The sequence below is a fragment of the Saccopteryx leptura genome, chromosome 4 (genome assembly GCF_036850995.1).
Source record: "Saccopteryx leptura isolate mSacLep1 chromosome 4, mSacLep1_pri_phased_curated, whole genome shotgun sequence".
Classification (NCBI taxonomy): domain Eukaryota; kingdom Metazoa; phylum Chordata; class Mammalia; order Chiroptera; family Emballonuridae; genus Saccopteryx; species Saccopteryx leptura.
The window spans coordinates 4,620,724-4,692,812 of NC_089506.1; the positions used below are offsets into that span (position 1 = coordinate 4,620,724).

At 42.1% G+C, this 72,089-nt stretch overlaps 1 long non-coding RNA gene across 1 annotated transcript; it reads left to right on the top strand.

The window, feature by feature from the left end:
- Window positions 1-21,324: 21,324 nt before the first annotated feature.
- Window positions 21,325-34,093, top strand: LOC136402589 (uncharacterized). Its single transcript, XR_010751002.1, has 2 exons — window positions 21,325-21,542; window positions 34,048-34,093. It is a non-coding gene; the product is annotated as an uncharacterized lncRNA (long non-coding RNA).
- The last annotated feature ends 37,996 nt before the right edge of the window (window positions 34,094-72,089 follow it).

Here is a 72,089-nt window from a genome sequence, read left to right on the forward strand (position 1 = left end):
AAAGTAAAGAAATGAGTAAAATCACATGATAATATCAATAGATGCAGAAAAATCATTTGATAAAATCCAGCACCCATTTATGATCAAAACTCTCAGTAAAGTGGGAATATAGGGAACATACCACAACATGATAAAGGACATTTATGACAGACCTACAGCAAACATCATACTCAATGGACAATAGTTAAAAGCAATCCCCTTAAGATAAAAAAAAAAGCTGAGGTGCCCCTTTTCACCTCTCTTATTCAACATAGTTCTGGAAGCCCTAGCCACAGCAATCAGACAAGAAGAAATAAAAGGCATCCAAATTGGAAAAGAAGAACTAAAATTATCATTATTTTAAGATGGTATGATACTGTACATAGAAAACCCTAAAGTTGCAGTAAAAAAACTACTGGACCTGATAAATGAATTCAGCATGGTGGCTGGATATAAAATTAATACTAAAAATTCAGAGACATTTTTATACTGCAACAATGAACTGTCTGAAAGAAAAATTAAGAAAACATTGCCCTTTAGTATTGCGAAAAAAAAATTACCTAGGAGTAAATTCAACCAAGAAGGTTGAAGACTGGTACTCAGAAAATTATAAAATTTTGATAAAAGAAATCTAGGAAGATACAAACAAGTGGAAGCATATATCGTATTTATGGTTAGGAAGAATAAACATTAAAATGTCTATATTACCCAAAGCAATTTATAAATTCAATGCAACTTCTATTAAAATACCAATGACATACTTCAAAGATATAGAACACATATTCCAAAAGTCCATATGGAACCAAAAAAGAACATGAATATCATCAGCAATCTTGAAAAAAAAAATAAAGTGGGTGCTATCACACTTCTTGATATCAAGTTATACTACAAGGCCATTGTACTCAAAGCAGCCTTGTACTGGTAAAAGAACAGGCATATTGATCAATGGAACAGAACAGAGAATCCAGAAATAAAACCACACCTTTATGCACAATTGTTATTTGACAAAAAAGGTAAAAGCATACAATGGAGTAAAGACAGTCTCTTTAACAAATAGTGTTGAAAAAATTGGACAGTTACCTGATAAAAAATGAAGTAGACCACCAACTTAAACCATTCACAAACATAAACTCAAAATGAATAAAAGACTTAAATGTAAGGTGTGAAACCATAAGCATCCTATAAGAAAGCATAGGCAGTAAACTCTCCGACATCACTCGCAGCAATACATTTGCTGACTTATCTCCAAGGGCAAGGGAAATAAAGGACAGGATAAACAAATGCGACTATATCAAACTAAATAGCTTTTTCACAGCTAAAGACAATATGAACAAAATAAAAGGACAAACCACACAGTTGGAGAACATATTCGATAATACGTCTGACAAGGGGTTAATAACCAAAATTTAGAAAGAACTAGTAAAACTCAACACCAGGAGAAAACAATCCGTTCAAAAAATGGGCAAAAAAAAAAAAAAAAAAATGAATAGACACTTCTCCAAAGAGGACAAAGATGGTCATCAAGCAGATGACAAAATGCTCAACATCAGTAATTATTAGAGAAATGCAAATTAAAACCACAATGAGATATCACCTCACACCAGTCAGAATGGCGCTCATTAACAAAAAAACACATAATAAGTGCTAGGAAGGGTGTGGAGGAAAGGGAACCCTCCTGCACTGCTGGTGGGAATGCAGACTGGTGCAGCCACTGTGGAAAAAAGTATGAAGATTTCTCAAAAAATTATAAATGGAACTGCCTTTTGACCCAGCCATCCCACTTTTAGGAATATATCCCAAGAACACCATATCATTGATTCAAAGGAAGAAATGCACCTTCATGTCTATGGCAGCATTGTTTAAAATAGCCAAGATCTGGAAACAGCCCAGTGTCTGTCAGTGGATTAAAAAACTATGGTACATATATATATACACAATGGAATACTATGGCACCTTAAAAGAAAGAAATCTTACCTTTTGCGACAATATGGATGGACCTGGAAACTATTATGTTAAGTGAAATAAGCCAGACAGAGAAGGAAAAATATCATATGACCTCACTCATTTGAGGAACCCAATGAATAATATTGATAGAGGAATGGAATAGAGACAGAGGTGAGATCAAAGGGTCCAGAGGGTAAGTGGACAGAGGGAAAGGGGATGAGAGGATGGGATCAGAAAAGGGAAAGAGATTGGTGAAATTATATACACATTGCACAGTGTTATAAAATGCAGAAAAGCAAATCCTGGAGTGAAAAGGGGAGGGCTTTGCAGGGAGAGGGGAAGGGGAAAGTTGTGGGGAACACGGGGGAGGAGGGGATGCATTCAAGGGGACACTAGAATCTATGTAAACACAATAAATTAAAATAAAAAAATGAAGTACTGTTATTGCTTCACACGTGTGCTCTGCTATGGCTGTATATCTGTCTCGCTGTTCCTACTGGAGGACAGCAGCACTGGACATGGCTCCTGTGCTCTGATCGTGAGGGGGACAGTGACAGCACATGGATGGCGGAGCGGGGAGATGAGAGACACCCGTCCTCAAGGGTGTGGTGGAGCCCTGTCTCCACTTCCCGGGCTGTCTGCATGGGAATTGTGGGGAGAAAGATGCTCCTTACTTTCTGCAATCCCCAGTGGCTGGGGTCCTGGGGTCCAGGTGTGGCTGACAGCAGTCTGCTCCGGTGACTGAGGTGAGGTGAGGGTCTTTCCTGCACTGATAGGTAAGAACTGCAGCCCCAGGAGTCCTGGCTTTGTTCCTCTCCTGAGGCTCGGGGCAACGTGTCTGCTGACTCAGAAGTGCTGTATGGACTCTGTTTGACATGCTGTTCTTTTCTCATCAGTTGTTGGAAATGGAATAGTTAGTTGATTTATAGTGTTTATATATGAGTTCATGAAATTTACACTTTGTCCCAGGTACTGTGTGCACTGTCAGGGTTTGTCTTTTCTCTCTGATTCTGGTTTTTGTCTACAAGATATTTTGAATTTTTATGTGGTTTTAATATTTGCAGTATTTGGAATTTTGTCTCTTTCCTACCATGGTTTGTAAAGGTGGGTGTCCCACGTGTCCATGCTCTCGTGTCCTGGCTGGGGGCGGGGAGAGCTGAGAGGGGTGCATGCTGACTGATGGTGAAGGTTCAGATTGAAGTGTTACTGGTTTGACTGTTTGCAGGGAAGAGTCTCCTGCAATGACAGTAGCCACAGGGCAAGGAGCAAAGAGAAGGTGCTATGAGCACAACACAGCCTCAGCGTATAATCCAAGGTCATGCTTTCGGATGTGTGTGGTGACCATGGATCAGAAAGAGGAGAGCAGAGAGTGGCTGTCCTCTGGAAATAAGACTTCTCTGTCTTTATGGCTTCCCTGCAGGCTCCCTCTCACCTCAGGACCGAGCGGCTGTTTGTGGCATTGCTAAAAACATACCATTTCTTGCTAGATTATATTAGAATCAGTATGGGATTATTGTAACTAGTAGACTGAATCTGTTTAAAGAGAGATAGAGTGTGTTGACACCAACTGTTTTCTTCGACATTGACTCATCTACATTTTGTTGTCCAAATGAGCCCATTGAGTTCACAGTCACTGGGCATGCTGAGCTTTACCAATGGCTCTGGGATTCCCCTTTCTCAGTTCATTATTTGAGACCACCAATGCTGATCAGTCTGCTCTGGTTTGGGTGTAGTTCTTACTTTTCTCTGTAGGTGGCATCCTGATGCATTAGGTCACTTGATTTTGTTAATATAGCTAGGGAGATGCACATGTGACTAAAACACCTGCTTAATCCTGAGAAAATATACATATCACTGCCCTCTCCCATCTTAAAATTAAAGGACATGTAACACAGTCCATTGGAACCAGTTTTTCTGAAGTGAACCACACCTTTGTGTATACACCAAACATTTTTGTCCTATAAATTTTATTATGAATGGATTAAATTTTGTCTGTTAAGCTTGCTGTAATTATGTTCATTTTTTCTGGTTTAGTTAATGCCGTGTAATACTCAAATTGTTCATTATTGGAATGGAAAAGCTATATAACTTAATATACACCATTTAGGACAGAACTGTCGATATGGTGAACCACACACGTAAGAAAAATGAAACGTAAAATAAAAAGGGAAACAGTGAGTTTAATGCTGAAGTTTATTCTGGAAAGAGAAAGCAGAGAAAGGACAGAAACACAGACTAAATGCACTCTCGGGTCCTCAGTGGAATGTCACAGTGCTCTGGGTCTCGGTCCACAAAGCTCAGCGACAGCAAAGATTGTATAGACAGCCGTTTTTCGTACAGCTCCCAGAGAGATGCTCATCTCTATTGCATCTGCCATTTCTGCACGTGCAGACAATGACTCTCCGAAGGCCTGCGGAGGGAAGAGGAGGGTCTGGCATGGTGGGGACGGGCACAAGGAGCAGAGGCACAGCCAGTATCAGGGACATCTACGTGTCTACTATGGGAGACCACACCTGCTGGGTTAGGGTGAAAGGTCACGTGTCTGTGTAAATCACAAGCACTGGCTGACTCTGCGTTGGTCACACAGACACATGACCATCTCTGACCCGAGTCGATCCCGTCCGTGCTCATTCTCTGCCCCGCCCCCATCCTCCTCTCCCCTCGTGGTGCCTGCTTCTCTCCCCCTTCATGTCACCCCGACTGTGAATCCGGACTCCTCGCCCCTCTGACAGGCCCTCTGATGGGGTCAGACCCTGTAGCATGTGGGCAGGTGTCACCTGAAGCTTCTCGAGCGACGCGTTCCTCTTCTGTGAAGGAGATAGCCACATCCTGGTCCTCGGCCTCAGGTTGGTCTTGGGCAGGCACCTGGTCAGCTATCTCTCGTATGGGCTCAGCCCAGGCCTGGAAGGTCAGGAGGAGCAGAGCAGCGAGGAGGGCGAGGGTCCTCATGGCTGAGAGGCCCCTGGAGCTGCAGGTCGGGTGGGAGGTCAGAGTGAGTGGTGGGGAGGGTAGAGCCAGCCTGCACTTATAGTGTGGTGGGTGGGGCTCAGTGACCACAGCGCAGTGAGGGCAACAGGTCCTCCCAGCCTCTTTGATGCTCCCGTTTCTGCTCCTTCGTGGCAGCACGCGTCCGTGGGCTCAGTGCCCACACTTGTTTCATGTTGATAGTGATGATGAGGACCTGGTGTGTTTGCCTTCACTTCTCTTGCCTTTGGAGTTAAATTCATAAAATGCTCTTTAAAACCCAGGTCCATGAGTTTAGTACCTATGCCTTCTTCTATGTACTTTATTGTTTCAAGTCTTAGATCTTTGATCTATTTTGAGTTAATTTTAGTACAGGGGGACAAACTGTAGTCCAGTTTCATTCTTTTGCAAGTGGCTTTCCAGTTTTCCCAGCACCATTTATTGAAGAGGCTTTCTTTTCTCTATTGTGTGTTTTTGGCCCCTTTATCAAAAATTATTTGACTATATATATGTGGTTTTATTTCTGGGTTTTCTATTCTGTTCCATTGGTCTGAGTGTCTATTTTTTTGCCAATACCATGCTGTTTTCATTGTTGTGCCCTATAATATAGTTTGAAGTCAGGTATTGTAATGCCCCCACCTTCATTCTTTTTCTTTAGGATTGCTTTGGCTATTCGGGATTTTTTATAGTTCCATATAAATCTGATGATTTTTTGCTCCATTTAAAAAAAAATGTCATTGGAATTTTGATTTGAATTGCATTAAATTTGTATATTGCTTTGGGTAATATGGCCATCTTGATTATATTTATTCTTCCTAACCAAGAACAAGGTATATTCTTCCATCTCATTATATCTTTTTCGATTTCCCTTAACAATGGTTTATAGTTTTCATTATATAAGTCCTTTACATTCTTTGTTATGTTTATTCCTAGGTATTTTATTTTTTTTGTTGCAATCGTGAAGGGGATTATTTTTTTGAGATTGTCCTCAAATGTTTCATTGTTGGCATATAGAAAGGCTATTGACTTATGTATGTTAATTTTGTATCCTGCGACCTTACTGTATTGGCTTATTGTTTCTAGTAGTCTTTTTGTGGATTCTTTGGGGTTTTCGATGTATAGGATCATATCATCTGCAAAAAGTGATACCTTTACTTCTTCTTTTCCGATATGGATGCCTTTTATTTCTTTGTCTTGTCTGATTGCTCTGGCTAGAACCTCTAGTATCACAATAAATAAGAGTGGAGAGAGTGGACAACCCTGTCTTGTTCCTGATTTAAGGGGTAAGCCTTCAGTTTTGTGCCATTTAATATGATGTTAACTGATGGTTTATCATATATGGCCTTTATCATGTTGAGATATTTTCCTTCTATACCCATTTTGTTGAGAGTCTTAAACATAAAATTGTGTTGTATTTTGTCGAAAGCCTTTTCTGCATCTATTGATAAGATCATGTGGTTTTTGTTCTTTGTTTTGTTGATATGGTGTATTACGTTAACCGTTTTACATATGTTGAACCATCCTTGAGATTCTGGGATGAATCCCACTTGATCATGATGTATTATTTTTTTAAAAATATGTTGTTGTATTCGATTTGCTAGTATTTTGTTTAGTATTTTAGCATCTGTATTCATTAGAGATATTGGTCTGTAGTATTCTTTTTTTGTGTCATCCTTGCCTGGTTTTGGTATGAGGGTTATGTTGGCCTCATAAAATGTGTTTGGAAGTATTGCTTCTTCTTCAATTTTTTTGGAAGACATTCAGTAGAATAGGAACCAAGTCTTTGAATGTTTGATAAAATTTGCTGGTATAGCCATCTGGGCCTGGACTTTTATTTTTGGGGAGGTTTTTAATGTTTTTTTCTATTTCTTCTCTACTAATAGGTCTGTTTAGGCTTTCTGCTTCTTCTTGACTCAGTCTAGGAAGGTTGTATTGTTCTAGGAATTTATCCATTTCTTCTAGGTTGTTGAATTTAGTGGCATAAAGTTTTTGATAGTATTCTACAATAATTCTTTGTATATCTATGGTGTCCATGGTGATTTCTCTCTTTCATTTTGGATTTTCTTTATATGAGTTCTTTCTCTTTTTTCCTTGGTAAGTCTTGCCAAGGGTTTGTCAATTTTGTTGATCTTTTCAAAGAACCAGCTCCTTGTTCTATTAATTTTTTCTATAGTTTTTCTGTTCTCTATTTCATTTATTTCTGCTCTGATTTTTATTATCTCCTTTCTTCGGCTGTGTTTGTTCTTCTTTTTCTAGTTCCTTAAGGTGTGAAGTTAAGTGGTTCACTTGGGCTCTCTCTTGTTTATTCATATATGCCTGAAGTGAAATGAACTTCCCTCTTATCACTGCTTTTGCTGCATCCCATAGATTCTGATATGTTGTATTGTCATTTTCATTTGTCTGTATATATCTTTTGATCTCTGCACTTATTTTTTCTTTGACCCATTCATTTTTTAAAAGTATGTTGTTTAGTTTCCACATTTTTGTGGGATTTTTTTCCTCTTTTTTGCAGTTGAATTCTAGTTTCAAGGCTTTATGATCAGAAAATATGCTTGGTACAACTTCAATTTTTCTGAATTTGCTGATGTTTTTTTTGTGGCCCAACATATGGTCAATTATTGAGAATGGTTCATGTACACTGGAGAAAAATGTATACTCAGTCATTTTGGGATGAAATGTCCTGTAGATGTCTATCATATCCAGGTGCTCTAGTGTTTTGTTTAAGGCCACTATATCTTTGTTGATTCTCTGTTTGATGACCGATCTAGAGCCGTCAGCGGTGTATTGAGGTCTCCAAGTATGATTGTATTTTTGTCAGTTTTTGTTTTAAGGTCAATAAGTAGCTGTCTTATATATTTTGATGCTCCTTGGTTTGGTGCATATATATTAAGAATTGTTATGTCTTCTTGATTCAGTGTCCCCTTAGCCATTATGAAATGGCCATTTTTGTCTCTGAGTACTTTTGCTGTCTTGTAGTCAGCATTATCAGATATGAGTATTGCTACGCCTGCTTTTTTTTGGTTGTTATTTGCTTGGAGTATTGTTTTCCAGCCTTTCACTTTGAATTTGTTTTTATCCTTGTTACTTAGATGAGTTTCTTGTAGGCAGCATACAGTTGGATTTTTTTTTAATCTATTCTGCTACTTTGTGCCTTTTTATTGGTGAGTTTAATCCATTTACATTTAGTGTAATTATTGATACTTGTGAGTTCCCTATTGCCATTTTATAGATTGCTTTCTGTTAGTTTTGTGTCTTGTTTGATCGTTCTCTTTTGTTTTTTTATCTTTTGTTTTTAATTTGGTTGTATTCCATACATCTTTCCTCTGTTGCTATCTTTTTTTAAATCATGTGCTTCTGTGGTGGTTTTTTCAATAGTGGTTACTTTTAAGTAATGAAAAGAGTTCCTACCCTGTTCATTGTAGTGCACTATTTGATGAGTACTTTTGCACTCCATCGTCCTTTGCTACTGTTAATCTTCATCCTCTCCCCCTCTTTCTTTTGTTGTTTTCACAGTTTAAATTTGGTTTTATTATGTTCTTCTTGGAGCTTTTACTTGTGGCTTTGTTTTTTTTTGTTCTTTGTATCTGATTGGAGAACCCCCTTTAGTAATTCCTGGAGTGGGGTTTTTCTGATGATAAATTCCCTCATCTTTTCTGTATCTGTGAATGTTTTTATTTCTCCTTCGTATTTGAAGGATAGCTTTGATGGGTATAGTATTCGTGTCTGAAAGTTCCTTTCTTTCAGGACTTTAAATATTGGGGTCCACTCTCTTCTAGCTTGTAGAGTTTCTGTTGAGAAATCGGGTGATAATCTAATGTGCCTTCCTTTATATGTTGTATTCCTCTTTTCCCTGGCTGCCTTGAGAATTTTTTCTTTGCCGTTGGTTTGTGCCAATTACATTATGCTGTGCCTTGGAGTAGGTTTGTTGGGGTTAAGAAAACTCGGAGTTCTGTTTGCTTCTTGAATTTTAGGCTTTATTTCTTTCCACAGGCTTGGGAAGTTCTCATCTACTATTTGTTTGAGTATGTTCTCCATTCCATTTTCTCTCTCTTCTCCCTCTGATATACCTATTATTCTTATGTTATTCTTTTTGATGGAGTCAGATAATTCCTGTAGGTCTATCTCATTTTTTAAAAATTTTTGAGTCTCTTTTTTCTTCTCTCTGTTGTGCCTCAAGTTGCTTGTCTTCTATTTCACTAACCCTACCTTCTATCTGGCCTGTTCTATTAGCTCAGCTTGTTACCTCGTTTTTCAGCTCGTGAATTGCATTTTTCATCTCTGTTTGATTTGATTTTATAGTTTCAATTTCCTTGGAAATATATTCTTTGTGTTCATTGAGTTGTTTTCTGAGCTCCTAAATTGCCTTTCTGTGTTTTTTTTGTATATCTCTGAGTACTTTTAGGTTTCTATTTTAAATTCTCTGACATTTAACTCCAAGGTTTCCAATATATTAAATTTTTTTCCATAGATTTTTCCTCATCTATCTGTGTTACCTCTCTTTCTTTTGTATCCATGATATTTGATTTTCTCTTCCTTAATGGCATGTGAGGGTGGTTTTGTTGATAGTATTAATGAGATTTAATAAAGAATAAAAAGTTAAAAAAATAAAAAATCAAAAAAGTTATTTTTTTAAAAAAATTAATAATTAAAGAAAAATAGAATAAAATAAAAATTAAAAAAGGAAATTATTCCCCCCCTTCTTTTTTCCTCTCCTCTCCCATCTTTCTTGAGAAACTCTTGTGGTGAACTGTGAATTATATTGTACTAAATAGAACAAACAATGCCTGTAATGGAGGTCCTGAATTGGGGAGAAGTAATAAAGGGGCAAAAAAAAAAAAAAAAAAAAAAAAAAAAGAAAAAAAGAAAAAGAAAGAGGGTATGGAACCACAAGAAGCAAATAAGGAAAAAATTTGGGTCAAGAATAAAATGATTTGCTTTTAGGTGTTGGTTGACTAAGAGTTATGATAAGAGGAATAAGAGGGAAACAGGAAAATTGGGGGACAAATTAAAAAATTAGTATTGTATTTAGTGGAACAAGAACTAGATAAAATGGAGAGCCAGGGATGGGAGCACTGCTAGTGAGTTAAAAAGGTGAAGTAAACCCCCCCCCCCAAATTGCCAAAAACATAAGTTTGAGTCCCAGATAAGATAATTTGTTCATTATTGAGGTTTGAATGAGAGGAGATGTAAAGGAGAAAGGAAGAAACTAATATAGAGGGAGAAAAGAAAGAGAGAGAGAGAGAAAAAAAGAGGGAACCACTAAAAGAAGAATAAAGAGGAGAGAGAGAGAGAGTTAGGGGTTTTGGAGTGCAACTCTCATAGAGAGAAAGGAAGAGGAAAGAAAAGATAATGGGAGATGTAACACTTGTGGGTAGTGTAGTTCAAGGAGAGGAGAGAGTAAGACCGGTAGAGAGTTAAACGACCAAATTGGAGGAGGAAAAAAAAAATCAAGGATGAAGATAAGAGAAACAAACGAACAAATATAATAAAATGGGATAGTTTATAAAGTCTGCGGATTATTCTTGATTTTGAGAGGTTATATTCTTGCTTTTTCTTTTCTCTCCCTCTTCCTGGTCGGTGACTCTGTACCCCGGGTTCTGCCCCTTTGGCACGCTCAGGTAGAGGTTTGCAGTTGATAAGTCTCTATGGCTATGTCATGTATTGTGCTTTAATCACGTTGGCAGTCGAGGCTCATTAACATTTATAGGCTCCAACAGTGAGAGAGTCCGTGTTCCTGGAGCCTCTCTCCTAGTCTTTCCTTCCTCAATTAGTAGCCTGATAATCCAGCTATGGGGTTGCTGCTGCCTCTGCCTGGATAGTAAGAGGCTCAAAGAGCTGGCCACTCCCCACTCTATTCCCACTCAGCACAGGGCTCTGGGTAAGGCTCAGTCAGTCAGAGCTGCTAGCATAATCAGCCGGGGCTTCCGCCCACTCAAAGACCTCTGGCTCTGCCACTCTTTCCGGTAACATGGGCGGGCGCCCACTCCCGGGGTGCTTGGAGGAAACTCTTGCTCACTATCTGTGCACAGACCAGGATATCAGGCCGGCTGCCTCACCCTCTGAGTGAAACCTCCGCCCACACGGAAAAGTTCCAGCATTGGAATTGGCTCTCGCTCCCTCCCCGTGCGCGGCTTTTTCAGGGCACTGGGTCAGCCCAGAGATTCTGCTTTTGGCCCACACAAAGGCCTCTGACTCTGCCCCTCTGTGGGATAACACGGGCGCCCACTGCTGAGGCACTCCAAGGAATCTCTCGCTCACTATCTGCACGCGCCGACCAGGAGATCGGAGAAAATGGCTGCCCCTCTTGTCTTTCTTTGTGTGGGTTTGGTGTGAGTGTTAGCTTGTATTGACTGGGTTGCCACAGGCACAGTTTTTCCTTGGCTTGGATCTCCATGCCACAGCCTGGTTTGGCAGTTTGTGCCGCGGCCTGGATCTATTCACCCCCTTTGCCCGCCTTAGTTTCTATATTCTCAGTTCCCAGTGAAAGCAGCCCTATTTAGGTTAGTGAGGAAGGCAAAGCATTTCTTACTCCCTATTTCCTTCGGGGTTTGATTATATATTTAGCCAATTTTTTGCTCAACCATACCTTCAAGTGTATTGCGAAACATCTGGAGGCTCCAAGAATAATTTTTTCTGTTTCTGGTTGAAGATCTTGTTGAGTTTTGGGGGAGAATAATTGGTATCGCTTCCTACTGTGCCATTACTCTGATGTCATCTGGGAGGTTTAAATATCTTTGGTTATAGGCTCCTGCGGTGGAGGGGACAGTGACTCAGGCTCAGGTGAGGTGAGCACATGGGACATGATGGAAGGACTTGGTCAGAGCAAAACAGAAAGACACAATTGTTAAGGACGTCAGTAGAATCTGTGCTCATCACATAAACCACTGACCAGTTACTTAGGTTCTTCTATGAAAATAGCAAAGACAATAAAGTTTCCAGAGCCCATTATGAGATTTGTGATGTTTTTTTATAAAAGTATTAATTTTGCCCTAGCTGTTCGGCCAAGCCTGTGGATGTCCCAGATTTGACTCCTGGTCAGTGCACACAAAAGAAGTGCCATCTGCTTCTCCATCCTTCCCCTTCTTGCTTTGCTTTCTCTCTTTCTTTCTCTCTCTCTCTCTCTGTTTCTCTTCCCCTTCTGCAGCCTTAGCTTGATTGCAGTGAGTTGGCCACAAGTGCTTACGATGTCTCCATGTCCTCTTCCTCAGGCACTAAGAAGAAATTGGTTGCTGAGCAACTGAGCTACTGCCCCAGATGGAGAGAGCATAGGCCCTAGTGGGCTTACTGGGTGGATTTCGATTAAGGTGCATGAGGAGAGTCTATCTGTACCTCCTCTCCTCTCACTGAATAAGAAAAAAAAAATATATATATATATATATATATATTTATGCACAAAGGAAAGTTGACAAAGTAGCTGAGTGATGAGGGAGAACACCAGTCCTTCCTTCCTCACTGTCCTACCTCTGTTCTGTTGGAACCTGCACAGCCACATGCTGCATTTCCTATTTCTTTTCTTTTTAAGAAAATTTCTGATGTAGTCCCATTTATTTATCTTTGCCTTCACTTTTCTTGCCTTTGGAGTCAAATTCATAAAATGCTCTTTAAAACCCAGGTCCATGAGTTTAATACCTATGTCTTCTTCTATGTATTTTATTGTTTCAGGTCATATATTTAGGTCTTGGATTCATTTTGAATTAATTTTCATACAAGAGCACAAGCTATAGTCGAGTTTCATTCTTTTTTTTTTTTTTTTTTTTTTTTTTTTTTTTTTTTTTTTTTTTTTGTATTTTTCTGAAGCTGGAAATGGGGAGAGACAGTCAGACAGACTCCCGCATGCGCCCGACCAGGATCCACCCGGCACGCCCACCAGGGACGATGCTCTGCCCACCATGGGGCGATGCTCTGCCCCTCCGGGGCATCGCTCTGTCATGACCGGAGCCACTCTAGCGCCTGGGGCAGAGGCCAAGGAGCCATCCCCAGCGCCCGGGCCATCTTTGCTCCAATGGAGCCTCGCTGCGGGAGGGGAAGAGAGAGACAGAGAGGAAGGAGAGGGGGAGGGGTGGAGAAGCAGATGGGTGTTTCTCCTGTGTGCCCTGGCTGGGAATCAAACCCAGGACCCCTGCACGCCAGGCTGACGCTCTACCACTGAGCCAACTGGCCAGGGCGAGTTTCATTCTTTAGCATGTGGCTTTCCAGTTATTCCAGTGGCCAAGACAAGGAAACAACCAAAAAGCCCTTCAATAGAAGACTGGATAAAGAAGATGTGGCACATATACACTATGGAATATTACTCAGCCATAAGAAATGATGACATCGGATCATTTACAACAAAATGGTGGGATCTTGATAACATTATACGGAGTGAAATTAGTAAATCAGAAAAAAGAGAACTACATGATTCCATACATTGGTGGGACATAAAAAGGAGAGTAAGAGACATGGACAAGAGTGTGGTGGTTACCGGGGGTGGGGGGGAAAGGGGGCACAGGAGGGAAGGAGGAGAGGGGAAGGGGCACAAAGAAAACTAGATAAAAGGTGACGGGGAACAATGTGACTTTGGGTGATGGGTATGCAACATAAGTGAATGACAACATAATCTGGACATGTTTTCTTTGAGTATATGTACCCTGATTTATTGATGTCACCCCATTAACATTAATAAAAAAAAGGAAATTTGATTTATTGATTTTACGAGAGAGAGCTCATTTACTCTCGTGCACATGAGAGAAGCATCAATTCGCTGTTCTAGATGTTTCAATTCCTTGTGCATTCATTGGTTGCTTCTCCTATGTGTTCTGACCTGGGACAGACCCACCACCTCAGGGCTCCAGGATGATGCTCTATCCACTGAGACAGCTGACCAGGGCCTCTGTCTCTTCATTCAACACAGGCTTTAGCCTGGACACAGTCATGTCAGCTGGCAAAAACCTGCATAACTGGTTACAGTGTTCACCATCCCAGTGTGATGTATGTCACCACTTTATAAAAACATTTATTTTTTATTGATTTTAGAGAGAAAGGGAGGGAGAGAGAGATAAGGACATCAATCTGTTTCTCCATGTTTTCTGACCAGGGATCGAACCAGCAACCTCTTAGCTTCGGACAATGCTCTAACAATCCAGCTATTTGGCCAGGGCTGAAGGTCATCAGTCAGTGCCTCTTATTATCATTAAAGTCTGACAATTTTGTTATTTCTAAATATTTTCAGTTATAAGAATAACTCCCATGAGTATACTTTTACAAAAACCCATTTGCTATTTCTGAATCCCTTTAGATAAAAGTCTAGGAGTAGATTCCAGGGTTCAAACACACATCTTATAAATCTAAGAGATATTAATTTACTGTCTTCTGCAGAGCTCACCCTGACATCAGTCACCAAACATATGAGCCCTACCACTGCCACCTTCAGGGAAAGGTGTTTAACAGGCCTGTAATTCCTCAATTTCATCCTCCTTTCTTCCAGCCTGGGCTCTGGGCAGCCACGTGTCTGTTAGAAATTCACTAGATGTCCCTGAACACCTGCACTAGGAGTAACCAGAAATGGCATTTGGATGATTGAAATGTAAGGTCTCAGAAGGGTCCATTTTTAAAAAAATAAAAATTACTGTTACTTTTTCAGAGTTGTGTTATGGTATTGTTTCATACATCACACTGGGATGGTGAACACTGTAAACACAGTTACGCAGGTCTGTGCCAGCTGACATGACTGTGTCCAGGCTAAAGCCTGTGTTGAGCAATGAAACAAGGCCCTGGTCGGCTGTCTCGGTGGACAGAACATAGTCCCGGAGCCCTGAGGTGGTGGGTCTGTTCCAGGTCAGGACACGTAGGAGAAGCAACCACTGAATGCAGAGGGAACTGGAACATTTAACAGAGCAGCGAGTTGATGCTTCTCTCATGTGCACGAGAGTAAATGAGCTCTTTCTCATAGAATCAATGGAACAAATTTTCTTAAAAAGAAGAGAAATAGGAAAAGCAGCATGTGACAGTGAAGGTTCCAGCAGAATAAAGGTAGGAGAGTGAGGGAGGAAGGACTGGTGTTCTCCCTCATCACTCAGCTACCTTCTCAACTTCCCTTTTCTGCATATATATATATATATATATATATATATGTATGTATTTTTTTGTTTTTCTTATTCAGTGAGAGGTGAGGAGGCAGAGACAGACTCCTGCATGCGCCCTGACTGGAATCCACCCAGCACGCCCACTAGGTCCTATGCCAGTGATGGGCAATCCTTTGAACTTGGTGTGTCAAAATTCATCAAAAAACCGAGCATAACTTGGGTGGTGTGTCACTTCGAGAAAAACGGCCTAACCAGAAGTCCCAGAACTAGACGCTCTGCGCTGGAGTTCTGTTGTTTTGCCCTGCAGACCTCCGGCACAGAGTATCTACACTACAGCAAATATTTTATCCTCACTACTGCACCTGGCCAAGCAGGAGCCAAGGATGAAACGTCCTTCTTGACACGTGGCCCCATACTTCTCTGGTATGTGGCCACATGTGGCTGCCTGTCATCAAAAATGGCTACACGTGTCAGTGCTGACACGCATGTCATAGGTTCGCCATCAATGTCCTATGCTCTCCCCATCTAGGGTAGTACCTCTGTTGCTCAGCAACAAATTTTTTCTTAATGCTTGAGGAGGAAGACGTGGAGGCATTCTACGTCATCTGGGGCAGCTAACTCGAATTGAGCCATGGCTGCAGGAGGTGAAGAAAAACTGAGACAGAGAGAGAGAGAGAAAGAGAGAGAGAGAGAGAGAGAGAGAGAGAGAGAGAGAGAGAGAGAGAGAGAGAAGTGAGACAGGAAAGAGTGAAGAAGCAGATGGGCACTTCTTGTTTGTGCACTGACCAGTGTCAAATATGGTACATCTACATGCTTGGTCAAACAGCTAGGGCAAAATTAATACTTTTAGAATAAACATCAATAATCTCACAATGAGTCAGCAGAAACTTCATTGTCTTTGCTATTTTCATAGAAGAACCTAAGTACCTGGTGAGTGGTTTATGTGATGAGCACAGATTCTACTGACGTCCTTAACACTGTGTCCTTCTGCTTTGCTCTGACCAACTCCTTCCATTGTGTCCCATGTGCTCACCTCACCTGGGCCTGAGTCACTGTCCCCTCCACCGCAGGAGCCTATAACCTAAGATAGTAAAACCTCCCCCACAGGGTAGTGATGACACTACACTTGCAGGTTGGACCCTCCACTCCATTGTGTCAACCACTGAGTCTAAGTGTCGGGGTCTCCAGAAATGAGCAGGGCCCCAAAAGACACAGAAGAACGTAGTTGACTGTTGTTTCCTGTACTCACTGACTGAGAGCTCTAGTCCTTGTCCTCTTTGAACACTAGAAGGTAAATACCCAAGCAGATGGCACACAGAACGCACACCAGGTCCTCATCATCACTATCAACATGAATAAAGCGTGGACATTGAGCCATCGACGTGCTGCCACAACGGGTGGGGACAGGAGCATCAAAGAGGCTGGGAGGCCCAGCTGCCCTGGCCCCAGGCCAGCCAGAGGCCCCCACCCCAACCCTGCCCACACTGCACTGTGGTCGCTGAGCCCCGCCCACCCCACTATAAGTGCAGGCTGGCTCTGCCCTCTTCACCACTCACTCTGCCCTCCCCCCTGACCTGCACCTCCGACTCTCAGCCATGAGGACCCTCGCCCTCCTCGCTGCCCTGCTCCTCCGGGCCTTCCAGGCCCGGGCTGAGCCCCTGCGGGAGACAGTTGACCAGGTGCCCACCCAGGACCAGCCTGAGGCTGAAGACCAGGATGTGGCCATCTCCTTCACAGAAGAGGAACGCGTCGCTAGAGAATCTTCAGGTGACACCTGCCCACATGCGAAAGGGTTTTGACCCCATCAGAGGGCCTGTCAGAGGGGTTGGAATCCAGGTCACAGTCGGGGGTGGGATGAGGAGGGAGAGAAGCAGGAGGGGTGTGGAGGATGAGGATGGGGCAGAGAACGAGCATGGACATGATAGATTTGGGTCAGAGACGGTCATGTGTCTGTGTGACCAACGCAGAGTCAGCCAGTGCTTGTGATTTGCACAGACACGTGATCTTTCACCCTAATCTGGCAGGTGTTGTCTATGGTAAATAGATACATCACTTTTCAGTGGCTGTCCCTGATACAGGCTTTGCCCCTGCTACCTCTGCCCGTTTCCCTCCATGCCTGACCCTCCTATTCCCTCCGCAGGCCTGTGGTGAGCCACCATCTGCACGTGCAGAAAAGTTCATGCAAAAGAAATGAGCATCACTGTGGAAACTGTACGATCAATGGCTGTCTGTACAATCTTTGCTGTCACTGAACTTTGTGGACCGAGACCAGAGCATTGTGCTATTCCTGTGAAGACCCGAGAGTGCATTTATTTTCTGTACCTGTCCCTTCTCTTCTTTCTCTCTCCTGAATAAACTTTAAGCATTAAACTCACTGTTTCCCTTTTATTTTTTCTTCCATTTTTCTTATGTGTGTGGTTCACCCGTACGGAGACTGCAGTCCTGGATGGTCTACATTAAATTAACCGACTTTTCTGTCCCAATAATGAACAATTTGAGCATTAAACAACATTAACAAAAACAGCAATATTGAACATAGATATTTTATATATATTTTTGGTCTTTTTTCTTTTCTTTACAAATTAAAATGAAAGGGATGACATTGATCAACCTGAGCACATAGGTTTAGGTAAATATTTCTATAGTATTTGAACTCTTGATTCCTTGGGAGCCCATATTTTTTATCATTTTCTGTCTCCATTTACCTCCCAACACCTTGTTTCCCCCCTTCCACCCTGTCCCTGGGGATCACCACACTATTGTCCCAGGCAATAAGAGAGCCTGTTTTTCCTCTTTTTGGTCCTTTGTGCTCAGTCCCCTTCCCCCCTAGCTGCCCACACTCACTGCCACAGCTGTCAACCTGTTCCATAAAAATGAACGTAATTCTCATTTGGGAGCATTTGAACCTAACACATTCATTCCTTCAAAGTGAAACTCAAGTAGAAACTCCCTATGAAGGGTACTGAAAGATGTTGTCGACTGCAGGAATGGTGGATTCCATGGGCATGTCACTGGCTGTTTCATTGTAAGATGTGTAGAGGTATTGGTATATACAGATATTTTCTAGGATAAGCATGTGTTTCAGTTACATGTGCATGTTCCTAGCTGTACCAACAAGATCGAGTGAATTAATGCTTCAGTGTGTTACCAAGTGTTACGACTAAGAATTATACCAAAAAATAGCATATATTGACCAGCATCGGTGGTCTCAAACAATGACATTGAGCCATTCAGTACTGTGGGTCATGCCCAATGACCAGTGAAATGAATAGTCCCCCTTGGATGCAGTGGTGAGATTAGCCCAATGACCAGTGCAAGAGTTGATCTAACCTCTCTCATGTTTTGAAGAATGCAATTAATTCCCAGGAGACTGCCAGCTTCTACCTCCAGGACACAAAAGCATTAACACATGGAAGACCAGGCTTATCAAAAGTATTGGGAAAGACACAAAACTCAGAAACTACCAACAACAAAAAAATGTTTAAATGACATAAAAAAAATTCAAAGTATCTGTACAGAGACTAGAGAAAGTGTCTCCCCCAAAATGATGTATTGGAAATGATCTGTCATTCCTGGGACAAAGACACAATGTCCTGAATTTTGAAATGCATCCTAAAAGTCTACAGAAATAAATCAACCAACTATTCCTGCTTCCAAAACAGATGCTAACATTGAAAGGACATTCTAAGAATATAAACTCAGGCCCTCCTCAGTCATGGAGATGTGTTTTCCCTGCTGACTCATGACAGAAACAAAGCCAGGACTCATTGGGACAGCAGTTCTTACCTATCAGGTTGGGAAAGGTCCCAAACCTCACAGTCCAGGGAGCAGACTGCTCTCAGCCACTCCAGGTCCCCGGATCCCAGCCCCCAGGGCCGGCAGAAAGTGTGAAGTGTGGTCTTCCCGAGTCACAGCAATCTGCCTGTGGGCAGCTCGGAATGTGGGGGACACAGCTCACCTGTGGTCTCAGGATGGACACCTCACATCTTCCTGCTACGCCGTCCATGTCGAGAACCTGTCCTCTTCCTGGTCAGACACGGCGGCCACAGTCCAGGTGCTCCCGTCCTCCATGGGGAAATGTGGAGAAAATATGAAACAATAGCCTAACACAACTGTGAAGGAATAACAAGAATTCATTTTATTATTTAAAAAGGGGCCTGTCTGAGATGTTACATTTCAATCCTCCAAATGTCATTTTTTGGTCACTCTGAGTGCAGGTGTTCAGGGACATCTAGTGAATTTCTAACAGACACGTGTCTGCCCAGAGCCCAGGCTGGAAGAAAGGAGGATGAAATTGGGGAATCACAGAGCCTGTTAAACACCTTTCCCTGAGCGTGGGCTGTGGTGGGGCTCATATGTTTGGTGACTGATATTGGTGACTGATACAGACATTAAGCTCTGTAGAGGACAATAGCTTAATGTCTGTTAGATGTATAAGACATGTGCTTGGACCCCGAAATCTCTTCGTAGACTTTTATCTATTAGAGAATCAGAAATAGCAAGATGGTGTTTGTAAAAGTATACTCATGGGAGTCACGCTTATAACTGGAAATGTTTAGAAATAACAGAATTGTCAGTGTTTAATGATAATAAGAGAGCACTGACTGATCACATAATGCCCTGGCCAGATAGTCAGATTGTTAAAGCATTGTCCCAAGTGCTCAGAGGTTGCCGGTTCGATCCCTGGTCAGGGCACATGTAAAAACAGATTGATGTTCCTGTTACTCTCTTTCTTCTTTTCTAAAATCAACAAAATAGACATTTTTGAAGAATGATGACATATATTATACTGGGATAGTGAACACTATAAACATAGTTACCCAGGTTTGTGATTGCTGACATAACTGTGATCAGACTAAAGCCTGTTTCGAATGAAGAGACAGAGGTCCTGGCCAGGCACCTTGATGGATTGAGAATCATCCCAGAGCCCTGAGGTGGTGGGTCTATCGCAGTCAGAACACGTAGGAGAAGCAACCAATGAATGCAGAAGGAATGGGAACGCCTAGGCAACACTGCCAGTTGATGCTTCTCTTGCTTGCATGAGCGTGCATGAGCTCTTTCTCATAAAATCAATCAATAAATTTTTTTAAAAAATAAAAGAAATAGGAAATGTAGCATGTGACCCTGCAGGTTCTGGCGGAATGGAATTAGGACCATGAGCGAGGAAGGACTGGTGTTCTCCCTCATCATTCAGCTACCTTGTTAACTTTCCTTTGTGCATAAATTTATATATATATATATTTATAAATATATATATAAATTTATATATTGCTCTATCTATCATCTATCTATCTATCAATCTATCATCTATCTATATAATTTTTTCTTATTCAGTGAGACGAGAGAAGGCAGAGACAGATTCCTGCATGCGCCCTGATCCGAATCCACCCAGCAAGCTTACTACAGCCTATGTCCTCCCATTTGGGGACGTAGCTCCATTGCTCAGCAACCAAGCTCTTCTTCATGCCTGAGGAGGAGGACATAGAGGTGTCCTAAGCACTCAGGGCCTACTCACTCCAATTGAGCAATGGCTGCAGAAGCGGAAGAGAAAAAGAGAGAAGCGAGAAGGGGAGATGGTACGGCAGCAGATGGCGCTTCTTTTGTGTGCACTGACCAGGAGTCAAATCTGGGACATCCACCTCCTTGGCCGAATGGCTAGGGCCAAAATAATACTTTTAGAAAAAACATCAGAAATTTCATAACAGGTCTGTGAAAACTTCACTGTCTTTGCTATTTTTACAGCAGGACATAAGTAACTGGTGAACGGGTTATGTGATGAGCACAGATTCTACTAACATCCTTAACTCTTGTGTCCTTGTGCTTTGCTCTGACCAAGTCCTTCAATTATGTCCCAGTGTGCTCACCTTTACCTGAGCCTGAGGCACTGTCCCCTCTACCGCAGGAGCCTATAATCAAAGATATTAAAAGCTCCCCCATAGGGTAGTGATGACCCTGAACTTGCAGGTAGGGCCCTCCCCTCAATTTCTGTCAACCACTGAGTCTAAGTGTTGAGTTCTAAAGAGATGAACAGGGTATTATATCAGACACAGAAGAACGTTGTTTCCTGTACTCCCTTGAATGACAACTTTAGTCCTTGTCCTCTTTGAACACTGGAAGGTAAATACCCAAGCAGATGGCACACAGAACACACACCGGGTCCTCATCATCACTATCAACATGAAACAAGTGTGGATACTGAGTCCACGGACGTGTGCTGCCACAAAGGGGCAGAGACAGGAGCATCAAAGAGGCTGGGAGGCCCGGCAGCTCTGGCCCCAGGCCAGCCAGAGGCCCCACTGCCCTCTCACTAGGCTGTGGCTGCTGAGCCCTGCCCACCCCACTATAATTGCAGGCTGGCTCTGCCCTCCCCACCACTCACTCTGCCCTCCCACCCGACCTGCACCTCCAGGGGACTCTCAGCCATGGAGACCCTTATCCTCCTCGCTGCCTTGCTCCTCCTGGCCTTCCAGGCCCGGGCTGAGCCCCTGTTGGAGACAGCTGACTAGGAGCCCACCCAGGACCAGCCTGAGGCCAAGAACCAGGACATGGCTATCTCCTTCACAGAAGAGGAACGAGTCCCTCGAGAAGGTTTAAGTGACACCTGTCCACGTGCTACAGGGTCTGTCCCCATCAGAGGGCCTGTCACAGGACATGGAGTTGGGGCTCATAGTCAAGGGTGGGGTGAGGGGGGAGAGAAAGAAGCACTGTCAGGAAAGAGGAGGATGTGGGCGGGACAGAGAATGTGACACGTGACCTTTCTCCCTAATGCAGCAGGTATTGTCTGTGGCAATAGACAGGTCAGTTCTCAGTGGCTGTCCCTGATAATGGCTGTGCCTCTGCTCCCTGTGCCCGTGTCCACTGTGCCTGACCCTCCTCTTCCCTCCGCAGGCCTTGAGAGAGGAGCAAGTAAGCGCACGTGCCAACCTGGCCTCTGCAGGGTTAATGAGTCTTGTGTTGGAAGATGCTGCAGCTTTGGTAACAAATACAACTTGCTGTCCAGTTACTTTGTGAACCGAAACCAGAGCTCTGGGATGTTTCTCTGATGACCTGAAAACGTGTTTATCTGTACACCTGCAGCTTTTTCCTTTTTTCCATTATTCTTTTTATTTATTTATTTTAATTTATTGTGTTTACATAGATTCTGGTGTCGCCACGAATGCATCTCCCATTTCCCCTATTCCCCTCAACATCTTCCTCCCCCCTCCCCTTCAGGTTTATCCCATTCTATCATTTCCTTTCCCTCTGTCCTCTTTTCCTCTGGTTCCTTTGATCTCTCCTCTGTTTCAATTCTGTTCTTCAGTTCACATTGTTCATTGGATTTCTCAAATGAGTGAGGTCATATAATATTTTTCTTTTTCTGCCTGGCTTATTTCACTTAACATATTTTCCAGGTCCATTCATGTTGTCGCAATAAGTAAGATTTCCTTCTTTTTCATGGCTCCATAGTATTCCATTGTGTATATGTTCCATGGCTTTTTAATCCACTCCATCACTGATGGATCCTTGGCCTGTTTCCAGATCTTGGCAATTGTAAACAATGCTGACATAAACACGAGGTGCTTTTCTTCTTTTAAATCAGTGATATGGTATTCTTGGGATATATTACTAAAAGTGGAATGGCTGAGTCAAAAGGCAGTTTGATTTTTTTAAAATTTTTTGAGGAATATCCATACTGTTTTCCACAGTGGCTACACCAGTATGCATTCCTACCAGCAATGCAGGAGGGTTCTCTTTTCTCCACATTCTTGCCAGCACTTATTAAGTGTTTTGTAGAAGAGCGCCATTCTGACTGGTGTTAGGTGATATCTTATTGTGGTTTTAATTTGCATTTCTCTAATGATTAGTGATGTTGAACATTTTTTAATCTGCCTGTTGGCCATCTGTATGTCCTCTTTGGAGAAGTGTCTATTCATTTCTTTTGCCCATTTTTTGATTGGATTGTTTATCTTCCTGGTTTTGAGTTTTACAAGTTCTTTATAAATTTTTATTACTAACCCAAAATCAGATGTATTGTCGAATATGTTCTCCCTTTGTGTGGTTTGTCTTCTTATTCTGTTCATATTGTCTGAAGCTGTCCAAAGGCTTTTTAGTTTGATTTAGTCCCATTTATTTATCCTGTCTTTTATTTCACTTGTCCATGGAGATAAAATCAGCAAATATACTGCTGCAAGTGATGATGGAGAGCTTATTGCCTATGTTTTCTTCTAAGATGCTTATGGTTTCACTACTTACATTTCAGTCTTTTATCCAATTTTAGTTTATTTATTTATTTATTTATTGAATTATTTATTTTACATAGACAGAGAGAGGGGGTTAGGCAGGGACAGACAGACAGGAATGGAGAGATGAGTAGCATCAATCATTAGTTTTTCTTTGCGCATTGCGACACCTTAGTTGTTCATTGATTGTTTTCTCATATGTGCCTTGACCATGAGTTTATTTTTTGAATGATGTAAGTGGGTGGTCTAGTTTTATTTTATTGCTGTTATCTGTCCAATTTTCTCGACATCATTTGTTAAAGAGTCTATCTTTACTCCATTATATGCTCTTACCTTTTTTGTCAATTATCAATTGTCTATAAAGGTGTGGTTTTATTACTGGCTTTTCTGTTCTGTTCCATTGATCTGTATGCCTGTTCTTATGCCTGTACAAAGCTGTTTTGAGTACAATGGCCTTGTAGTATAACTTGGTATCAGGAAGTGTGATACCCCCCACTTTATTCTTCTTTTTCAAATTGCTGGGGCTATTCGTGTTTTTTTTGGTTCCACATAAATTTTTTGAATATTTGTTTTATATCTTTAAATTATTTCATTGGTATTTAAATTGGTATTGCATTGAATATATAAATTTCCTTGGGTAATATAGACATTTTAGTGATGTTTATTCCTCCTATCCATGAACATGGTATATGAGTCCACCTGTTTGTATTCTCTTTGATTCTTTTATCAATGTTTTATAATGTTGTGAGTAAAAGTTTTTAATCTTCTTGGTTAAATTTACTGGTAGGTACTTTATTTTTTTGTTGCAATAGTGAAGGGGATTGTTTTTTAAAATTTCTCTTTCTGACAGTTCATTCTTTGTGTATAAAAATGCCTCTAATACTTGAGTATTAATTTTATATCCTGCCACCTTGCTGAATTTATTGATCATGTCAAGTAGTTTTTTTATTGCAACTTTAGGTTTTTCTATGTACAGTACCATATCATCTATATATAATGACTCTTTTACTTCTCTCCCAATTTGGATGCCTTTTATTTCTTCTTCTTGCTGATTACTGTGGCTAGGACTTCCAGAACTATGTTGAATAAGAGTGGTGAAAGGGGGCACCCCTGACTTGTTCCTTATCTTAAGGAAATTTCTTGTAACTTTTGTTCATTGAGTATGATGCTGGCTTTGGGTCTGTTCTAGATGGCCTTTACCATGTTGAGGAATGTTCCCTGTATTCCCACTTTGCTGAGAGTTTTGATCATATATGGGTACTGGATTTTATCAAATGCCTTTTCTGTATCTATTGATATTATCATATATTTTTCTTTCTTTTTTTGTTTATTTGATGAATAACATTGATTGATTTGCAAATATTGTATGAGCCTTGCCTCCCCAGAATATATCCCACTTGATCATGATGTATAATTTTTTTAATGTATTGCTGAATTCGGTTTGCTAATATTTTGTTGAGAATTTTGTCACCTAAATTCATCGAGGGTATTGGCTTATAATATTTTCTTTGTGTTAACTTTGCCTGGTTTTCGAATCAGAATTATGTTCGACTCATAAAAGGAGCTTGGAAGTCTTCCCTTATCTTGAATTTTTTGAAATAGCTTGAGGAGGATTGGAGTTAGTACTTCTTTGAATATTTGGTATAATTAGACTGTGAAGCCATCTGGCCCAGGGCTTTTGTTTGTTGGGAGTTTTTTTGATAAGTGTTTCAATTTCAATTGTTATAGTTGGTCTGTTTAGGTTTTCTGATCCTTCTAGATTGATTTTTGAAAGATTATATTTTTCAAGGAATTTGTCCATTTCATCTAGGTTGTTGAATTTTTTGGCATACAATTCTTCATAGCATTTTCTTAAAATCTTTGAATTTCTGTTGTGTCAGTTGTTATTTCTTCACTCTCATTTCTAATTTTATATATTTGAGTCCTCTCTCTTTTTCTCTTGTTGAGTCTGGTTAAAGGTTCATTGCTCGTTTTTACCTTTCCAAAGATCCAACTCTTGGTTTTATTGATCCTGTGCATTGTTTTTTTAGCCTTTATGTAATTTATTTCTGCTCTGATCTTTATTATTTCCTTCCTTCTACTTCTTCTGCAATTTACTTGCTGTTTTTTTTCTAGTTCTTTTAGATGCCGGGTCAAGTTGTTTATTTGAGCTTTTTCTAGCTTCTTTAGTTATGCGTGTAATGCTATGAACTTCCCTCTTAAGCTGCTTTTGCTGTGTCCCATAAATTTTGAGTTGTTGTATGCTCATTTTCATTTGTTTCTAGGAATTTTTTTTATTTCTTCTGTGATTTCATTGTTCACCCATTTGTTATTTAATAACATGCTATTTTGTTTCCAAATGTTTGAGTATTTTTGTTTGTCTATTGTAGTTGAATTCTAGTTTCATGGCATTGTGATCAGAGAAGATGTTTGATATTATTTCAATCTTCTTAAATTTGCTGATACCCATTTTGTGCCCTACTATTTGATCATCCTAGAGAATGTACCATGAGCACTTGAAAAGGATGTATATTCTGCTGCTTTAGAATGAAAGGTTCTGATGATTTCTATTAAATTCCCTTGATCTTTTGTGTCCTTTAAGTCTGCTATTTCTTTGTTAATTTTCTTTGTTGAGGATCTATCTAGTGATGTTAGAGGGGTATTGAAATCCCCTACTATTATATTATTGCTGTTGATCTCACCTTTTATTTCCATCAAAGTCTACTTTATATATTTAGGTGCTTCTATATTAGATGTATAGATATTTTTAATGATTATCTCTTCCTCTTGGATTACTCCCTTTATCATTATGTAGTGACCTCATTTATACCTCAATATAGACTTTGTTATAAAGTCTATTTTTTCAGATATAAGTATTGCTACCATAGCTTTTTTTTTCATTTCCAATTGCCTGGAATATTTTTTTCCATCTTTTATATGAAAAGGTTTAGTCTATATGAACCTTTTGTTTTGAGGTGTGTCTCTAGTAGATAGCATATGTGTACAGGTCCTGTTTTCTTATCCACACAGTCATCAGTCATCCTATGTTTTTTGATTGGATCAATTAATCCATTTACATTTAAGGTTATTATTGATATGTAGTTTTTAATTGCCATTTTATTCTTTAAATCTACATTCCATTTTTTACTATATTTTTCCCCTTTTGTTAGTTTACAACAGGCCCCTTATCACTACTTGCAGCATTGGTTTTGTTTTAATGAATTCCTTGAGTTTTTTTTTTGTCTCAAAGCTATTTATTTCTCCTTTAATTTTAAATGATAACCTTGCTGGATAATAAAGTCTTGGTTTTAGGTTCTTGTTCTGCATTACTTTGAGGATTTCTTGCCATTCCCTCCTGTCCTCAATGTTTTTGTTGAGAAGTTCGATGTCATCTTTATGGGGGCTCCTTTGTAGGTGATTGACTTTTTTTTCTCTTGCAGCTTTATTATTATTTTTATCTCTTAGCTTTGTTATTTTAATTATGATGTATCTTGGTGTAGGTTTCTTTGGGTTTCTCTTTAATGGAGTTCTCTGTGCTTCTTGAACTTGTGTGACTTTTCCGTGCATCAATTTAGGGTAGTTTTCAGCTATGATTTCTTCAAACAGGCTCTTTATCCATTGTTCTTTCTCTTCTTTTTAGGGACCCCTATGATGCAAACATTGTTTCTATTTATGTTGTCACAGAGCTCTCTTAGATTTCCTCAAACTTCTGAGCCTCTTTTCATTTTAGTGCTCCACTTCAGTGCTTTCATTTATCTTGTGCTCTACCTGGCTGATTCGATCCTCTCCTTCATACAGCCTTATTTTTTTTTTTTTTTTTTTTTTTTTTTTACAGGGACAGAGAGAGAGTCAGATAGAGGGAGAGATAGGGACAGACAGACAGGAACGGAGAGAGATGAGAAGCATCAATCATCAGTTTTTCGTTGCGACACTGTAGTTGTTCATTGATTGCTTTCTCATATGTGCCATGACCGCGGGCCTTCAGCAGATTGAGTAACCCCTTGCTCGAGCCAGTAACCTTGGGTCCATGCTAGCGAGCTTTTTGCTCAAGCCAGATGAGCCCGCACTCAAGCTGGCAACCCCTGGGTCTCGAACCTGGGTCCTTCCGCATCCCAGTCCAACGCTCTATCCACTGCACCACCGCCTGGTCAGGCCATACAGCCTTATTTTAATTCCTTCTAGTGTAGTCTTCATTTCTGATATGGTATCTGTCATTTCTGACTATTTTTCTTTACTATTTCAATGTTCTTTTTGATGCTTTATTTTTCTTTTTAAGGTGCTCATTGTGTTCATTCATTGCTGCTCTAAGATCTTTGAGCATTCCAATTATTATTATTTTAAACTCTGCATCCCCTAGGTTGGTTATTTCCATCTCACTCAGTTATTTTTCTGGGGGTTTCTCTTGTTGATTTATTTGGATTGCATTTCTCTTTCAATTTTGTCTGTGTATACACTCCTCGTTTGGGTTTGTTTTTTGTGAAGTTAGCTAAGTTTAGGGTTGGTAATATCTGTCTCCAATTTTTCGTTGTGTTTTTTGGGTTGGAATCAGCTGTTGTTTGTAATTGGCTGTGGGCTACTTGTCTGCTATCACTGTTCTTGTTGTTGTTTGTGTTGGTGTTTTGTTTTTTTAGCTGGGTCAGTGTGAGGAGCCCTTTCTTATGCTTTCACTCTAACAAGGTTTGTAAGGTCCTGAACTGGTGCTTTCCCTATCTGGCCACAGAATGTGACTTCTCAGACCTCCCTGTCTGAGGCCTGGTACAGATCGGGGGGGGGGTGTCATTGCCTATGATTGGCTCTTGTCAACCTTTTTGGAGCTATAGGTGATCGAGTTCCTGTTGCAACCTCTGTTGGACGCAGGTGTCATTGTAAATATCAGCTGCACTCCTAGGCTGGCTTTTATCTCCTCTAGGCCTGGGGGAAGCTCCTTTAAAAGTTCAAGTTCCCTGAGATCTGCTTTCTGTTGCTTCTTATTGCTGTTTACTTGTTGGACTCAGTCCTGTAATTCAGTGATTAGGTATGGTATCTGATGTGGCCTGCCTCAACCTCAGGTGTCATTCTATCAAAATTGTTATTTACTTATTTTATTTTATTTTATTTTATTCTTTTTTTTTCAGCACTCTGTAGGGTGTAGTCAATGGGGTCCAGTGGATGTGACCCCTGTGCTCATGTTGTGTGGTATGACCACTGACCCGCCACGGCTGTTGCTGTTTGGTGCGTTTGTGCTAAGGTGGTATTGGCGTTAGCTTGCTTCCGTGGCCACCGCGTCCTCTGCTGTCCCTGGAGGGCTCACGCACACCAGCTTGGACTGCTGTTGAGCCTGCTTTGGGCTCTGCTGCTGCCGAGGGCCGGTCCATATCGCAGCGGTGGGTTTGAGCCTCACCTCAAACCTCCTCAGCATCTTCGCGGGATTCCACCTGCCAGCACCAGCTTGGACCACCCGTGTTCTGAGGGCATGCCTGTACCATGGGTGGGTTTGCATGCTGGGTGGGAACTCCGCAGCAGCAGCCGCGGCTTCCACCATTGCTTGCGGGCTTGCACACATGAATGCTTGTTCAGGCTTCCGCCCCTGCCAAGGGAGGGCCCATGCCGCAATCTGAACTGTGTGAACCCGGACCTGTGCAGCAGCCGCTGTGGGTTTCCGCCTCAACGGGCCATACCGAGCACGCTCCTGGCCTCCACAGACACGCCTTGATGCCTCCCGTTCGTCCATACTGATGAGCACCCAGCCATGAGAGTGGTGGTGTATTTTAGATCTCTGCACTCACTATTTGTATCCCTAATGTGCAGCCTGCCTCTAAGCCCCTTTTGTTCTAACTGAGGCAGGGGAGCCTCTGTGGGCAGAGTAGTTTCTTCCCTTTGCTGGTGATGCTGTTACCAGGAATAGTGTTTACTTTAGATTTGGGGAGTGAATCTGCCCAGGGGTTAGAGTGTCCATCCCTCAGAGTGTCTCCCCCTGATCCTCTGAGACCACTCTCTCCCCTCTCAACTCCACTATTCCCCTGTCCCTGCTCCTGGAGCTCCGGGAAAGTGACTGTGAATGAGGATCTCTGTGCAGTCCCTTTAATACGGAGCCTGGGTACGACAGTTCTGCCTCCTTCTCTCAAACAGATCCTCGGCTCCTTTCTCAGCCAAATACAGCTTAATCCCTTTCCAGGCTCCAGGGCTCTAGGCTGGAATTCCAGTTTTGGGGCTGAGGACCCACAACTCTCTGGGCAATCTTCTTGGTCATGGGAGTCCCTCTCGGCTGGTGATCACTCCTGTTAGTGAGGCAGCCCTTTCCGCATCTTCGCCTTTCCTACCAGTCTCCATGGCTTTTGTGATGGTCCTCAGTTATAGAATCCTCTTAGTTAAGTCCAAATTTGGTCTTTCAATATGAGTGTTCTCAGAATTAAGTTATAATCCACCTTGGTTTCCAGAAGTGGGACTTGGAATGTCCGCCTACTCTGTGGCCATCTTGTCTCTTTCTCTCTTTATCTTGTTAGTGTGAATCACTTGCACAGAAAATTCTGTCCTGAGTTGTCAGCATTAAATGAACCAGCCTTTTCATCTTGATGATGAACCATTTGAGCATCACACGGCAATAATAAAACCAACAAAAGGACCACGATTCTTTTTCAAGGAAACTTTAACCTTCTATATTCAATCGATTCATAATGAAACAAAGTGAAATGTTTCTATGGAGGGTATTAAAAGGTGCCATTGAACCCTGGCTATTCGGCTCAGTGGTAGAGCATAGGCCTAGCGTATGGACATCTTGGGTTAGGTGTCCAGTCAGGGAACACCACAGTAGCAACCATCTGCTTCCATACCCCTGTTCCTCTCCTGTCTCTTTCTCTCTTTCTCTCTGTCCTTTACTCCCCCCACCACAACCATGCCCATTTAGTTAAAGTTGGCCCTTGAAACTGAGGATGGCTCTGTGTCTTCACCTCAGGTGCTAAAATAGCTCTGTTGCTGAGCAACATAGAAATTGCCCTAGAAAGGCAGAGCATTGCCTAGTAGGGGGCTTGCCAGGTAGATCCCAGTCAGCTTACATGAGTGAGTCTGTCTCTCTGACTGCCTGCTTATCACTTAGGAAAATTTTAACAAAGGAAATAAATAAGGTGCCATTAACTTCGAGAAGAATAGACCCAATAAGCATGGTACTTGTTCTTTTATTTTAAGGCAAGAGAGGACATTGATATGCGGAGATACTTTCTAGGATAAGCAGATGTTTCAGTCACATGTGCACATTCCTAGCTGTACTAACAAGATCAAGTGACCTAATGCTCCAGGGTGCCACCAACAGGGAAAAGTAAGAACTACACCCAATCCAGAGCAGTCTGACCAGCATCAGTCATCTCATATAATGGCCAGAGGAAATCAGAGGCCTGATCTGGTCAGTATCACAAGTCATGCCTTCAACCAGGGAAATGATGGCCCCCCATGAACCTTAAAAAGGGGATTAGTTTATTGTGTATTAAATGAGTTGATCTCAACCCTCTCTTTAGAGAGATGGAGTCTACTAGTCAAAAAATCTCGTACTGAATCTAATATAATCTAGCAAGAAACAGTATGTTTTTAGCATTGTCACAGAGAGGCTCTCAGTTATGAGCTGTGAGGGAGGCTACAGGGAAGTCACCGAGACAGAAAGCCTTATTTTTAGATGACAAGCACTTCTCTGCCGCCCTCTCTCTTTTTCAAGGTGGCCACACACGTCCTAAAGCCATGACCTTGGATTCCACCCTGAGGCTGTGTTGTACTCAAGAAACTTCTATAGGATCTTTGCAGTGTGACCACATCTACCGTATCTCCCCATGTATAAGACAGACCGTGTTTCAAAACATTTGAGGAATAAAAACTGGGTGTGTCTTTTACAGTGGATGTGATATTTCCAATGCCATAGATGGAACTGAGGAGGAGGCAATATATGAAGACAGTGATTTGTCATCAGACACAGATGAGGACAAGGTAGTGGATGGGGGTTTTGACAGTGATAAGGACTTGTATGAATTTTATAATGAATAAAACTTGAGTTCAATAATTTTATTTAATACATCTGTCTTTTCAAATTTTAGGCCCCAATATTAAGGTACATCTTATACATGGGAGCATCTTATACCTGGGGAAATACAATAATTCAAGAAAATTTGTCCTATGAATACTTTAAACTAGAAACACTTTTAAATTGAAACTTATCGTCAATGACCATGTGCCCCTCTCAGCCCCACCCCCCCAGGACACGAGAGCACTGTCACAGGGAAGACCAGGCTTTACAAACAGTAGTAGGGAAGAGACTAAACTGACAAATGACCAAAAATTTTAACAGCACATAAAAATGCAAAGTATTTGTGTAAACAAGAGAAAGAGCCAAAGGGAAATGACAGAGCATGCACATGTTTCAAAACCCCTGGGACAGAGTAACAATTTCCTGAATGTATAAATAAGCCCTACAAACCAAAAGGAATAAATCGACCAAGTATTTTATTTCCAAAAACTGATGCCAAGAAGAAAGGACATTCAGAGAAAATAAACAGAGGCACTTCTTCAATGTGGACACATGTTGCCCCGTGACTCAGGAGAGACACAAAGCCAGGACTCCATCTGGGTTGCAGGTCTTACCTGTCCCTCTGGGAAAGATGTCAACCCTCACAGTTCAGGTAGCAGACTGCTTTCCGCCATGCCTGGACCCCAGGGTCCCCGCCACCAGGGGTTTCAGAGAGTCAGGAGCAGGTTATTTACAGCTCACAGCGATTGGCATGCAGGTAGCACCGGAGGTGGGGGACGTGCCTCAACTGGGGTCTCAGGACGGGCATCTCCCATTGCCTGGCTACGCCGTCTACATGCAGTAACTGTCCTACCCATGGGCAGAACAGAGAGGTCACAAGTCCAGCTACTCCCGTCCTCCAAGTAGAAAAAAAGAGAAAAAATATAAAACAATAACACAGCACTACTATTAACTATGAGAATAATTCAATATTTTTTTAATAATGGGTCCAACTCAGAGGTTACATTTGATTGGTCAGAACTCTGTTTAACGGTCAATCTGAGCTGCAAGAGGGTCAGGGACATCCAGTGTATTTATATCAAATCACTTGGCTGCCTGGAGCCCAGGGTTAGAAAAATAAAGAACATTATTGGGGGATCACAGGACCTTTTAAACACCTCCCACTGTGCATGGGCAGCAGGTGGGCTCATATGTTTTAGTGAGTGATGTTGACAAAACCTATGGACGGGAAGATACGTTAATATCACTTAAATGTATAGGATGTGTTAGTTTGAACCAGAATCCACTAGGGACATTTCTTTAGAAGACAGTCAGAAATAAGCCAGAAGATACTTACAGCAGTTATGCCTGCAACCGAAAAGAGTTAGGAATAACCAAATTGTCCGAATTTAACAATCAGTGAGAGACAGCTAAAAGGTGACTTATAAATACTGGGATGGTACAACACCGTTTACACAGGGACACGGTCCTGTGCGCACTGCTGGAGCAGAGTTCGCGGTAAAACCTGAGGTGAGGAAGGACACTCAGAACACGGGGACCCTGGTGGCCCCTGCAGAGCGGGTGGAGGGCTGGCGCAGGGAGGGGACCAATAGTCTCACTCATCACTCAGCTCCCCTTTGAATTTTCTTTTGGGTGCAAGAATTACTTTTTTTATTTAAAACATTAGAAATATCAGAGGCGGGTTGCAGGAACTTCGTTGTATCACCTATTTCTAAAAAAGAACACAAGTCATTGGAGAGCAGTTTATGTGATATGTTTAAATCCGACTGACATCAGGAAATGATCGTGTCCTTCAGCTTAGCTCTGACCAACTCCTTTCTTTGTGTCTCTCTGTGCTCACTTCACAGAGTCTGAGTCACTGCCCCTCCGCCTCAGGAGATCACCCAGCCAGGACCAGCAACCTCCCACACAGTCTTTGAACCTGGAGAACAAACCTTCTAATAGTAAGGGATGGTCCGGTCCCAGGGTGAGGACCTTCAGAGGTGACCAGGGTCTTGCATCAGCACACAAGAATGTTGTTCCTGTACTCACTGACTGAGAGCTCTAGTCCTTGTCCTCTTTGAACACTAGAAGGTAAATACCCAAGTGGATGGCACACGGAACACTCACCAAGTCCTCATCATCACTATCAACATGAAACAAGTGTGGAAACTGTGCCCATAGACACGTGCTTCCAAGAAAGGGCGGGGACAGGAGCATCAAAGAGGGTGGGAGGCCCAGCGGCCCTGGCCCCATTTCAGCCAATAGCTCCACTCTCCTCACTGCACTGTGGTCGCTGAGCCCCGCCCACCCCACTATAAGTGCAGGCTGGCTCTGCCCTCCCCACCACTCACTCTGCCCTCCCACCTGACCCGCACCTCCAGGGGACTCTCAGTCATGAGGACCCTCGCTCTCATCGCTGCCCTGCTCCTCCTGGCCTTCCAGGCCTGGGCTGAGCCCCTGAAGGAGACAGCTGAGCAGGTGCCCATCCAAGACCAGCCTGTGGCTGAGGACTTGGATGTGACTATCTCCTTCACAGAAGAGAAACTTGCTGCTTGAGAAGTTTCAGTTGACACCTGCCCATGTGTTACCCCATCAGAGGGCCTGTCAGAGGGGCGTGGAGTCGAGGCTCACAGTTGGTGGTGGGATGAGGTAGGAAAGAAGCAGACATCACGAGGGGAGAGGAGGATGGGGGCGGGGCAGAGAATGAGCACAGACATGATGGACTCGGGTTAGAGACGGTCATGGGTCTGCACGACCAACGCAGAGTCAGCCAGTGCTTGTGATTCACACAGACACAAGACCTTTCACCCTAACCTGGCTGCGATGGTCTCCCATGGTAGACACGTCTCCTCTGAGTATATGTCCTTGATACTGGCTGTGCCTCTGCTCCCTGTGCCCATTCCCACCGTGCCTGACCCTCCTCTTCCCTCCGCAGCCCTTCGGAGAGTCACCGTCTGCACGTGCAGAAATGGCAGATGCAATAGAGATGAGCGTCTCTCTGGGAGCTGTAGGAAGAATGGCCGTCTATACAATCTTTGCTGTCGCTGAGCTTTGTGGACCGAGACCCAGAGCACTGTGACATTCCACTGAGGACCTGAGAGTGCGTTTAGTCTGTGTACCTGTCCCTTTTCTCCGTTTTCTCTCCAGAATAAACTTCAAGCATTAAACTCACTGGTCGCCTTTTTTTTTTCCTTTTCACTATTCTTACGTGTGTGCTCACCCATACAGAGATTTCTGCCCTCAATGGTCTAAGTCGTCCGGCCTTTGCACCCTCGTGATGCACTATTTGAGTTCACACAGTAATAACTAAATGAGAGAAGAAACATAATCGCTAATGAAAGCAATGTTAACCTACACAATTTAATCCATTCGTAATGAAACTGAAAAGTAAACAGTTTTTATGGGGTGACTCAGAAGGTGTTGCTGATCCCAGGAAAGGTGGGTCTGATATGCATGTTTCTTACTCTTTAATTTTAGGATGTGAGAAGGCATTGGTATGTGTAGATATTTTCTAGGATAAGCTGGTGTTTCAGTTACATACATTTTCCTAGCTGTATCAACAAGATCAAGTGAACAAATGCTCCAGGGTGCCACCAACAGAGAAAACTAAGAACTACACCAGAACCAGAGTGGACTGACCAGCACTGGTCATCTCAAATAACAGCCGGAGGGAAGGGGAGTCCCGATCTGGTCAGTATCACTGGTCCTGCCTACTCAGACTTACCCTTCGGGCTCCCAGAGGGAGGGTAGTCCACTGTCCAATGCAACAGCTGGTCTCAACTCTCTTTATGGCCCGCTCTCTCTTAAAGAGTATGACATATGAGTTAAAACAAACCTGCTACTAATTTTAATAAATTTTAGCAAGAAATGAATATTTCAGTTTTGCCAGTGACAGGACCTTAACTCCAAACAGAAAGGTATCTGAGAAGAAGACTTGTTGGCAGAAGACAAGGACCTCTTTGAACCCCTCTCCCTGTTCCAAGATCACCACATATGTCTTATAGCCATGGCCTTGGATTCTATCCTGAGGCTGTGTTGTACTCATAGAACCTGCTATTTGATCCTTACACTGTGGCCACATTGACTGTATTTCTCCATGTATAAGACACAACCTTTCTCAAAAAAATTGGTGTCTAAAAACGGGGTGCATCTTATACAGTGGTTGTGGCATTTCTAATGCCATAGATGAACCTGAGGAAGAGGCAGTATATGATGACAGTGATTTGTCATCAGACACAGATGAGGACAAGCTAATGGACAGGAGTTTTGACGATGATGACGATTTTATGAATTTTTTGATGAATAAAACTTGACTTCAATAACTTTATGTAATACTTATATTTTTCCAAATTTTCTGCCCAAATATTAAGGTGCATCTTATACCTGGAAAGATACAGTAATTCAAGAAATTTTGTCCTGAGAATATTTCAAACTAGAAACACTTTATTTTGAAACTTAACCAGGAGGTACCCTGTACCACTCTCAGCCCCTCTCCCCCAGGACACGAGAGCACTGACACACGGAAGACTGGGTTTTACAAATGGTAGTAGGGAAGAGATAAAACTCACAAAAGATGTTAAATTTTAATAGCACATAAAAATGCAAAGTATTTGTGTAAACAAGAGAAAGAGCCAAAGGGAAACGACAGACCATGCAAATGTTCCACAGCCCCTGGGACAGAGTGACAATTTCCTGAGTGTATAAATAAGCCCTACAACCCAAAAGGAATAAATCGGCCAAGTATTCCATTTCCCAGAACCGAAGCCAAGAAAAAAGGACATTCAGAGAAAATAAACAGAGGCACTTCTTCTATGTGGACACATGTTGCCCCGTGACTCAGGAGAGACACTAAGCCAGGATGCCATCCGGGTTGCAGGTCTTACCTGTCACTCTGGGAAAGATGTCAACCCTCACAGTTCAGGTAGCAGACTGCTTACTGCCACGCCTGGACCCCAGGGTCCCCACCACCAGGGGTTTCAGAGAGTCAGGAGCAGGTTATTTACAGCTCAGCGATCAGCATGCAGGCAGCACCGGAGGTGGGGGACGTGCCTCAACTGGGGTCTCAGGACGGGCATCTCCCATTGCCTGGCTACGCCGTCCACATGCAGTAACTGTCCTTCCCATGGGCAGAACAGAGAGGCCACAAGTCCAGCTGCTCCCATCCTCCAAGTAGAAATAAGGAGAAAAATTATGAAACAATAACAGAGCACAACTATAAACAGTGACAGTAATTCATTTCTGTACTCTGTGTAATGGTCACTCTCAGCTGGGAGATCCAGTGTATTTTTTACAGAGCACACTGCTGCTCAGAGCCCTGGCTGAATGAAAAAAACGGTGAAATTTGGGGAATACAGAGCCTTTTAAACACCTCCCACTGTGTGTGAGCAGCAGGTGGGCTCATATGTTTCAGTGAGCGATGTCAACAGGACCTATGCAGAGGATGATACATTAACGTCTTTTAAATGTTTAGGATGTGTTACTTTGACCCTACATTCTACTAGGGACAGTTCTCTAGAAGACAGAAATTAGCAATAGGATACTCACTGCAGTTATGCTTGTAACTGAAAATATAAATAGTTAGCAACAACCAAATTGTCAGAATTCAGTGATTAATGAGAGGCCGCTAAAAGTTGATTGATAAACGCTGGGATGGTACAACACAGTTCACACAGGGATGTGGTCCTGTGCGCTGCTGGAACAGTGTTCTAGGTAAAGCCTGGGGTGAGGAAGGACACTCAGAACACGGGGACCCTGGTGGCCCCTGCAGAGCGGGTGGAGGGCTGGCACAGGGAGGTGGACCGACAGTCTCACTCATCACTCAGCTCCCTTTCAAAATTTTTTTATTTTTGTTGAAGAATTACTTTTTTACTTTAAAACATCAGAACCTTCACAGGCAGGTTGCAGGAACTTTGTTTTAAACTTTGTTCTAAAAAAGAACACAAGTCATTGGAGAGCAGTTTATATGATATGTTTAAATCCTACTGACGTCAGGAAATGAACGTGTCTTTCAGCTGAACTCTGACCAACTCCTTCCCTCGTGTCCCTCTGGGCTCCCTTCACGGAGTCTGAGTCACTGTCCCCTCCACCCCAGGAAATCACCCAGCCAGGACAAGCAAACCTCCCCCGCAGTCTTTGAACCTGGAGAACAAACCCTCTAATACTATAAGGGTCAGTCTGGTCCCAGGGTCAGAGATAATGTTCCAATTTAAAAAGTAAATCTTAAAATCTACCATAATTAATCAACTAAATATTCTTTTATTCAAATCAGAGGCTAAAATCAGAACAACATTCTAAGAATACAAACTCAGGCACTCCTTAGTCGTGGAGATGTGTTTTCCCTGCTGACTCATGACAGAAACAAGGCCAGGACTCATTGGGACAGCAGTTCTTTTTTTTTTTTTTTTAATAAATAAAATTTTATTTTTATGGGGTGACATCAATAAATCAGGGTACATATATATATTCAAAGAAAACATTTCCAGGCTATCTTGTCATTTAGTTCTGTTGCATACCCATCACCCAAAGAGAGATCGTCCTCCATCACCCTCTATCCAGTTTTCTTTGTACCCCTCCCCCTCCCCTTCCCCCTCTCTCCCCTTCCCTCCCCCCACCCCCCGTAACCACCACACTCCTGTCCATGTCTCTTAGTCTCGCTTTTATGTCCCACCAATGTATGGACTCCTGCAGTTCTTGTTTTTTTCTGATTCGCTTATTTCACTCCACATAATGTTATCAAGGTTCCACCATTCTGCTGTAAGTGATCCGATATCATTGTTTCTTCTAGCTGAATAGTATACCATGGTGTATATGTGCCCCATCTTCTTTATCCAGTCTTCTATTTTTTTTTTACAGTGATTACAAGCCTTTAAGCAAACTCTTGGCCAATACAGCAAGAATCCATAAAAGAGTAGTGTCCTTAACATGTTCACCAAATCCAAATTGTCCCATCACCATGCCAAATCCCTGAAAAATGCAACCCAACCACAGTTCAGTCTGTTAGGAGCGGGACAGTAGTTCTTACCTATCAGGTTGGGAAAGGTCCCAAACCTCACAGTCCAGGGAGCAGACTGCTCTCAGCCACTCCAGGTCCCCGGATCCCAGCCCCCAGGGCCGACAGAAAGTGTGAAGTGTGGTCTTCTCGAGTCACAGCAATCTCCCTGTGGGCAGCTCGGAATGTGGGGGACACAGCTCACCTGTGGTCTCAGGACAGACACCTCGCCTCTTCCTGCTACGCCGTCCATGTCGAGTACCTGTCCTCTTCCTGGTCAGACACGGCGGCCACAGTCCAGGTGCTCCCGTCCTCCATGCGGAAATGTGGAGAAAATATAAAACAATAGCCTAACACAACCATGAAGGCGTAATTCATTTTATTATTTAAAAAGAAGCCCGTCTCAGATATTACATTTTAATCATCCAAATGTCATTTTTTGGTCACTCTGAGTGCAGGTGTTCAGGGACATCTAGTGAATTTCTAACAGACACGTGGCTGCCCAGAGCCTAGGCTGGAAGAAAGGAGGACGAAATTGGGGAATCATGGAGCCTGTTAAACACCTTTCCCTGAGGGTGGACAGTGGTGGGGCTCATATGTTTGATGTCAGGGTGAGCTCTGCAGAGGACAATAAATTAATCTCTGTTAGATGTATAAGACGTGTGCTTGGACCCCGCAATCTACTCCTAGACTTTTATCTAATAGAGAGTCAGAAATAGCAAGATGGTGTTTGTAAAAGCATACTCATGGGAGTTATGCATATAACTGAAAATGTTTAGAAATAACAAAATTGTCAGTATTTAATGATAATAAGAGAGTGCTGTCTGATGACATAGAGCCCTGGCCGGATAGCCGATTGTTAGAGCATTGTCCCGAAGCTCAGAGGTTGCTGGTTTGATCCTCAGTCAGGGCATGTGGAGCAACAGATTGATGTTCCTGTCTCTCCCTCCCTTCCTTTCTAAAATCAACAAAATAAACATTTTTAAAGTATGATAACATATATCACACTTGGATTATGAACACTATAAACATAGTAACGCAGGTCTGTTTCTGCTGATATGACTGTGACAGGCTAAGGCCAGTGTTGAATAATTAGACTGAGGCCCAGCAAGCTGCCTTGGTGGACAGAGCATCGTCCTGGAGCCCTGAGGTGGTGGGTCTATCCCAGGTCAGAACATGTAGGTGAAGCAAACAATGAATGCACAAGGATTGGGAACACCAGGGCAAAACTGCCAGTTGATGCTTCTCTTGCTTGCATGAGCATACATGAGCTTTCTCTCATAAAATCAATAAATAAAATGTTCTTAAAAGAAAAGAAAGGCCCTGGCCAGTTGGCTCAGTGGTAGAGCGTCGGCCTGGCGTGCGGGAGACCCGGGTTCGATTCCCGGCCAGGGCACATAGGAGAAGCGACCATTTGCTTCTCCACCCCCATCCCCTCCTTCCTCTCTGTCTCTCTCTTCCCCTCCCGCAGCCAAGGCTCCATTGGAGCAAAGATGGCCCGGGCGCTGGGGATGGCTCCTTGGCCTCTGCCCCAGGCACTAGAGTGGCTCTGGTCGCGGCAGAGCGATGCCCCGGAGGGGCAGAGCATCGCCCCCTGGTGGGCAGAGCGTCGCCCCTGGTGGGCGTGCCGGGTGGATCCCGGTCGGGTGCATGCGGGAGTCTGTCTGACTGTCTCTCCCCATTTCCAGCTTCAGAGAAATTAAAAAAAAAAAAAAAAAAAAAAAAAAAAAAAAAAGATAAGAAATAGGATATGCAGCATGTGACAGTGCAGGTTCGGGCAGAATGAAGATAGGACAGCGAGGGAGGAAGGACTGTTGTTCTCACTCATCACTCAGCTACCTTGTCAACTTTCCTTTGTGCATATATATACATATATATATGTGTATATATATATTTTCTTACTCAATGAAATGAGAGGAGGCAGAGAGAGATTCCTGCATGGCCCTGACTGGAATCCACACAGCTAGCCCACTGGGCCTATGCTTTCCCCATCTGGGACCTTAGCTTTGTTGCTCAGCAACTGAGCTCTTCTTAGTGCCTGAGGAGCAGGACATGGAGGCATCCTAAGCACTTGGTGCCAAGTCATTTCAATAGAACAACGGCTGGTGAATGGGAAGAGAGAGAAAGAGAGAGAGAGAGAGAAGCAAGAGAGGGAGGGGTACAGCAGCAGATGGCGCTTCTTTTGTGTGTACTGACCAGGAGTCAAATCTGGGACATCCACACGCTTGGCCAAACAGCTAGGGTCAAATTAATACTTTTAGAAAAAAACATCAGAAATCTCATAACGGGTCTACAGAAACTTCATTGTCTTTGCTATTTTTACAGCAGGACATAAGTAACTGGTGAGCGGTTTATGTGATGAGCACAGATTCTACTGACGTCCTTAACACTGTGTCCTTCTGCTTTGCTCTGACCAAGTCCTTCAATTGTGTCCCACGTGCTCACCTCAATTGAGCCTGAGTCACTGTCCCCTCCACCGCAGGAGCCTATAGCCTAAGATATTAAAATCTCCCCCACAGGGTAGTGATGACCCTAAACGGGAAATAGGGTCTTCCACTCAATTGGGTCAACCACTGAGTCTAAGTGTTGAGGTGTCCAGAGATGAGCAGGGCCCCACAAGACAGAGAAGAACGTTGTTCCCTGTACTCACTGAATGAGAGCTCTAGTCCTTGTCCTCTTTGAACACTAGAAGGTAAGTACCCAAGTAGATGGCACACAGAACACACACCAGGTCCTCATCATCACTATCAACATGAAACAAGTGTGGACACTGAGCTCATGAGGCATGCTGCCACGAAGGGGCGGGGACAGGAGCATCAAAGGGGCTGAGATGCCCAGCGGCTATGGCTCCAGGTCCACCAGAGGCCCCACTGCTCTTACTGTGTTGTGGTCGTTGAGCCCCACCCACCCCACTATAAGTGCAGGCTGGCTCTGCCCTCCCCACCACTCACTCTGCCCTCCCACCCGACCTGCACCTCCAGGGGACTCTCAGCCATGAGGACCCTCGCCCTCCTTGCTGCCCTGCTCCTCCTCTCTTTTCAGGCCTGGGCTCAGACCATGGAGGAAACAGCTGACCAAGTGCCCGCCGAGGACCACCTGGAGGCTGAGGACCAGAACGAGGCCATCTCCTTCACAGAAGAGGAATCATGGCTTAAGTAGGTTCAGGTGATACCTGCCCACGTGCTACAGGGTCTGACCACATCAGAGGGTCTGTCAGAGGGGCGTGGAGTCCAGGCTCACAGTCAGGGGTGGGATGAGGGGGGAGAGAAGCCGGTACCACAAGGGTGGAGGAAGATGGGTGCAGAGCCAGAATGAGCACGGATGTGATGGACTCAGGTCAGAGGCAGTCATGAGTCGGTGTGACCAACACACAGTCAGCCAGTGCTTGTGATTTACACAGACACAAGACCTTTCACTCTAACCTGGCAGGTGTGGTCTCCCATAGTAGACACGTCTTATCTGAGTATATGTCCCTTACTCTGGCTGTGTCTCTGCTCCCTGAGTCAGTCCCTACCATACCTGAACCCTTCTTCCCTCCACAGCCCTTCAGAGAGTAAGGGTCTCCGTGTGCAGATGTGGCAGATGTGCTAGAAATGAGTGTTGCTCTGGAAGATGTAGGAAAAATGGCCGTTTATACGCTTTTTGCTGCCTCTGAGTTTTGTGGATCGAGACCCAGAGCCCTGTGACATTCCACTGAGGACCTGAGAGTGAATTTAGTCTGTCCCTTCTCTCCTTTCTTTCTCCAGAATAAACTTTAATCATTAAAATTACAGTTTCTCTTTTTTTTTGCTCCATTTTTCTTATGTGTGTGGCTCACCTCTACAGAGATTTCTGTCCTCAATGGTCTACATTATGTTAACCAGCTTTTCCATCCCAATAATGAACAATTTGATCACTTACACAGCAATAACAAAAACAGCAGAAATAAACATATTTAGAACAAGCTTAACAGACAAAATTTAATCCATTTAAAAACTCAAAGGAGAAAGGTGTCTGGAGTGAACCAAAAAGTGTTGTTGACTTCAGGAAGGCAGTTCCCATGAACTCTGTTACATGTTCTTTTATTTTAAGATGGGAGAGGGCATTGATATATACATTTTCTCAGGATAAGCAGGTGTTTTAGTCACAAGTGCATATTCCTAGCCATATCAACAAGATCAAGTGACCTAATGGTTCAGGATGCCATGAACAGAGAAAAGTAAGAATGACATTAAAAAACAGTATATTAACCAGTATCTGTGGTCTCAAACAAGGACAATGAGACATTCAGTAGAGTGGGTCATGCCCAATGACCAGTGAAATAAATAGTTCCCCTTGGATGCAGTGGTGAGATTAGCCCAATGACCAATGCAAGAGCTGATCTCAATTCTCTCATGCCTTGAGCAGCTCTATCAATTTCCACGAGACTGTCAGCTTCCACCTCCAGGACTCAAAATCAGGTTGCCACCATCAGAGAAAAGTAAGAACTATACCAAAACTGGAGCATAATGGCCAGCATCGGTGGTCTCAAATAATGAACTGAGAAAGGGGAGTCCCAAAGCCACTGGTAAAGCTCAGATGCCCAGTGACTGTGATTTAATGGCCCTCATTTGGATCACAAATGGTAAATGAGTCAATGTCGAAGGAATCAGTTGGTCTCTACGTTCTCTATATCTGCTAAAAGAGATCGAATCTCCTAGTTACAATAATCACATACTGATTCTAATATAAACTAATATATTCTAATAAGAAATGGTATGTTTTTAGCAATGCCACGGACAGGAGCTCGGCCCTGAGCTGAGAGGGAGGTGGCAGGGAAGCCACCGAGACAGAGAAGCCTTATTTCCAGACGACAAGCACCTCTCTGACTCCTTATTCCTGTTCCAAGGTCATCACACACATCCTATGGCCACAACCTTGAATTTCACCCTGAGACTTTGTTGTGCTCATAGAACCTTCTATCTGCTCTTTGCCCTGTGGTCACTTCTACTTCAGGTGACCTTTCCCTGCAAACGGTCAAATGAGAAACACTTAACTTTGAACCTTTAACAACAGTGAGCACGTGTCCTGAGAAGACAGGAGAGCACTGACCATGGGAGACCAGTTTTACAGACTGTGGAGGGCAAGAGACAACATTCAAAATTTACCAAAACTTTTAAAAACCTCGTAATAATGCAAATTATTCGTAGGAAAGAGAAAGAGGCAGAGGGGAAGTGACACACTCTGAAATGATCTGCGGTACTTGGGACGAAGAGGATCTTTCCTGAATTTAAAAATGGATCCTAACAATCTACTGAAACAAATGGGTCAAATATTTCATTTTTCATAACCAATGCCAAAGAGAAAGGACCTTCGGAGAAAAGAAACCCAGGCACTTCCTAGACATGGGAACGTGTTGTCCCTGCTGAGTCGTGACAGAAACAAAGCCCGGACCCCATTGGGGTCAGAGTGTTTACGGATCACATTGGAAAAGATCCCAAACCTCACAGTCCAGGTGCAGACTGCTCTCAGCCACACCAGGGCCCCAGAATCCCAGCCACCAGGGCCGGCAGAAAGTAAGGAGTGTTTTTCCTGAGTCACAGCAATCTGCGGGCGAGCAGGACAGGACGTGGGTGTCATCTTTCAACTTGGTCTCAGGACGGACATCTCACATTTCCCTGTTCCGCCACCCATATATCCGGTAACTGTCTTCTTCCTGGTCAGAACAGAGCTGCACAAATCCAGGTCCTTTTATCCTTCAATACAGATATGGAGCAAAATATTAAACAATAGCATTGTATAACTACACTCAGTAAAAACTATTTTATTGTATAAAAATAATAAAATAGTGTCTGAGCCACCGTGGTGGCACAGTGGACAGAGCATTGACCTGGGACACTGAGGTCCCATGTATAAAAACCAAGTTTTCCGGTTTGAGTGCTGACTCACCAGCTCCAGAATGGGGTCAACAGCTTAGCTGGACTCATAGAGGTGATCCCGAGATCGCTGGTTTGAGCTCAAAGTGGCTGGCTTGAGCCTAAGGTCATTGCCTTCAGCTCAAAGGTCATGGGCTTGAGTCCAAGGTCACCGGTATGAGCCCAAGGTCACTGGTTTTAGCTCAAAATCTCTGGCATGAGCAAGGGTTCAGTGGCTTAAAGTGATACCTCTCCCCTGTCAATGCACGTATGATATAAATCAATGAGCAACAGAAGTGCTGCTATAAGCTGGTGATTTTCATCTCTGTCTTCCCTCTCTCTCTCTCTCTCTCTCTCTCTCTCTTTCTCTCTCTCATTATAAATAAATAAATAAATAAAATCCATTTTATTACTTAAACTCTGAGGAGTTACAGTTTATAGATCAGAACTCTGTCTATTGGTCACTCTGACCTACAAGAAAGGCTGGTCCATGCTGCCCAAGTCCTGGGCTGGATTTAGGAATGAAGACATTGGGGAGTCTCGGGGCCTTTGGCTAAAAGAATGGAGGATAACATGGGGAAGCACAGGGACTTTTACGCCTGCCTTGTGCATGGGCAGCATTGGGCTTCCTTCCTCTTCCCCCTCTCTCCCTTCTTCTCTCTATCTATAAAAAAAAAAAAAAAAGCCCTGTCCAGAAAGCTCAGGTGTTGGAGTGCCAGCCAGGAGCTCAGAGGTGGTCAGTTCGATTCCACAGTAAGGACACATAGAAGAGCAGGAAAAGGTTTCTATTTCTTCTACCAGTCTTGAAAGGACGGGAGGAAGGAAGGAAGGAAGGAAGGAAGGAAGGAAGGAAACCAAAATTACAAAGCAATTTAAAAGTAGTTTTATTTTAAGTCATCCACTGCAGGAGTAGACAGACCCAAATCACGCAGCCCTGAACAATTAGCGTGTAGGGCTTTATAAAGACAACAACCACTAGTGGCAGTTTAAGAGACAGAACTGTCTGTTACCTTATCAGGAAGTCTCTGCTGCACAGTTTCTGACATGTTACAGTATCTTTGCTGACAGTACGACTTGCGGTTTACCTCAGTTTGCAAGTTTGCACTTACAATAATGCAAAAATTTAAAAAATGGGGATTACAGAAGGCATACAGAACGGTGTTGCTCATGCTAACAGTTTTACAGTGTTTTGGCACCGTGTTACATTTTCCATTGTTTTTATTTAAGTTTTAATCAAATCCTTGATTTAGCTTTTTGTTACCCTGTAGTATAAGGGTTTGGTGACTTCTGAGTGTCACTAGTTTGATAGAGTTTACCTTTTCTCAAACTGCCTACAACCTGCACAAACCTTCTGCATTATGAACTTTCTTAACGAACTAGCTTTTATAACAACTTACTTTCTTCCTTTTCCTTTTTAAAGTATCTCTATACTTTATGCCTTTCATTATAAAAACTGTACAATTCATTTCTAATTAATCAGAACTCTTAATTTCAAAAATTTTAATCTCTAGTGACAACCAAGCTGGCAACAAGTAATTTTCTAAAAACATACTTATTTTTGGAAGTGTCCTCCCTCTAAGTAGCTAATATTTAAGGTTACTTTATAGGGGTAGCTATAAGCACACACAAATAATTTTTATTTACCTCATAGCTTCCCTTCTAGCAAGGGGACTTCTATTTCCCTTCCGTATGACTTACAGCAGCACATGTATCAGACCTTAAGATGACCTGCTCTGGCCTCTCCCTGATTTTAGTTTCCCTCCCTTCCCAAAGTTCAACTATGAGGAGTCCGATGGTGAGGTTCCTCAAGCTTCTGTCATACATAGACCAGCCAGCTTCCAGTTTGTGGCTGGAGCAGGGCATGTCGTCCTTCTCAGGTCCACTTGCAGGGTTTGATGGGATCTGTTTGCACCATCTCCATGGGGGTCTGTAAGGGAACTGAAAGAGAAGGAGTGTTGCCTCACTAGTACTATTTTATATGAGGTGAATTTTGGGTGCATTTAGCTTTTAGTAGAACTGGGGGGAGGGTAAGATAGTTCAATTTTCACCAGTTTTTAAAATGAATTTGGTCAGGACTTTTTTCAGAGTTGGGTTTAATTTTTCTGAACTCTGAGGCCTATGCGCACAATGTAATTTCTAATTAATACTGAGTGCTTTTCCTACTACTTGTGAGACCTTAGATATAAATTCAGGCCCATTATGAGACCTAATATTAATGGTCAAACTAAATCTAGGAATCATTTCATATAGGAATTTCTTAACAACTGTCACTGTGGTCTCATTTCTAGTAGAGAAAGCTTCTACCTATCCTGAAAGGTGTCAATAAAAATTAAGGGGTACTTGTATTCCTGTGCCGGTGGCTTTACTTTAGTAAAATCTATTTCTAAATGTTCACCTGGGAAAGTTCCTCTTTCCCTATTTCTTAATTTTCCTACTTTGCTTAGTATTTACTTGGGCACAGACTGAACACTTGGACACAATGCCTTCAGCAATCGAATCTAAGCCAGGCAAATAGTAATTTCCTTAAATAATTCTATTAGTGAACTGATACCTAATTTTTTGTTGAGTTGGGTGAACCGGTTCTTAAAATGGCACTCTGTACTCATGTTTCTCTAAGTCTGGTGATTGGGCAGCCACCCAATGTGGAAAGCACAAATTACATTCCCTATTCTTTTTTTAATCTTATTTTTATTAATTTTAATGCTGTGACATTGATAAATCAGGGTACATATATTCCGAGAAAACATCTCCAGATTATTTTGACCTTTGATTATGCTGCATACCCCTCACTCAAAGTCAAATCGTCCTCCGTCACCTTCTATCTGTTTTTCTTTGTGCCCTTACCCTCCCCCACCTCCCACCCCCCACCCTCCCTTCCTTGCCCCCTCCCCACCCCTCCACCCCACTCCCTGTTTCCCTATTACCATAACATTCTTGTCTATGTCTCTGAGTCTCATTTTTATGTCCCATCTATGCATGGGTTCATATAATTCTTAGTTTTTTCTGATTTACTTATTTCACTCCGTATAATGTTATCAAGGTCCATCCATGTTATTGTAAATGATCCGATGTCATCATTTCTTATGGCTGAGTAGTATTCCATAGTATATATGTACCAAAGCTTTTTAATCCACTCGTCCTCTGATGGACACTTGGGCTGTTTCCAGATCTTCGCTATTGTGAACACTGCTGCTATAAACATGGGGGATGCATTTCTCCTTCTGGAACCGTTCTATGGCGTTCTTCGGGTATATTCCTAAAAGTGGGATGGCTGGGTCAAAAGGCAGTTTGATTTTCAATTTTTTGAGGAATCTCCATACTGTTTTCCACAGAGGCTGCACCAGTCTGCATTCCCACCAGCAGTGTAGGAGGGTTCCTTTTCTCCACATCCTCGCCAGCACTTATTCTGTGTTGTTTTGTTGATGAGCGCCATTCTGACTGGTGTGAGGTGATATCTCATTGTGGTTTTAATTTGCATTTCTCTAATGATTAGTGATGTTGAGCATTTTTTCATATGCGTATTGGCCATCTGTATATCCTCTTTGGAGAAGTGTCTATTCGTTTCTTTTGCCCATTTTTTGATTGGATTGTTTGCCTTTCTGGTGTTGAGATTTTCAAGTTCTTTATAAATTTTGGTTATTAACCCCTTGTCAGACATACTGTCAAATATGTTCTCCCATTGTGTAGTTTGTCTTTTTATTCTGTTCTTATTGTCTTTGGCTGTGCAATAGCTTTTTAGTTTGATATAGTCCCATTTGTTTATCCTGTCCTTTATTTCCCTTGCCTGTGGAGATAAATCAGCAAATATATCACTGTGAGAGATGTCGGAGAGCTTACTGCCTGTTTTCTTCTAAGATGCTTATGGTTTCACGCCTTACATTTAAGTCTTTTATCCATTTTGAGTTTATTTTTGTGAATGGTGTAAGTTGGTGGACTAGTTTCATTTTTTTTTAACAGGTTGCTGTCCAATTTTCCCAACACCATTTGTTGAAGAGGCTGTCTTTACTCCATTGTATTTCCTTACCTCCTTTGTCAAATATCAGTTGTCCATAGAGCTGTGGGTGTATTTCTGGATTCTCTGTTCTGTTCTATTGATCTATGTGCCTACTTTTATGCCAGTACCAGGCTGTTTTGAGTACACCGGCCTTGTAGTATAGCTTGATATAAGGAAGTGTGATACCTCCCCCTTTATTCTTCTTTTTTAAGATTGCTGAGGCTATTCGTGTTCTCTTTTGGTTCCATATAAATTTTTGAAATATGTGATCTATATCTTTAAAGTATGTCATTGGTATTTTAATTGGTATTGCATTGAATTTATAAATTACTTTGGGTAATATAGACATTTTAATGAGGTTTATTCTTCCTAACCGTGAGCACGGTATATGCTTCAAATTGTTTGTACCTTCCTTGATTTCTTTTATCAATGTTTTATAATTTTCTGAGTATAACTCTTTAGTCTCCTTGGTTAAATTTACTCTTAGATACTTTATTTTTTTGGTAGTAATAGTGAAGGGGATTGTTTCCTTAATTTCTCTTTCTGACAGTTCATTGTTGGTATATAAAAATGCCTCTGATTTCTGAGTATTAATTTTATATCATGCCACCTTGCTGAATTCATTTATCAGGTCCAGTAGTTTTTTGACTGAGACTTTAGGATTTTCTATATACAATATCATATCATCTGCAAATAATGATAGCTTTACTTCTTCTTTTCCAACTTGAATGCCTTTAATTTCTTCTTCTTGTCTGATTGCTGTGGCTAGGACTTCCAGGACTATGGTGAGTAAGAGTGGTAAAAGGGGGCATTCCTGCCTTGTTCCTGATCTTAAGGGGATTGCTTTTAATTTTTCCCCATTGAGTATGATGTTGGCTTTGGGTTTGTCATAGATGGTTTTTATCATGTTGAGGTATGTTCCCTGTATTCCCACTTTGCTGAGAGTTTTGATCATGAATGGGTGCTGGATTTTATCAAATGCTTTTTCTGCATCTAGTGAAATTATCATGTGGTTTTTCTCCTTCCTTTTGTTTATGTGATGAATTACATTGATAGATTTGAGAGTATTGTACCAGCCTTGCCTCCCCAGAATAAATCCCACTTGATCATGGTGTATGATTTTTTCCATATATTGTTGATTCTGGTTTGCTAATATTTTGTTGAGGATTTTAGTATCTATATTCATCAGGGATATTGGCCTATAATTTTTTTTCTTTGTGTTGTCTTTGCCTGGTTTTGGAATCAGAATTATGCTCGCCTCATAAAAGGAGTTTTGAAGTCTTCCTTCCTCTTGAATTTTTTGAAATAGCTTGAGAAGGATAGGAGTTACTTCTTCTTTGAATATTTGGTAGAATTTACTTGTGAAGACATCAGGCCCAGGACTTTTCTTTTTTGGGAGTTTTTTGATAACTATTTTGATCTCATTTGGTGTAATTGGTCTGTTTAGGTTTTCTGATTCTTCCAGATTGATTTTTGGAAGATTGTATGTTTCAAGGAATTTGTCCATTTCATCTAGGTTGTCTAGTTTTTTGGCATACATTTCTTCATAGTATTTTCTTACAATCCTTTGTATTTCTGTTGTGTCAGTTGTTATTTCTTCACTCTCATTTCTAATTTTATTTATTTGAGTCCTCTCTCTCTTTTTTTTTGGTGAGTGTAGTTAAAGGTTCATCAATCTAGTTTACCTTTCCAAAAAACCAGCTCCTAGTTTCATTAATCCTCTGTATTGTTTCTTTAGTCTCTATGTTATTTATTTCTGCTCTGATCTTTATTATTTCCTACCTTCTGCTGCCTGTGAGCTTTACTTGCTGTTCTTTTTCTAGTTCTTTTAGATGCAGGGTTAAGTTGTTTATCTGAGCTTTTTCTAGCTTCTTAAGGAGTGCCTATAGTGCTATGAACTTCCCTCTCAGTATTGCTTTTGCTGTGTCCCATAAATTTTGAGTTGTTGTATGCTCATTATCATTCATTTCTAGGAATTTTTTAATTTCTTCTTTGATCTCATTGTTAATCCACTCATTATTTAACAACCTGTTATTTAGTTTCCATGTGTTTGAGAATTTTTGAGCTTTTCTGTTGTGGTTGATTTCTAGTTTCATGCCATTGTGATCTGAGAAAGTGCTTGATGTGATTTCAATCTTCCTAAATTTGTTGAGACCACCTTTGAGCCCTAACATGTGGTCTATCCTAGAGAATGTACCATGAGTACTTGAAAAGAATGTATATTCTGCTGCTTTAGGGTGAAAGGTTCTGAAGATATCTATTAAATTGAGTTGATCTAGTGTGTCCTTTAAGTCTGCTGTTTCTTTGTTAATTTTCTTTCTTGAGAATCTATCTAGTGATGTTAGTGGGGTATTAAAATCCCCTACTATTATAGTGTTGCTGTTGATCTTGCTCTTTATATCCAACAAAGTCTGCTTTATATATTTAGGTGCTCCTATATTAGGTGCATAGATATTTATAATAGTTATATCTTCTTGTTGGATTGCTCCCTTTATCATTATGTAGTGGCCTTCTTTATCTCTTATTATATTCTTTGGTTTAAAGTCTATTTTGTCTAATATAGTTATTGGTACCCCAGCTTTTTTTTCATTTCCATTTGCATGAAATATTTTTCCATGCTTTTACCTGCAATCTATGTGCATTTTTTGTTTTAATGTGTGTCTCTTCTAGACAGCATATGTATGGGTCCTGTTTTCTTATCCATGCAGCTACCCTATGTCTTTTGATTGGATCATTTAATCCATTTACATTTAGGGTTATTATTGACATGTAATTGTTTATTGCCATTTTATTCTTTAAAGCTGTATTCCTCTTTTGCTATATTCTTTTCCCACTTTGATCTGTTTACACCATGCCCCTTAACATTTCCTGCAGCATTGGTTTGGTTGTAATAAATTTCTTGAGTTTTTTTTTCTTTTTGTCTGGGAAACTTTTTATTTCTCCTTCAATTTTAAATGATAGCCTTGCTGGATAAAGTAGTCTTGGTTGTAGGTTCTTGTTCTGCATTACTTTGAATATTTCTTGCCATTCCCTTCTGGCTTCAAGTGTTTCCGTTGAGAAGTCTGATGTCATCCTTATGGGGGCTCCTTTGTAGGTGATAGCCTTTTTTTCTCTCGCAGCTTTTAATATTTTCTCTTTATCACTTAGCTTTCGTATTTTAATTATGATGTGTCTTGGTGTTGGTTTCTTTGGGTTTCTTTTTCGTGGAGTTCTCTTTGCTTCTTGAACTTGTGAGAATTTCTCCTGCATTAATTTAGGGAAGTTTTCAGCTATGATATGATTGAACAAAGCCTCTATCCCTTGTTCTTTCTCTTCTTCAAGAACCCCTATGATGCAGATGTTATTTCTCTTTATGTTGTCACAGAGCTCTCTAGGAGTTTCCTCAGACTTTTTGAGCCTCTTTTCTTTTTTCTTCTCTCCTTTCATGCCTTCATTCCAGTTGTCCTCCAAGTCACTTATTCGATACTCACCTCTATCTATCTTGTTTTTATTTACTTCCATTGTGGTCTTCATTTCTGACATTGTATTTGTCATCTCCGACTGATTCTTTTTTTTTAAATAAATTTTTATTTTAATGGGGTGACATCAATAAATCAGGGTACATATATTCAAAGAAAACATTTCCAGGTTATCTTATCATTTAGTTCTGTTGCATACCCATCACCCAAAGAGAGATCGTCCTCCGTCACCCTCTATCCAGTTTTCTTTGTACCCCTCCCCCTCCCTCTCCCCCTCTCCCTCTTTCCCTCCCCCCACCCCCGTAATCACCTGTCCATGTCTCTTAGTCTCATCTTTATGTCCCGCCAATGCATGGAATCCTGCAGTTCTTGTTTTTTTTTTTTTTTTTTCTGATTCGTTTACTTCACCCTGCATAATGTTATCAAGATTCCACCATTCTGCTGCAAGTGATTCGATGTCATCATTTCTTCTAGCTGAATAGTATACCATGGTGTATATGTGCCCCATCCTCTTTATCCAGTCTTCTATTTTTTTTTTTACAGTGATTAAAAGCCTTTAAGCAAACTTTTGGCCAATACAGCAAGAATCCATAAAAGAGTGGTGTCCTTAACATGTTCACTAAGTCCAAGTTGGCCCCATCACCATGCCAAATCCCTGAAAAATGCAACCCAACCACAGTTCAGTCTGTTAGGTATTGTCACAGGGAGCAGGAGTCCAGGAAAAGTTCACATCCAGGAAAAGTCTGCATGGCACTGCAGTTGTCATCATTCTATACTTTGCAGCTCATGTCCAAGTCCCAGTGATCGCTGCTTCTAGCTGGTAATGATTCAGGTAGACTGGAAAATTCATTTACAGCATGCGTGGATATGGAGCTTCTGTTCTCCTCTGCTTGAAGAGATGAGACCAGGTAGCTTTTCCCTGGAGCTCTGCAACTGTGGCATGGTAAAGAGAACCTTGGGATACACTAAGCTGGGTGGCAAAGGTAGATTCATAATAGAAGTTGGCAAAAGGGGGAAAGAGAGCTCTAAATTAGGAGTAGGTCCCAGCCTGAAATATTTTTTAATATTTCAATATCTTTTTTTATACTTGCTGTTTCTTTATTTAGGTGTTTGTGGTGACCATCCATTATTGTTCTAAGATCCCTAAGCATCCTTACAATCATTATTTTAAACTCTGCATCTGGAAGTTTGATTATTTCCATATCACTCAGTTCATCTCCTGAAGGTTTCTCTTATGATTTCATTTCGATTGCACTTCTTTGTCTTCTCATTATGTCTGTGTTTGGGTGTTTTCTTTGTAGAGTTGGTTGAGTCTAGGCTTGGTGTTGTTTGCCTCCAGTTTTCACTTGTGTTGTTTCTAGGTCTTCTTGGGTTGGCATCAGCTATTATTTGTAATCCACTTTTGGTTTTGGGCTACTTTGTAGTCTTGATTTGTTTGTTTCTTAACAGGTGATTGTCTTGTTTGCTGATCTCAGCAGGGGGCTTATTTGAAACTGTATCCAGGAATGGGGTTTGTGTGACCTGAGGCTCTGATGTCCTCTTCTGACTGTTAATCTCTCTGGGGGTGGGTTGCTTTCTCATCTTCAGTAGGGGGAGGCGGATCTCAGATCTCCATGGAGACCTGAGTTACTGCCTCTCCTCCCCACTTCTTGTTTTCAGCTGTGTCTTGTTGCGCTGATTGGAGCTGGAGAGATGTCTGTATCTCTGTGACCTGGAAGTACTTTTGTATTTTGCTTTGCAGAAACATCAGCCCCTCCACCAGTTATGGCTGCCTCCAGCACTGAATGAGTCAGCTTTTCGTGTCATCACCTGTATTCCTCTCCCCCTCACCATCCATCTCTCTCTCTCTCCTTTCTTTTTGGAAGACAAGTGGTCCCTTTTAACACACTTCATTCCCTGGTCGCCAGGCAAGTGGCGGTGAGAAGAATGTACTGCTCTTTTCCTTGGAGTGAGAGCCCAGCCTCACCCCCCCCCCTATTCCTGTAAGCAGGGGAGATTCAAGCACTCCCTACCAGTTTTGTTGTGGCTTCTTCTTTGCTCCTTGGTTTTTGAAAACTGTTGTTGTAGTCCAGATTTGGTTTTTCATGCTTATTGTTCATAAATTAGTTTATAATTCTCCTTATTCTTTTTTAACATTCATCTGCTCAACTGCACAGATTACTGGAATATTGAAGATGTACTAGTTCCATAGAAAGCAGCTGAAGAACAATTGCTCATCTTTAATGACATTTCTATTTACCACATTGATATTAATATTATCTAGATTTCATGGAAATCATTTAAAAAATTCCTCAAACTATGCAATTCCTGAAAGTGTTTTAAGAGCTAAAAGTATTGTCAGAAAGGGGTTTTTCAAAGAGGACCATAATATATTTAGAGAAGAGAAGTTACCTAACTGTTTCTAATATCAAACACAATGACTATTAGTCTACTCAGCCTGCATCGAAAGAATGGGATCCTACGCCTACAGGAAAGACATGGTTAAGGATAAATCACACAGCCAATTATACTGAAATAATAGTGAAGAGAACTGCAAGTGAGGACAGTAATCAAGAAGCAATATACAGCCCTGACCAGTGTGCTCAGTGGTAGAACGTTGGCCTGGCATGTGGATGTCCTGGGTTCAATTCCCATCAGGGCACACAGTAGAAGTCCCCATCTGCTTCTTCACTTCTCCCCATCTTGACTCTCTCTCTGTCTCTCACTCTTTCTCTCTCTCTTACCCTCCTGCAGTTATGGCTCAATTGGAGCAAGTTGACCTCAGGCACTGAGGATGGCTCAATGGCCTCTGTCTCAGTCACTAAGAGCTCAGTTACTGAGCAACGGAGCAACTCCCCAGCTGGGCAGAGCATCACCCCCAAGTGGGATTGCTGGGTGATCCTGGTTGAGGCACATTCAAGAATCTGTCTCTCTGCCTCCCCTCCTCTGAATGAATAAAAAAAGTAGCAATATATAAATACCTTAAATAACAATTTTATTGTTTTTTGTCAAGTATAAAACAACTCTTTCTTATAACTTAACCTAGTTTTTTAATACCTCTTTTATTGTTGTTATATAAATATTAAATGCATGAAATAATAAAATACCTTTTGGTATATCTTTTTTTAATACTTAAAATGCTCATTAGGACAGAGACCGGTGGTGAAATTACTTGAATCCCACCACTGCAGATTCCACATGAATGTCACCATCCACGGGAACCTTGAAGGCTCAGGTCAGGCCCACTGTGTCCCTTGTTTCTTGCAATGAGACAGGCCTGGCTCCCAATGTGGCTGAGACCATCCCCATGTGCTCAGGAAACACACTGTGGGCTTGTTCAAAGTGACATGGGGCAGGAAGGTGCATTATAGGGATTCTGTTGCTACACGGATACAGCCCAGTTGTATCCTGTCCACACCACATGTGAGCCCAGCGGCACAAGGAGATGTGGCTGGTCCCAAGGCAGGGGGACCAGTGTCCTGGGGTTTCCCCATCCCAATTTGCATTAAGAGGACTCGGTACACTTGGTGCCCCAGGGCCTTTGTCATGGCACAAGCAAGAGACAATTTAATTACTGTGAAGTCACCAGAGGTGCAGCCCACACCAAATCCTTACAGGAACTGAGGTCCTTTATAAGGAGTGAAAAAAGCTTGCTGTCCACTCAGCTGTGCAGCTCACTGGTGTCACCATGAGGGTCTACCAGCTACTGTTTGCTTTGCTCCTCATGTTCCTGTTCGCTGTTCCAAGTAAGAGGGGCTGGCACCAGGGGCCAGACAGATGGACCAGACGGGATAGTTCCCCTCTGTGCCCCCAGCTCTCCACCTACTTCCCTGTCTCTCCTTCTCTCTGTCTCTCCCTCTCTCCTCCTCTGCCTCTCCTGCTCTCTTCTGTCGTCTACACACACTGTTAGACCAGATAGACTGTCTGAAAGCTCAGGAGAGCCCAGCACCCTGTCCTTCGCCACGAAGGTGGGTGAGGGCCGGACCAGGGAATTCCCAGCCTTTCCTGAGCTGCCAGAGGAGGCCCGCTAGCCTGTAAATGCCACCTGCTCACCGTCCTATGAGATGAGGGGCTTCTCACAGAGCATGCAGGTGTCACGTGGCTTTTCTTATGTATAGAAAGATATCTTATTTTCTTTGAAAACAGAAGTGCACAGTGTCACTTACTAACTCTTTAAACTAAAGGGCAGGGTCTCCTGTGAGCAAGAGAACTGTGGAGAACAGCAAGGCCAGCCTGGACTTGGGGATACTGTGTGGGGGACACCATTGTGCCTTTGTCTTTTCAGCGTGAAGGTGTTGAGGACACGTGCTGACCAGGCTCCTCTTGGTTCAGGGCTTGGAGCTGCCGGTCTCCAGTGGCTCTGTCCTCGGTGCTGAGGTTTGACTGTCTCCTCAGTGTTACAGGGATTGAATAGAAGGATGAAGGAAGAAAGGAGACAGGAGGGAGAGAGAGTAGAGTGAGACTGAGATGTGAGGTCACCGGTTAAGACATCACAAATTATTCCAGAAAGCTTGTTTTATCGGTTTTCCCCCTGGCTGTATTCCAGCACAGAGCAGGACCAGGGAATGGTGGGCGGGGCGGGAGGGGAGACAGGAGGCTGGGAAGACAAGAAGGAAGGCTCGAATGACCGAGGGCGGCCTGAAAGGGCAGGTCCAGGAAGAGTGAGAGCCGGACCTGGTCGGAGAGAGATCTCAGGGACCAGAAACAGGACCATCATTTTTGGTTGTAAGTTACATCGATGTTAGGTCCTCCTTAAACAGTTCTTGGACATTAAAGATGCTGCTCAGCTCAAATTCTTAATGGAAAAAAGAAAGATAAAATAGACACCCACCAGCTGTGTCTGATCCAGAGACCTCTGGCCCGTGTGAGACCCTGACTCAGCAGGACTTCGTGGGGACTGTCTCTCACTGGGAAAACCTGAAGTGGCAGAAACTCTCAACCAGCCTGTCCCTCCACATGGCTCAGACCCTTTAACCTGCTGCTTCTAGAAACATACGGATCCTCACGAATCTCAGCCGTTCTAGTCTCTGGCCTTGGGGGTGTGTCCAGGGGATACTGATCTGTTGAATCCTTCTGCCACGGGGCTCGGATTTCTGACATGTTTCTGCCTTCTCTGTTTTCTCTGTAGGTCTTGCTCAGTCCTGCAGGCAGAAAGGAGGTGTATGCCAGCTCTTCGGTTGCTTTGGAAACAGAACACATGTAGCCAATTGCTTCGTGCCAGGATTTAAATGCTGCAAAAAATAGCGATACACCAGCAAAGGGTCCTGTCACCTTCAGGAATCAGAGACGTGCCCTTCGCAAAGACATAAAATGTAAATCAAATTAAACTGCATCTTTCAAAGACCAAGAATGTTGCCTTCTGGTCATTGTGGTTACTGGGCGGTGACTGACCATACAGGTCTCTCTCTGAAATCCTTGAGGACCCATTTCAAGCTCCCGACAAACTTCAGGGACACCATCCAGGGACCCTCCTGTGTTTTACAGGGTAATGGTTTTCTCTGAGTCCCCTATGGCCCCTGAAGGCTCCCCACACTCTCCTATGACACGCACTGTGCTCCTACGTCTTCCTGCCCTGCGTCCCCTGGCCCGCCCCACACCACCCCTCCCACGGGGCCCCTCCTGCCTGGTTAACATGCGGTCACCTGCTAATTCTCCGTCTGGCCCATAAAACCTCTACGGGAGTGGACTTGGTCCCGTTCCTTTATGAACTGGTCTGTGAGGGGAAACACAGCCTCGTCAATGGTTACCCTCTGGGTGGCACAGCTGAGCAGGACGAAGTGACTCCCTCCAGTGGACGTGGTGGAGCCAAGTCAGAATTGTACAGAGCAGCCCTTTGTGAAAGGACAATTAAACAGGACAGTGTAGCATGGACACAGGAGGAGAGCACTGACCACCAGAAGGAGGAAAGCATGGCTGGCAGGGGTCATGCTGATGCTGACCCCGCCTGCTGTCTCTTTCCTGGGAGGCTCTGGGACTTAAACCCAGAGCTCTGTGGGGTGCCCTGTCCAAGTCAGCAGGGCTCTGTTTCTCTACATGAGCCCCTTACTCAACACACATAGGGTTCCCCTCTGGGTAGATGCACTTTAGCTCCGAAATCTTCCCCTGAGGGTCCCAGAGTCTCCCGATTGAAGAGAGAAGTCGGATATTGTTCAAGTGAACATGTGTTTATCCAGATAGACTCTCTTGATCTCGGAGCCAAGATGAGGATGAGGGTAGTCACCCCTGCTGATGTGACACTGAAGGGGGTACTCCAAATCCCATAACCCGGACAAAGGGCACTCTGCAATATTCTTCCTTTAAAATTTATTTAATCCCATGACCACACATGGTGCATCTGCCAGCTTCCTCTGCCTCAGAGGGTCCTGGGCTCAGTGTCATGTGAAAGCTGCCATTTCATGATTGCACTTGGGGTGTACTGGGCTCAGGTCAACATCAGGCTGGTAAGAGGGGGCGCCATCAGTGTTGTATGAAGACTTCTGCCCCACTGTGTTCTTCCCACATAACTGAACGGGAGTGAGTCACACCATTGACTGTCTGTCCTATGGGTCATGTTGTCAACAGTCTCTTCCTTATCCACACGAACAACTCTGTGGTCACTTCAAAGAGACCTTACAGGTCTTATTTTCAAGCATCTGTCTTCTCATATTCTTCCATAGTGTTCCTTAGCCCAGAAATCCAAGCAAAACTGTAGCATGTTATCTGTTTCCCAGCACCTAAGCTTGCCCTTGACTTCCAAAAATTATTATTCTACTTCTCGTTTGTTTGTTTGTTCATGAACCTCTCAGTTCTGAATTCCTTTTTGTTACCAACCATTTTTTTCTACTGTGCACCTACCTTTTCATCTCACTGGTTTTATTTCCTTTTTCAATGTTTACTTAAATGTCTTGGGTGACATTGGTTAATCAAATTATAGAGGTTTCAACTGTGCAATTCTATTATACATGGTCTGTATATTGTATTGTGTGTCCACCACCCAAAGTCAAGTCTCCTTCCATCACCATATATTTGACCTGTTAACTTTCAGTAACGCCCAACCTCCCTTTCCCTCTGGTCACCGTCATACTGTTCTGTGTCTATGAGTTTTCGTCTCATTAGTTGCATTTTGTCTCATTAGTCACAATATGGACAGGTACGGGGCACGTGTTCTTAGCCAGGTCTCACACCTGAGAATGAGAACAGAAGTAACTTGCTCCCACTCATGGGGACAATATGTAGGAAAGCCTTCCACTTAATCTCAAGTGGCTTTGGCTCCAAATACCGAGTTTTTATTGACTATTTAACAATCACCCAAAATAAATTTACTTATTAAATTAAATAGAAACAACACATGCTTCTTAGTATTACTATGATGCATGCAATACCTGGAACATACATATACAAAACGATTTTCCGTTGATTATCTGAAAGTTCAAATGTAACAGGGTGTCCTGTGTCCCACCTGGCCACCTTGTGTATCTGTCAGCATGTGCTAGGTTGTACGGTGGTGACAGCCACATCAGAATCGTAAAAGAGCAAAGTGGTCTCACTGTGCAAGATGAAGGTGGGCAGCTCTGGTGAAACGTGCCTTTGTTTCTTGTTTATACATATACTTTCCCCACCACCCTTTCCTGCACAGGAAATGAAAAAATAAAGAGGAAGCTGGAATGTAAAACTATGGGAGGCGCCTGAAGGCACCAGAGCACCCACGGTGGCTCCATGCTGCCCGCGGACTGCAGGAGTCAGTATGGACACTGCCGCTGACTCGCAGTGCAGCTGAGGGCCCCTCCCATACCCCCCGCAGCCAGGGAAACATGCCAATGTTGACTTCTGCAGAATAAAAACGTCACCCCTCACGCGGGTGCTATGTCTTGTCTTTCCAGGGCGTGCCTGAGTGACAGGTCACTGCACTGGGAGGCGGGACATTTCAGTCCCGAGTCTGCTCACACCACTAAGTAGCTGCCTGACACCCAGCAAGGTGTCTCCCTTCCTGGGCCTCAGTGTCTGCACTTGCGAAGACTGAAATTGCTGTTCTTCGAGCCACCAGGAACCTGTCTACCCATGTCCATAAACTGATGGACTGAGGAGAAGAACTTTGAGAGGTCGTGTGTGCGTGTGTGTATTATTTTTTGAAAAGTTGCTGAGAGTTTGTTTTCATTTCTATGTCCCTTGAGGGCTCCTGTGTACTCAGCTGTGGCTCTTGGTTGATTACTGAACAGCGGGGGAAACCAGTTAGTCAGGTGCCCCGAGGAGCAGGAAGATTTCAGCTGCCACTCACACATCAACACACAGAACTAGAACTACGGGATTACAGAACCCAGCCCACTGTTTCACAGAGAGCCAAGACTCACAGACATGGGGATGACTTCTTCTCTCCAGAGACACCTTCCCAAATAGCCCGAGTCCTTCACAACCACTTCCTTAGAACTCATGGAATCATTTTCAGCACAGACGAGATTTAAATGGCAAAGCCCAAGCCTGCTGACTAGACGACTGGGAAAGGTGTCTTCAGCAGTAAAGGAGTAGCTCCCAGTTTGATATAGTCAGGGTACAGGTTCTTAGTCAACTTTCTGCTGAGTGACTTTCTTCTTCTAACAGATCACATTCTCATACACTGCTGCTAGGAATGCAAAACGCTAAGTCTGCTTTGGAAGAGAGTTAGGAAAGTTAAACCTATGCTTGTGAAAGTGACACACATGCTTACCAAACGATTCATTAACCCCACTCCTGGGTAGTCACCCTGTGGAAGTCAAAATGTGTGTTCACATTAAAAGTCTGTATAAAAATGTTTAAAGCAGGTTTACTCATAATTACCCAATATATGGGAAACAATACAGATGTCCTTCAATGAGCAAATTAATGGTGGTACATCGTATAACAGAATATTAAGCAGCAATGAAAAGGAATGAATGATTGATTGAAGTGATAACCCTTAGAACACTACACTACAAAGCTTGGATTTTAGTGTTTGGAAATATTTAAAAATTTCAACTCGATGTAGGTTTAAAATGGGATGCAGACTGAGTCAGATAAAATTGGGTTATGATTAATCCTATGACCACAATAAAGGCAGTGAGAAGAAATAACTGACATAACTTTGAAAACTTATTAAATATTTTCCAGTATATGGAACTAGGGATCCTTGAAGAATTGACTGACCTCTGAAAGGGTGGAGGGAAATGCAAGATGAGTCTGCAGTATCTTCTAGTGCCAGAAGGTAAAAAAATGTTACCCCAAAATGTAGCATACAGTGTTGAAACTTCATAAAGGATATCTGAAAGAGTACCCAATGACCAAAGTTGAAACAATTTTTTTAGGTGAGAGGAGAGGAGATAGTGAGGGAGACTAACTCATGTACCCCAATTGGGATCGACCTGGCAACCCCATCTGGGGCGAATGCTTGAGTTTGGAGCTATTTTTAGTGCCTGACGCTAATGCTCCAATCAACCGAGCTATGCTCAGTGCCTGGGCCAACACTCAAACCAATCGAGTCATTGGCTGAAGAAAGCGAAGAGAGAAAGAAAGGGGAGGTCGAGGAAGGAAGAAGCAGATGGTCACTTGACCTGTGTGTCCTGATAGGGAAATGAACCCAGGACATCCATATGCTGGGCCGATGTTCTATCCATTCAGCCACCAGCCAGGGTCGAAAAGCTTTTATAAAAACAAAAAAGTACCAAAATATGAACATATAACCCAGAGATAAAAGAAAGAGCCATGTGTCTGTATTAATATGAGTAATGGAGAAGGGACCACTTGTCATTATAGCAAAACGGCAGTGAGCAGACACAGACGTGATGGAGAATACAAAATCAACATCAGAACACCATACATGTAATTGCAGAATAGATCTGCCATTTTTTTAAATTTTATTTTATTTTTTATTTTATTTATTTATTTATTTATTTATTTATTTTTGGTAAAATAATCTGTAAATTTATATTCTGGAAAAAAGTAATTTACTCTCATATGTAGAGGTTATTATTACTTTTTTTTTTAAAATAAATTTTTATTAATGTTAATGGGATGACATTAATAAATCAGGGTACATATATTCAAAGAAAACATGTCTAGGTTATCTTGTCATTAAATTATGTTGCATACCCCTCGCCCAGAGTCAGATTGTCCTCCGTCACCCTCTATCTAGTTTTTTTTTTCTGTGCCCCTCCCCCTCCCACTAACTCTCTCCCTCCCTCCCTCCTGCGTCCTCCCTCCCCCCACCCCTGGTAACCACCACACTCTTGTCCATGTCTCTTAGTCTCGTTCTTATGTTCCACCAATGTATGGAAGCATGTAGTTCTTGTTTTTTTCTGATTTACTTATTTCACTCCGTATAATGTTATCAAGATCCCACCATTTTGCTGTAAATGATCTGATGTCATCATTTCTTATGGCTGAGTAGTATTCCATAGTGTATATGTGCCACATCTTCTTTATCCAGTCTTCTATTGAAGGGCTTTTTGGTTGTTTCCATGTCTTGGCCACTGTGAACAGTGCTGCAATGAACATGGGGCTACATGTGTCTTTAAGTATCAATGTTTCTGAGGTTTTGGGGTATATACCCAGTAGAGGGATTGCTGTGTCATAAGGTAGTTCTATTTGCAGTTTTTTGAGGAACCACCATACTTTCCTCCATAATAGTTGTACTACTTTACAGTCCCACCAACAGTGGATGAGAGTTCCCTTTTCTCCGCAGCCTCTCCAACATTTGCTATTACCCGTCTTGTTGATAATAGCTAATCTAACAGGGGTGAGGTGGTATCTCATTGTAGTTTTGATTTGCATTTCTCTAATAACTAATGAAGCTGAGCATATTTTCATATATCTGTTGGCCATTTGTATTTCTTCCTGGGAGAAGTGTCTGTTCATGTCCTCTTCCCATTTTTTTATTGGATTGTTTGTTTGTTTGTTGTTTAGTTTTATGAGTTCTTTGTAAATTTTGGATATTAGGCCCTTATCTGAGCTGTTGTTTGAAAATATCATTTCCCATTTAGTTGGCTGTCTGTTTATTTTGATATCAGTTTCTCTTGCTGAGCAAAAACTTTTTATTCTGATGTAGTCTCATTCATTTATCTTTGCCTTCACTTCTCTTGCCATTGGAGTCAGGTTCATAAAATGTTCTTTAAAACCCAGGTCCATGAGTTTAGTACCTATGTCTTCTTCTATGTACTTGATTGTTTCAGGTCTTATATTTAGGTCTTTGATCCATTTTCAGTTAATTTTAGTACAGGAGGACAGACTGTAGTCGAGTTTCATTCTTTTGCATGTGGCTTTCCAGTTTTCCCAACACCATTTGTTGAAGAGGCTTTCTTTTCTCCATTGTGTGTTGTTGGCCCCTTTATCAAAGATTATTTGACCATATATATGTGGTTTTATTTCTGGGCTTTCTATTCTGTTCCATTGGTCTGAGTGTCTATTTTTCTGCCAATACCATGCTGTTTTGATTATCGTGGCCCTATAATATAGTTTAAAGTCAGGTATTGTAATGCCCCCAGCTTCATTCTTTTTCCTTAGGATTGCTTTGGCTATTCGGGGTTTTTTATAGTTCCATATAAATCTGATGATTTTTTGTTCCATTTCTTTAAAAAATGTCATAGGAATTTTGATGGGAATTGCATTAAATTTATATATTGCTTTGGGTAATATGGCCATTTTAATTATATTTATTCTTCCTATCCAAGAACAAGGAATATTTTTCCATCTCATTGTGTCTTTTTCTATTTCTCTTAACAATGCCTTGTAGTTTTCGTTATATAGGTCCTTTACATTCTTTGTTATGTTTATTCCTAGGTATTTTATTTTTTTTGTTGCAATCATGAAGGGGATTATTTTTTTGAGTTCGTTTTCTAATATTTCATTGTTGGCATATAGAAAGGCTATGGACTTTTGTATGTTAATTTTGTATCCTGCGACCTTACTGTATTGGTTTATTGTTTCTAGTAATCTTTTTGTGGAGTCCTTTGGGTTTTCGATGTATAGGATCATATCATCAGCAAAAAGTGATACCTTTACTTCTTCTTTTCCGATACGGATGCCTTTTATTTCTTTGTCTTGTCTGATTGCTCTGGCCAGAACTTCTAGCACCACGTTAAATAAGAGTGGAGAGAGTGGACAACCCTGTCGTGTTCCTGATTTAAGGTGGAAAGTCCTCAGTTTTATGCCATTTAATATGATGTTGGCTGATGGTTTATCATATATTGCCTTTATCATGTTGAGATATTTTCCTTCTATACCCATTTTGTTGAGAGTCTTAAACATAAAATTGTGTTGTATTTTATCGAAAGCCTTTTCTGCATCTATTGATAAGATCATGTGGTTTTTGTTTTTTGTTTTGTTGATATGGTGTATAACGTTAACCGTTTTACGTATGTTGAACCATCCTTGAGATTCTGGGATGAATCCCACTTGATCATGATGTATTATTTTTTTAATATGTTGTTGTATTCGATTTGCCAGTATTTTGTTTAGTATTTTAGCATCTGTATTCATTAGAGATATTGGTCTGTAGTTTTCTTTCTTTGTGCCATCCTTGCCAGGTTTTGGTATGAGGGTTATGTTGGCCTCATAAAATGTGTTTGGAAGTATGGTTTCTTCTTCAATTTTTTGGAAGACTTTGAGTAGAATAGGAACCAAGTCTTCTTTGAACGTTTGATAGAATTCACTAGTATAACCGTCTGGGTCTGGACTTTTATTTTTTGAGAGGTTTTTAATAGTTTTTTCTATTTCCTCCCTGCTGATTGTTCTGTTTAGGCTTTCTGCTTCTTCATGACTCAATCTAGGAAGGTTGTATTGTTCTAGGAATTTATCCATTTCTTCTAGATTGTTGTATTTGTTGGCATATAGTTTTTCATAGTATTCTACAATAATTCTTTGTATATCTATGATGTCTGTGGTGATCTCTCCTCTTTTATTTTGGATTTTATTTATTTGAGTCCTGTGCCTTTTTTCCTTGGTGAGTCTTGCCAAGGGTTTGTCAATTTTGTTGATCTTTTCAAAGAACCAGCTCCTTGCTTTATTGATTTTTTCTATAGTTTTTCTGTTCTCTATTTCGTTTATTTCTGCTCTGATTTTTATTATCTCCTTTCTTCAGCTGGTTTTGGGTTGTCTTTGTTCTTCTTTTTCTAGTTCCTTAAGGTGTGAAGTTAAGTGGTTCACTTGGGCTCTCTCTTGTTTGTTCATATAGGCCTGAAGTGATATGAATTTTCCTCTTATTACTGCTTTTGCTGCATCCCAGAGATTCTGATATGTCGTATTTTCATTTTCATTTGTCTGTATATATCTTTTGATCTCTGCGCTTATTTCTTCTTTGACCCATTCATTTTTTAGGAGTATGTTGTTTAGTTTCCACATTTTTGTGGGTTTTTCCCCCTCTTTTTTACAGTTGAATTCTAGTTTCAAGGCTTTATGATCAGAGAATATGCTTGGTACAATTTCAATTTTTCTAAATTTGCTGATATTGTCTTTGTGGCCCAACATATGGTCAATTCTTGAGAATGTTCCATGTACACTAGAGAAAAATGTATACTCTGTCGCTTTGGGATGAAGTGTCCTGTAGATGTCTATCATATCCAGGTGTTCTAGTATTTTGTTTAAGGCCACTATATCTTTATTGATTCTCTGTTTGGATGACCGATCTAGAGTCGTCAGCGGTGTATTGAGGTCTCCAAGTATGATTGTATTTTTGTTAGTTTTTGTTTTAAGGTCAATAAGTAGCTGTCTTATATATTTTGGTGCTCCTTGGTTTGGTGCATATATATTAAGGATTGTTATGTCTTCTTGATTCAGTGTCCCCTTAAACATTATGAAATGACCATTTTTGTCTCTGAGTACTTTTTCTGTCTTGTAGTCAGCATTATTAGATATGAGTATTGCTACACCTGCTTTTTTTTGGGTGTTGTTTGCTTGGAGTATTGTTTTCCAGCCTTTCACTTTGAATTTGTTTTTATCCTTGTTGCTTAGATGTGTTTCTTGTAGGCAGCATATAGTTGGATTTTCTTTTTTAATCCATTCTGCTACTCTGTGTCTTTTTATTGGTAAGTTTAATCCATTTACATTTAGTGTAATTATTGACACTTGTGGGTTCCCTACTGCCATTTTATAAATTGCTTTCTGTTAGTTTTGTATCTTGTTTGATTCTTCTCTTTTGTTTTTCTATCATTTGTTTTTGTTTGTTTGTATTCCATACTTCTTTCCTCTGTTGCTACCTTTTTTAAGTCAAGTGTTTTTGTGGTGGTTTTTTCAAGGGTGGTTACCATTAAGTAATGAAAAGGGTACCTACCATATTCATTGTAGTACCCTATCTTATGAGTATTTCTGCACTTCTTCGTCCTTTGCTACTGTTAATCTTCATCCTTTCCCCCCTTTTTTTCTTTTGTTGTCACAGTTTAAGTTTGTTTTTATTGTTTTCTTGGTGGAGCTGTTACTTGTGGTTTTGTTTTCTTTTGTTCTTTGACTCTGGTTGGAAAACCCCCTTTAGTATTTCCTGGAGTGGGGGCTTTCTGATGATAAATTCCCTCATCTTTTCTGTATTTTTTAATGTTTTTATATCTCCTTTGTACTTGAAGGATAGCTTTGATGGGTATAGTATTCTTGGCTGAAAGTTCCTCTCTTTCAGGGCTTTAAATATTGGGGTCCACTCTCTTCTAGCTTGTAGAGTTTCTGCTGAGAAATCTGATGATAATCTAATAGGCCTTCCTTTATATGTTGTACTCTTCTTTTCCCTGGCTGCCTTGAGAATTTTTTCTTTGTCATTGGTTTGTGTCATCTTCATTATGATGTGCCTTGGAGTGGGTTTGTTGGGGTTAAGAAAACTCGGTGTTCTGTTTGCTTCTTGAATTTGAGGCTTTAGTTCTTTCCACAGGCTTGGGAAGTTCTCGTCTATTATTTGTTTGAGTATATTCTCCATTCCATTTTCTTTCTCTTCTCCCTCTGATATACCTATTATTCTTATGTTATTCTTTCTGATGGAGTCAGACAATTCCTGTAGGGTTTTCTCGTTTTTTATTATTTTTGAGTCTCTTCTTCTCTCTGTTGTGCCTCAAGTTGCTTGTCTTCTATTTCACTAATCCTATCTTCTATCTGCGCTGTTCTATTAGCTAAGCTTGTTACCTCATTTTTCAGCTCGTGAATTGAGTTTTTCATTTCTATTTGATTTGATTTTATATTTTCAATTTCCTTGGTAATATATTCTTTGTGATCGTTGAGTTGTTTTCTGATCTCCCTAAATTGTCTTTCTGTGTTTTCTTGTATATCTCTGAGTATTTTTAAGATTTCTATTTTAAATTCTCTGTCATTTGGCTTCAAGGCTTCCAATATGTTAAATCTTTTGTCCATAGATTTTTCCTCATCTATTTGTGTTACCTCTCTATATTTTGTATCCATAATATTTGATTTCCTTTTTCTTATTGGCATCTGAGGGTGGTCTTGTTGATAGTATTAATTAGAATTAATAAAGAATAAAAAGGAAAAAAAAACAACCAAAAATATAGGAAAACACTCCACAAAAAAAACAGTAATAATTTATTGTTTCCCCCTTTTTCTTTCTTCTCTTCTCCTCCTCTCCCCTCCTTAGGGAAATATCGTGATGACCTGTGAATTATTTTATGCTAAATGGAACAGAAACTGCCTATAACGGAGGGCCTGATTTGGGGTGAAGATTTCAAGGGGTAAAAAAGGGAGTAGGGACCTACTTAATGCAAAAAAAAAGGAGAAAATCTTAGACAAGCATAAAATGATTTGCTTGTAAGTGATGGTCGACTAAGAGATATAATGAGAGGGGTAAGAGGGAAACAGAAAAAAGGAGAGAAAAAATAATAATAATTAAAGAAGAAAAAAATAAAAATAATAAGTAAAAATCTGTTGTATTAAGTGGAGCGAAGACTAACTACATCAGAGACCTTGGGTTGGGAGGAATGCTAGTGAGTTAAAAAGCAATGTAAAAAGTACCCAAAATGCCACAAAACCAAACAAACAAAGGAAAACCAAAAACAAAAGCAAAAAGAAAAAAAAAACAAAAACAAAAAAAAAAACTTGAGTCCCAAATTAAATAATTTGTTCGTGATTGAGGATTGAATGGGAGGAAAAGTAAAAGGAGAAAAGAAGAAATGAATAGAAAGGAAAAAATAAGAAAAAGAGAGAAACGAAGGAAGAAAAAAAAGGAAGAGAAAAATAAAGACAAAAGGGGAGAGAGTGAGAGTTAAGGGTTTTGGAGTGTAACCCTAAAGGAGAGTAATGATGAAGAAAAGAAATAAAATGTAACACTCATGGGTGGTGTAGTTCAAGAAAAGGGAAGCATAAGATGGGCAGAGAATAAAAGGACTGAGGTGCGGAAATAGAAATAATAATAAAGGCAATAAGATAGAAGAAACAATAACGAAGAATTAGTGGAACAAGTTATAAAGTCTGTGGATTTCTCTTGATTTTGAGAGGTTAACTTCTTCCTTTTTCTTTTCTTTCCCTCTTCCTGGTCGGTGACTCTGTACCCAAGGCTCTGCCCCTGTGTCACGCTTAGGTAGGGATTTGGAGTTGATGGGATTCTATGGCAATGTCATATAATTGGCTTTAGTCTCGCTGATAGTCAAGGCTTGTTGGCGTTTGCAAGGTCCAACAATGAGAGAGTTTGCTTTCCTGGAGTCTCTCTCCTAGTCTCCCCTTCCTGAATTAGCAGCCTGGTGATCCAGTTATGAGGCTGCCACTGCTTCTGTCTGGGGAGTAAGAGTCTCAAAGAGCTGGGAAATCCCCACTGTATCCCCACTCAGCGCAAGGCTCTGGGTAAGGCTCTGGCAGTCAGAGCCTCTAGCGTAATCAGGTGGGGCTGGGAGTCAATTGTTGTCAAGGTTACTGTTCAGCGCCTAGCATTCAGTGGACCACTCAACCCAGGCTTTCCACACTTTGTAATCTATTTTGGCTGGGAAGAAGAGGCACTAGTCATTGCAAGTCCCTCTTGTTAGCGTATATCCCTGAATATGGAGGCTCTGTCAATCAGAAGTTGCCCCCGCCCCTTTAGCGAGAGGCACTGAAAAATATCACGTCTCTTGTCTTGGATGGCTGAACTGAGAGAGATCCTATCAATTAGAGCCCCGTGGGTGCGCAGATTTCGTGGGTTAAGCTAATTTCAGTGATTGGATCCGCAGCTGTGCTCCAGAAAGTATTTCACGCTGCCTGCGCGCCCCTCCCCCAACGCTTGATTGTTAGCTTGAATGGCTGGGTGCGGTGCCCCGCCCACGGAGAGAATCTCCGGAATGGGCAAGACAGCCTTGGCGCCCCTCCCGGACGTGACATGGGGTACGCGCGCGGTCTCTAAGGGCACACCGGTGGATGGGGACCCTCACTCGCAGTGCGCGGGCTGCTGGGGATGCTGGTGGTGCAAGTGAGCTCGCACATCTGTCGGGGCGCACGGTTTCTCAGGGTACGCGGGAGGCCACCAGCGCCCAGGCTGCCGCACCCGAGTGTGGGCAGGCAGTTGCATGCGTGGGTTGACTCACCACAGGCGTACTCCCTCCTCGGCTTGAATGAATGTCCGTGCGGTAGTTAGCTTCCTTCACACCCTCAGCTGACCCGTCTCTCAGATTCAAGTGATAACAGTCCTTTCGCTTTCAGTGTGTGTGGAACTCCGGAATGCTCCCAGGATAAATTTTTCTGTTTCTAGTTGATAAATTTGTTGAGATTTTGGGGAGATTTGTCGGACGCGCTGCTCACGGCGCCATTTCCGTGACATCTTTGAGATCTGCCATTTTTTATAAACAGAAATAAAATATCTGTGTAATCTCAAAATATGTCCAAATTACTTAGTAATTTCAAAGAGAAACTATAGCTTTGCAGAGAAGAATTTATCAGGAACCACCTTAGCCAAGAGATCACTTTCTTGCAAAAGTATTTGGCTAAGACGCCAAAAAGTAGAAAAATGCGTAAAAAAGTTGGGGGTAAGTGAAAGGGACACTTAGCCCACTGAAAGCTCCCCTGTGGACAACGCTGGAATAATTTGTCCAACAAATGACACAGTATTGGATGATCAGTAAAAGTATAAAATATCTGTAAGTCCATAGTGACAATACATGAAGGATTCCACAAGTAGAAGAAAGAAGAATCTCCTCTAAATAATGTCCATAGATGCTCCTCTTCAAGGAGGTGGAGGATAACTCTACACCTGAGCTCACAACTTTCTTTCAAAGAGGACAGCATGCATGAGGGAAGAGGACACCTGCCCAGTGGAGAAATACCACCTCCAGCTGAACGGTCAAGGTTTCCAGCATCAGTAATAAGACATGCTGACAGCGTGTACTGTTCTCTCGTGTTGATGTGGTGAGGAGGACACTTCTTCTGTGTGATTTTCCTCCCAAAATCCTATCATCCAGACTTATCATAAATATATATATACACACACACATTAGGCAGTCATAAATCACAAACTCTCTTAACGGTAATCCTTAAAATTTCCAAGGTCTTTGAAAACAAGGAAAGCCTGAGACAGTGCCCAGAGATTAATGGATCATTGTGACTAAATGTAACAGAGCACCTGGATGGGAGCTTAGAAAAGAAAAAAATAAAAAAAGATATGGGTGAAAATGCATGAAACCGAAATAAAGTGTGGAATATAGTTCATAATGATGTATCAACGTTGCGTCATGAGTCGGGACACATATCATGGTCACATAGGACGGTAACAATAGGGGAAACTGGATGCAGGTGTGGAGAAACTCTGTACTAGTCACACATTATATAACAGGGACCAGCGAGCACGGAGACAGTGAGGCTAAAATCACGTGGAAGGGACTGAGAGTCTGAACAAGGAGGAGTCTGACCCTGGGTTCCCTTCCTCAGCTCACCCAGCTCTCTCCCCACCTCCATTGATGGTGGACACTTTTCTTTCAGAAAGGCTGAACCAGAAAGGTTGTGGACTTGGAACCCTGGGCTGGGCTAAGGTGTCAATGAGGCTCTGATCTGAAAACAGATGAATAAACGAAAACCTATAAAGGGGAAATCGCCAGATTCCTTCCTCTCCTCAGCCCTCAGGACCCTGGTGCCCCATCCACTGCTCTCCTGGTCGAACAGAGTCGGGGAAACAGACAACTGCTCTGTCGGCCACAACCAAAGGTCTTAATGCTTGCATTGGCAGAGTTTATGTTTCTGAAAGTGATGGGCAATCTTTTCAGCTTGGTGTGTCGAAATTTTCCAGAAAAACCGAGGATAACTTGGGTGGTGTGTCACTTCGAGAAAAATGGCCTAACCGGAAGTCCCAGAACTAGACGCTGTGTGCTGGAGTTCTGTTGTTTTGGCCTACAGACCTCCGGCACAGAGTATCTACACTACAGCAAATCCTCGGCTCCTGCACCTGGCAGTGAAGAAACCAAGGATGAAACGTCCTTCTCAGCATGCAGCCTCATACTTCTCTAGTATGCGACCGCATGCGGCCGCGAGTCATTGAAATGGCTACATGTGTCAGTGCTGACACGCGTGTCATAGGTTCACCATCATGGGACTAGGCCCAACATTTACTATGTAGACTGCTGATTTACAATCCAAGTGAAATTTATAGCCTTATCAAGTCTGATGTCAAACACACAGAGATTATCAAGGAGGAGTGGGACCTGAAGCTGGAATGGGGACACTTGGGTAAATTTTGATAATTGTAAATACCTGGAACTCCCATTTCTTTGCACTGTGTGCTGATGGAAGCCTCCTCCCTGGGCTAAAGATATTAGCCTGCAGGTGCAGAAGCCTCAGCTAATGGAGATGTAGGTGTTTCTGCAGACATATCTGGTTAGTGTCTCCTTGCTTCTAGATCATGGCTAGACAACAGTCTGAAAGACTGCAGGTCTCACCTTGAAGAGGTGCTGTGCATGTCAAAAGAATTGCAAGGTTTTTCAAATGTTGGTTCAATTTGTATATTGTTAAAAATCATCCTGAGAGAGTGTTAGAACAGAAAGGGGACAACAGAGCATTGCACTGGCCCAGTATATGGTCGTGTACGTAGAAACCAGTGATTCTGCTTTAATAATTTAGTTCAAGCTGCTAGGAGTGGTTTGGAAGGATGCTTGGTTGACTTAAACATTAATTTAGTGACAGGTTAAAGAAATTTGAGCTGTCAGGGTATCTGAAATTTACCTCAGAGTAAGGAATCCAAAGACATAAGAAGGGATGTTGGAATTGATTCATCACCTGTGAGCACAGAGGTTCACTCTGACTGACCCCTGCAAGGGCTCAGAGGACGATCTCTTCCCAGGCAAACAGATTAAGCAACTCATTAGTGAGGGGAGCCTCAAATGTGTGGGAAGTTCCATAGTGCTTGTCGTCTATAATCTGGGGACAGTGGAAATCCCACACTGATGTCCTTGAGGAAGTTGGACTATCAAATGCCAAATGGCAATATTTAATGGCCCAGATAATGTAATACTCTAATAAGTTTAATTATTGAGTCAATAAATTAATGAGTCTAATAAATGCAATTATTGTTAAGTTGGACATGATCATTGTAATAGACCTCAGGGTTGGTGTGGTCATCAGAATGGCTGTCACCTCAGAGGTCTTTGGCAACTTTGAATTGACTATGGTGTCGTCAGAAAGGAAACAGGAAGCTCCCATAGGCTGTGTCTCCATCCGGGGGCTTCGTGGCATCTCCTCCGTCCAGTCCTCTCTCATCTCCACTGCTCCTCTGTCTCTGCCGGAAGCCTGGCCCCTGTCCATCCTAATGTCTCATGAGTCACTCTCTCCTTC